Below are 54,714 nucleotides of genomic sequence, written 5' to 3' on the forward strand. Positions count from 1 at the left end.
AAACTCCACTCACAGTATTTGGAGGAAGAAGAAGGGTGAGTACAACGCCAAGAACACAATACCCTACCGTGATCCATGGAGGTGGGGGATGCTTTTCTGCAAAGGGGACAGGACAACTTCACCGTATTGAGGGGAGGATGGATGGAGCCATGTATCGGGAGATCTTGACAACAACCTCCTTCCCTCAGTAAGGGCATTGAAGATGGATCGTAGCTGGGTCTTTCAGCGTGACAACGACCCGAAGCACATAGCCAGGCCAACTAAGGAGAGGCTCCGTAAGAAGCATCTTGAGGTCCTGGAGTGGCCTAGGCAAACTTCAGACCTGAACCCAATTGAAAATCTTTGGAGGGAGCTGAAAGTCCGAATTGCCCGGTGACAGCCCTGAAACCTGAAGGATCTGGAGATCTGTATGGAGGAGTGGTCCAAAATCCCTGCTGCAGTGTGTGCAAACCTTGTCAAGAACTACAGGAAACGTCTGATATCTGGAATTGCAAACAAAGGTTTATGTACCAAATATTAAGTTTTGTTTTTTTGATTTATCAAATACTTAAGTCATGCAATAAAATGCAAATGAATTACTTAAAAATCACAATGAGTTTTCTAGATTTTTGTTCTAGATTCTGTCACTCAGTTCACCGTTCACAGTTCAGAGTACCTATGATAAAAATTAAGACTTCTACATGCTTTGCAAATAGGAAAACCTGCAAAATCGGCAGTGTATCAAATACTTGTGCTCACCATTGTATCTGCTGTGTGCTAAAATGAAAAAAAAAAAAAAAGCCTGGTTCAGTTATTATGCATCGTTCATATTTATTCATTTATATAGATCACCATCAATATAGTAAAACACAAATTAAATCTGGCAGTAATTGAATTAGGTTTGATTTATTTAGGGTCCTAGTGCTGGTTGGTTTCAGATGGTTTCCTCTGTCACAAAATAAAATATGAAATAATTTTCACAAAAACACGTTTTCTTGGTGAGATAATAAACGTTTTCCTTTAACTGCTTCCTCGGGATTTGAATACACCTGTCGTCCCTAATGTTACTACATGTAAAAGCCCCTCACAGACTTGCATTGTTCGTGGTTCTGCTGGAGAAGCATCACAGCACATAATAAAAATCACTGCAACGACAGGGTGGACATTATTCAGGCTAATGAGCAGCACTTCAGATGAGAAGACATCAGTCCCTGCAGACATCTTGCACTTTAAAGACACTGGTGCTGTACACTGGTGATCGTAACATCTGCAATTGTAAAAGGTTCAGAAGCCAGTGATGCTCTCTTGTCTTCCGATTCTCTTGTTTTTGATGCCGGTAGAACAATATAAAATTTCACATCACAGGCCGTACTAAAAGGGCAATGAAATGAATAAAATCCTGACTGATTTCAGCTTTTTTTCTCCCCGTCCTGGAAATAAGGATGTTCTAGAGCGTTCAGGGCTGATATCCGTTTCAAAGGATCAAAGGTCAGCATTTGCTGTGAAGAAAAGAGAAAAACAGAGTTGTAATATATGGATTTTATTAGTTAATTGTAAGAAACGTAACATCAGTCACATGAGGTGGATTTTTTAAGTCTTGTTTAACATGTTTATTTGTTAACTCTGGGTGCAGTTGAGACACAAACCAAGAACCGGAAAATATGCACATCAATTAAAATTTTTTATGAGGCTTACCATCAACAATTTAGCGCCCTGCTCATTTATCTCTGGAACAAAATCTGTGATTGAGCGCGCCTTCAGAGGGGGAAAGTTTTTTCTTTGTACTGTAACATCAGTCGGCCACTCTTCCTGCGGTGGCAGGCCAATAACTCTGAAAGAGCACAGAAGTATTTAACACAAATTGCATAAATATAAACAGCTTGCTGCTGTTTTAATCAATGAAGCAAGGCGAACCGTGTGCTACTCACTCAAAGATTTTCCCAAGCTGATCCATTTCTGATTCTCCACAGAACAAGGGTCTAACAAGCAGAAATGGAAGCATGGTTAACAGAGGGGTAGGCTGATCCTAGCATTTTTAAATCTCTCTGTTGCTCATGTTTGTGCTAATGGAGCGATACTGCCCTGGTGTTCTTGGAGAAGCATTACCAAACTGACATTTGAAACAAAAATGAGTCCAATGTGTGTAGAACTATGCAGCAAGTACCTTAGATGTTATACCACATTATGTAACCGCAAACCCTGAGACTTTGTAGTACAATCTATCAATAAATAATCATGTTAGTGTCAATAGTTCATAGAGCAGTTATGCAGGCATTTACTTCTGTGACCCATTTATGTTCTTTAACGTCCATTTTTCACCACAAAATGAAGCTAATGTGCACTTCAACTTCATCTGGGAGATGTAACATTTAAGCTTCTCTTTCAAAAACTCTTGGCTGCTTTGTAAATTGCTTTTCTAAAGGTTTGCAACAGCATGATGTCAAAAACTATTATTTCATTATGTAAAACACATCTGTGCCTCAAAATGCCAGATCAAGTCAGTCAAATATGATGAGACGGTGAAAAATTACCCGTGCATTATTTACAGGCTTATCTGGAAGAGGAGTAGAGCTGTGATAAAATTTAATGTCTACTGTTACACAACTGACTCAGAGAGAGCCCAACCTGTTTTTCTACTCCCGCTTTCAATTCCCAGACATACTATTAATTTGAAACAACTTTTCATAGATAGTCTGCTAGGGCCAGGCCAAAACAGAAGATCAGATGTTCCACAGATGTCACGGGTTGTAAATATTCCAGAGTCTGCAGTTTCTAGCAATTCTGGGCAGACTCCAAAACAAGAACTTCACATTGACTCAAAATATTAAATCAACAGCTTATTTTTAAACTAGAATTTATTCTGCAAATAAAAATACCATAAAAAAAATGACCAATTGAAATTTCACCTGATTAATGAACACAATAATTTAAGTCATAGGTTACTTACTTGCGTCTAAACATCTCAGCAAAAATGCAGCCGGTGCTCCATATATCAACAGGAGTGGCGTAACAGGACTGCAGCAGAACTTCTGGAGGCCGGTACCACAGAGTCACCACCTGAAAGACACAAACAAGGGAATCGAAAAACATGAAGCAGAAATCTTCCCACACAGCAGCAAAGATCAAAAGGACAGATTTTTAGATTTGAAAGACAATATTTAAGCTGTAATTTATGGACTCGTTTTTCAAAGCATACCACAAACTGCTTTACCCTTAAGGTAGCTTTATTTTCCTACAGTATAAATATCAACTTTCACAAGAAAGTCGGTGTTAATATAAAACTGGAAAACATCACCTGCCAGATTTCCACATGTAAGCAGGCTACAATGCTGAGGGTTGCACTTTGTTGTAGTACTACCTCGCAGAGCTGCTGATGTGGCTGTTAACTCTCATTTGTTACCCACTGAAAGAAACATGACGCATAGCAAAAGCAGCAAAACGTGATGCTTGCTGTGATCTGTTCCACTAATCAGAGCAAAATGCACTGTAACACACACATCCTGGTATTCTTGTGTGCTGGACTGAAATAGTGTGAATCCGATGAAAAAAAAGCAATACTGTGTGGAAACTATCAAAAACAATTCAAATTCAATCTTGTAACAGTGCACTTTACCTGGATGAAACAAACTTCACTCACATTGTTGTGGGAACCGAGATCAGATAGTTCATTGAAAAATATTCAATGACACGTCTCAAACATTTTTGTTTTCTGCTGGTTTTCCACATTCCAGCATCACATTTTGTCAGCTTTTATGGCAGCTGTGCTCTAAATGTTCTGCACAAAATGTTGAGAACTATGCAGTTAGTAGTATAGTATAGTAAATTATACTGAAACCTAATAACTAGGGGTGCACCAATTGCAGTTTAAAAAGCCTGACCTGCCGATTCAGATTTTGGCCGATGCCAATTTTCTTTATAACTAAACATTCAAGTGTTATAAGGTCACAATACACCTCCAGTCTTATTTTTTTTAAAAACATTGAACAATACCCAAGAAATAATGCAAACTTGTTTTAACTGCACATGAGATAGTGCTCTCAAATATTAATGACAAGTTTAGAGCATTGCATTTCCACTAGTCTTTAATTTTTCACATTTTAAAAACAAACAAAACTTACACAACAGATTAGACAAGTAGATAAGATTGGTGAAAAAGTTTCACATATGAGTATCGACAGATCACACCGATCACTTAAAATTAACAAATTTGGGGCAGAGGGATGGGTGCACCCCTACTAATAACCCTAGCAACGTCAAGATGTAAGAAAAACAATTTAAGGAGTGTTTGATATTTTTATGCCGCATCACAGAAATGCCGAGGGCTACTTTACCAAGAAGCGGACTGAAGTAGTTCACACCACATTTTTTATCTTATTATTTACTTAAATGTATCTTAACCCACTTAATTACAGTACAACTTCAATTCAATTCAAAAATGCTTTATTTATCCCAAAGGGAAAAATGTTGTTGTAGCTCATTAACTTAACATATTAACTATTATATATTACAACTTAAAACACTAACATCCATACTTTATTACATACAAACTTAATTACAAAGTAACATATGTTAACTTTATATAGTAAATTACTTACTGACCTAATTACTTACATACCTATTTACAACTTAACTTAATCAAATGCAAACTTAATTACACACTAATTTACTGACTTAAAGACGATAACTGTTCTTATTACATATAAACTAACACAATTACAATGTAATAGTCTGCCTTGATTACATGCCTACCTAATAACATTACATCAGTCACTATTAACCTAATTATATCGTAACTAATTTACTTGAGTACATTGTAACTTACTGACTTAATTGGATATGTGCTTCATTACATATCAGCCTAATTTATTACATATAAAGCATACCTAAAGATGTTGTAGCCTACTGACTTAAGTGGTTTAATATTTAATCATACATTAAATTATTTACATTGTAATTTAATAACTTAATTACATAAATAATTAATTAAACATCCCTTAAGTTTGTTACCTATAAGACCAGTTAATTGCACAGTTATTTAATGACTTACATTCTTACTTATTTATACATTATCTTACTAACTTAATTTCATGTGTATGTACTTACATAACGAATAAATATTACCTTGAAAAGAAAGCAACAAACATACCAACTTCATATGCACTTTATTACATGTTAACTATAGTATTTAACTAGTAACTTCTTGACTTCATTACATAGAAACTTAAAAATTTTATATACTTGTTGATTATCCACTTACTAATGTAATTAATTACATATCAACTTAATTACATGTAAATTATCTTGTACCACCTCTACTCATATATTACCGTGATAATATTTCATAATTAATTAAATATTTATTTACTGATTAACTTCCTTATTCAAATATCTACATACTTACTTGTGGCGTTCAAAACAAATGCTCTACAGGCTGGTGCCAGTTTGTGACCCAGTCATTAAGGGTCCCTGTTCTAGGAGTTACTGCTTTAATAGGGTGGATGATGTCTGTAAAACCTTAATTTTCCTTCTCCTCGCTACAGTTTTAAACCAAGCTGTCATAACTTGAAACTGCTAATAGGTTTGGCTATACTGATCATAGCTGTGCATCCTGATGCAGTGCAGTTGGGTGCAATATGAACTTATGCCGCTTGATGTCTCTACACACACTGGATCCATATTTGACTATCAGAAGACTCATAAAGACCAGGCTGACGAGCTGTTGCTTGTATCCTAACAAGATGTGAAAATACAACTAGATGTAAAAGTCTTATCATGATTGCATGTGACCGAACGTTAAACAAAAAAGAACAGAGAAATAAAATCTCTAAAACAATACTGTATATCTTGGAAAAGACAATGAATGTAGGAAGTTTTACCACAGGAGTGAGAGCCATGTGGCAGCTGTAGATCTTGGCGAGACCGAAGTCAGCCAGCTTCACTTGGCCCTGGCTGGTCACTAGAATATTCTCGGGTTTCAGGTCTCTGTGCATCACATGGTTAGAGTGAAGAAATGCCAGGCCAGACAGCAACTGCCTCATCAAGTCCTGCAAAAACAACCGGGCGTGAATGAACTGAATCTAAGTGGTGTTAATCGTTTTAAAACAGGGTTTAAACATCTGGTTAAGTTTAGGACTGTTTTTGTCAGTTCTCACTTTAATGCAGTCAGAAGATAATCCTGGAGCTGGAGCTTTCTCTAAATACGTCTTCAGATCTTGGTCCACATGCTCAAACACTAAAGTGACTTTAGTTTCCTGGTCCGACCTCTGGGTGGCACAAACGTCCATGAGCCTGGTATCAACAAGGAAAATATGTTTCCTGTGAGAGGGGATCATTGGGTGAAACCAAACAAAAAACTCCTTTAACAGTCTCACCGGACCACGTTGGGGTGGTCGAACTGCTCCAGCCGTTTCAACAGAGCCACCTCTCTGACGGTGGAGACTGGAAGGCCATTTTGGTCTGTCTGCACGCGCACGTTCTTCAGAGCCACAAACTCCCCGCTCTCCGTGTCCCTGGCCTTGTACACAGTTCCATAGGCACCACCACCAATTTCTGCCACAGGCTCATACTGGACACTGGTGCAGTTGGCCATGACCACGTTCAAACAGACTGTGAGACAAATGATCATAAAAGTAAAAGACATTAAAAACCATATATGCTTGAAATAAAAAGTCTATTTCATGCAGTTTGCATATTTAGCTTTTCTTGGGTACTATTTAAAGGTAAAGTTTGAGTTCCAAGTGGAGAAAGTTAGCTGGAAAGTGCTCAGAAGTTGGAATTTTGACTCTGGAAGACAGTTTTCCCACCAACCCTGACCTTAAAATCAATATGGCTGCCAGATGTACAAAACAATGATACCTGTGCAATTGACCTGCATATTTCTGCTTTTGATGTTCTGTTTCTTTATAGCCGTCCCAAGCATAGCACCGCATAACCTCTGTTTGAGTACGTGTTGTTAAGGTGTATTATTACATGAAATACAAAGAACTACACCATTATAGTTTGCATATGATAAACCCCAGATATGAAGGTAAGTGCTTTAGGCTTGGTACCCTGAATGTTTAAGATACCTTTTTTAAAGTAAGAAAGGAAGTACTTGTAGCTGACAAAACCCTTTTACACTGAACTTACACTAGAATGGAAGAAAATTCAGCTTTTTCTGGCTTCTCAATAGACTTTAATTTACTTGTTTGTTTACACAAATACAGAATCAGCCAAACCCAAGGCAACAACTCAGTATCCTTTTGGCTTCTAGACGTGGTGAAGACGACTTGCTGAAGTTCAAACTGAGAGTCATAGCAGGGAAGAAAGTTTAGTTTGAATTTCAGCTGTGGCATTCAGATGGTAGGGTCAGAATTTGATGTAAACAAGGAATCATGAATCCAGCATGTTGTTGGTAGTGTAATGGTATGGGTATTTTTTTCTAGCAGTTTAAACACCCCAGCAGTTAGGCATAATTTAAATGTTACAGTCTACCTGAGTATTGTTGCTGACCATGTCCATCCTTTTATTACCACAGCGTATACCCATGTGGCTACTTCCAGAAGGATAATTAACCATTTCCCAAAGCTTAGTTCATCTTTAACTGCTTTCTTGAACAGGCCGATGAGTTCACTGTTCGCCAAAAGCCTCCAGTCACCAGATCTCAAAACAGTAGAGTACATATGTGATGTGGTGGACAGGAGATTTACATCATGGATGTGTAGCAAACAAAATCTGTGGACATGTCTTCCCACTCCTTTCTTGTCAAGTCACAGCATTTTCTCCGTCAAACCAGTTTGATGTACTTGTTAGATCAGTCAGAGCCCCAACCTACTTCTACCCATTCATGCCCCATCCACTTACTTCACAAGCAGGAGAGAAAGCCTTCATTTGTCAGCCTGCTTTACACACAACTGACAGTGAGCAATCTTGCGAAAGAAAGTAAATACACATCTTTGTATTTGTCAGACACAAGTTTTGTGTTTCGGCAGGTCTTGTTCCGGCCTTTTTTGCTCACCTAATCAGTGGCAGCAGTCATGCTGCTGAGTTAAAGAGTCACTGATAAAGACCGATCCACCCTTCCTCTCTGGTAACTAGTAACAATCAGCCTTTTCTGGGATCTTATCTTTTAACTGATTATTGATCTTTTTTAAGACCAAACCACTGTGGAAAAAAACAAACATTTATACAACTTTAGCAGAACATTTTCAGAAGACGTTCTGGGATGATTTGGGGTGATCACTCTCCTGTGCACTGTGGTACGTTGTTCAGTTTTCAGGACACGGAGGACTGTGCAAACATGTTGCACTACTGTACTTTTTACATTTTTGTATATTTTTATGTAATAATTCCAGATGTTTCAGTCCTTTATGTTTGTTTTAAAATGTAAAATACAAACATTCACTATGAATTTATGGTCGATTTTTTAAGTTTGCATGAGGTATCAGCAAAAAACAAACGGAGGAAGAAATGACAAAAGCAAGAGGGATGGAAAGAATGAAATAAACAAAGGAAGGATGAAATAACACATGGAGGGAATGTAGAATATAAGAAGGAAAGGAGGACAAATGATTTAAAGCAGAACATAAGGAAGGAAAGAAATAAGGACCAATGGAGAGAAGGTAAGAAGGAAGGGAAGAAGGAAGGACACATGGAGGGAAGGCAGGGTATACAGAAAGAAGGAATGTCAGAGTCAACAGAGATGGGACAATAAAAGAACAAAGAAGGGAAGGAGGAAATGAAGGCAAGAAGGAAAGGTGTACACAAGAAAGTGGAAGCAGGACATCAGGAAAGGAGAAAAGATGCAATGAGGAATTAAAGTATGGACAAAAGGAAAAGGAGGGAAAGCAGGAAGGGCATTAAGAGAGTATAGGCAGAAGTAAGGACACAAGGAAGGAAAAAGGGAAAGAAACATAAACACTCGTGGAAGGAAAGGAGGAGGAACGTAAGGGAGAGAAGAAGGATGGAAAGATGAACACAAGAGAAGAAAATGGAAGAATAGGACAGAAGAAATAATAAAACATTTAGACAATGGCGTAAAGTCTGGAAAACAAAATATTTTTTCCATATTTATCCAGGCTGTAAAAATACTGAAATCAAATGTCCTACTTGTTCAGGCTGCATAGGAGGAACCCTGTCCTTGCTACTGGATGGGGACAACATACTGTGCAGTGCAGGAACAAATATAGGAAAGTGGCCAAAAGATGTAAGGCCCCAAATCAAACATGTATAACAGCTAAAAAGTATCAGCAAGTCATGCTATGCCCAAATTATTAATTGGGCAAAGTAAAAAGGTAAAGCAAACTGTTAATGGTCAAACACTGGACTAAACTGAATGAAAAGCAACCACATTCCATATTTAACCCTCATAAAGACCTTTAGGAAGCCAGAAGAATCAGCCATCAACCGAGACCACTTCAAAAGATGACAAGCAGCCTGGCTCATCCAACTGAACATTTTTGCACAGCACTGTAACCCTAACTAACAGGATGTAAAAAAAACAAAGTTTAACATAATATCGACAAAGACGAACAGATCTGAACAAAGTAACAGAGGAGTGCAACAGTAAACTGGTCTTTTGGGTTTCTAAGTTTATACCACACAAACTGCTCCAGTTCCACTTCAACTTTGAGCAAATGATGAGCAAAACCTCAATAACATGGTAAATACATCGTTTATTACTCAGATTTGCATACTAGTGATGTTATCTGGAAACCAAAGTACACTGTTGGGTACAGAGGAAGAGAAGCATCAGTAAGATACCACATTTCTTCCTCTTATTTGAAGGAAGTTGTGTCAGACTGTCTTGATGCAGAATCGGACAAAATTCTTGTTTGTGTGCAAGATGGTGAAATGGCATAAATTCCTCTTCACAGTTAAGCCCAGAATTATTCATACTCCCGCTAAATTTAGGTTTAAAGCCATCTTTTAATTTTACCAACAAGTTTTGAAGATTGGAAGTAATGTTAACGTTTTGGAGCAGCCCAGCCAGAGTCCAGACCTGAGTCTGACAGGGAAACTATGGAGGGCTTAAACATTAGGGTGATGGTAAAGAGGCCGTCCAACCTTAAAGACTTGTAGCTCAACCCTAAAAATAACTCCTCCAAATACCAGAAGAAAAATGCAGAAAGCTGCTCAGTAATCACAACAAAGGTTTGATTGCTCTGATGTCTATTAAGATTTTTGCCATTGATATTAAGAATATAAATATTTTCTGACATGCCATTTAAAAATAATTAAATAAAAACAGATTTTGTTTACATTTTTCCCATCCTTTTAAATTGTTTTATGATATTTTGGGAGAGGCTCATCTCAATTTCTATCAGAAACTAACTTCCTGGTTGAATAATAAATCTAAATCTGCCAAGCGTATACATTGTTTTGGGCTTAGCTGTACTGATAATATCTGAATTAAGCTGAGAAAGGGACAATCTGAAAGTACTTCTCTTTCAAAACAAAGCTGGTTGTATGTTTTTTTTTTTTTGTTTCTTTTCATTGAAGGATTTCAAAAACTGTAATTACAGTCCTGCTGAGCATTTGATTCCAACATTTGATAGAAAAAAAAAAACTGATGCATTTACAAGTTTAAGCGATCATAACTTTTAATGACAGATTATCTGTAACAACAAATAGTTTTGTTGTTGATTTGCTTAATGGAAAATTAGTTCCACTATGTAGAAAGCTACCATACAGGTCGTTTAACCTCTTTAAGGATTTATACTTTTGCAGTTTTTGTCTTTTCGTACTCGATAGTCTCCAGGTATGAAATGGAGTTGCCTGCCTTTCCTAGAACCTTTCCTAAATACCATTGATTAGCTTGTATTTACTTTAACACTTGCTGATGTTCACTGCAATGAATCTACCAGCAGCAGGTCCCTCTCAGTGGCTCTCTATAGTGTACACACCCTCAAGTGACATATATATTGTACAATTCAACTGGACAGCCAACGCCTATTAGTGGCTTAGTTGGATAAGTGTACACCATTGGTGCTTTAATGAAGCACCTTTTGATTACATTTTAGCGTTCAGTCTTATTGGGTTCACGCCTAAATCAATGGTAGTGATTCTGGTTAAAGCTCAAAAGTCCTTGAAAAATGTTCCTGATATTTCCCTCGTTTTAGTTAAAGCCATGGTTTGTGGAGAGGTTCCAAAGGCTCCAAATGATGTCTCTGTTCAAATGTATCAACTAGGAGAAGGGGCTTTTGTTTAGGGGGATAAATATAAAAACGGTTTCGAATTCTGATCAGTTTTAACCCAAACCATTCAGGAGTCTGTTAGAAACTAAAGATGAAGAGAAATTCAGCATTACAATGAGGCCAAGCCCACACCCAAATCAACACAAGAATGAGTTGATGGGAGGAAAATTAAAGATTTAGAAGCTTGACTTTGGGACTAAATTTGACAAAGAAATCTGTGAAGTTACCTGAAGAGGGCTGTTGACAAAAGAATACAATCTGATGAGATTTGGAAGCATCGTAGACAAAGTATTAGTATCAGGCTGTGCAGCTGTGGTATTGCCCCTTTTTAATGTTTTTCTATCAGTTGGTTTCTTTTCAGTTGAATTGGAACAGGATAAAATGTCGCATTATTTGTGGAAAATGTTTTGAAAATTGATTTCATTTTCTATAGCACAACACTCAGCCATATTTAGAGGTGTGTATAGAGGTTCAGAGAGATCTGTGTACTTTAGTTTGATCAGGGGTCATTATCCCTAATGTTTCATAAGGACCAACGGACCCGAATGGGGATCAGAACAACAGTCAAAAGAAACAGGGTGTAATATGAAACTTCATAAAATATTTTTCATCAAACATTTTTAACAATCAAAATGTTTTTTTTTTTATTGTAATAATTCATCCTAAAGTACTTTTATTTCCAAGACAAACTAAAAAGATAATCAGTGCTTAAGTATGAATGCATGAAGGCCAAAAGGTAAGTTGGTAAGGAATGAAGTGGTACATTTCGGAGAAGGGGGAAACCGAAACTATAATATATGTATAGATTTTGTCTTTAATTTCACATGCCATTTCCTATAAGCTTAGGCAAACAGTACAATGGGTCCGGCTGCCATTACTCTGCACAATTTGGCTGTTTTTTGCTAAGCAATCGGGCTGCATAGTTTTACCTCACTTTATTTTTCAGTACAAATCACATTTTTAGAGAAAATGATCAGATATTTTAAAAGTACAGGCGATACAAAATAATATAAATTAACAAATCAGCAGGGATGGATAACATGTACACTCTGGATCCATCTTTAACAAAATTATCAACCGAGGATAAATTCAGCTCATCTCTCACTTTTAATGGTCTCGTTTTGATCCGGAGCCTTTGACATATGGGGCTTGGGCCCCCCGGAGGCCCAGGTTTAACAACACCCTATGAATCGATGAGGAAGTCCGCTTAAGTTGGGAACTATTAACACGTCTTAATGAGATAAATTACTCTTGCCCTCAGATTTTTCCAAAGTAAGGCTCCGTTCGCCCAGTCACAAAGCAGAAGCTGCAGAGTACTTTGTTAATGTCCAGGCTCTGAGCCAAGTCTTTGTGAATGTGTAGGAAGAGGAGGTGATTAAAATGTGGTTATATCAAATAATACCGCATGTGTATGTTATAGGCAATTATATCATAAAAACTCTCAACAACCTTTATAAGAACAATTATTAGGCCTACGATGACAAATGAACCTGTAGTATAATAATCAGGGGTGTTTTCATTGCCTATGTAAATCTGATTTGTCAGATTATGCCTTGAAGTCAGAAAATAAAAATGAAATAAAAGTTTGTTGTGTCGTTATGTGGTTGTACCGTTTTTTGGGGAACCTCTGCTGGCAAACCAACTGTTTTGTCTTTTATTTTTTTGAAACTAATAACTGTAATATTGTCTTTAATTTAAAAAAAAGAAAAAAAAGTGGAAGTTCTCCATTCATTAAAAAATGGTTTTGTGCATCCTGGGTGTCTGGAAAGATGGTCAGTCAGTCAGTCATTTTCTACCGCTTATTCCATAGTGGGTCGCGGGGGAGCTGGTGCCTATCTCCAGCAGTCTATGGGCGAGAGGCGGGGTTTTGTGCATCCTGGGTGTCTGGAAAGATGGTGAGACAGCCATTTCTGAGTGACATTGGCTTCAGAAATTGAAACAATGACCTTGACTGGCTGCCATAGTTTGTTGGAACGTTCCAGATGCCAGATCTTCCTCCACCATGTTTGTGGCTCCAAGTCGTGATTATTTATTTCTTCTTTCATTTCAGAGATGTTTAAACAAAAAGATATGGTCCTTTCTCTTCTTCTCCTTATCTTCTGCCAGCATCTTCTCCATTTAACAATCATACCTACCATCTGTGCACAGTGCTGCTGCAAACTGCATCTGCCTTTAGGACGGGCAAAATAATGAAGATATATGAGTGCAGCTTTAGTGAATCATACAGCATGAGTTAAATAAGCATATTTGCATCCACTCCTCCTAGAATTTGACAAGTTTGCGCCGAAATGCCCAGAACTGCATTTTCATTGAGGTAAACGTGTTAACTGGACAGCGGGTGTCGTTTTGCGCTTCTGACCTCAGGGCATGTTAGTAAATTGCACTGTGCGTGTTTTTGAGCGTAACGTCCGGTTTTAACAGGCACAAACGTTTTGTAAATTTAGTCCAGAGGCAGATAGAGAGGTTAGTCACAGCCTCTCAGCACAGTCGGGTTCGGCTGGTCCGGGGCAGGGCTGTAAAGTAGGGGGGGTCAATGGCACCCTGGCCCTCCCTGTTCCGACACCACTGCTTTGAAGTTGTCTGAGGGCTACTTCTATGTACTTGAACATACTGTTCCTTTTCTTTATTTATGGAAGTGTTGTTACACATTGCAGTTGTTGTTTGGATTGATGTTGATATACAATGTGAGCGATAAAAACCAAAATGAAATTCCTTGTTTGACCCCAAAAACTTGGCCAACAAGGTTGATTCTGAATCAATCTAAATAAAGTGCCCCTTTAATTAAAAGACTGTAAATAAAACCAAATACTTCTTTGAACATTTTGTTTTCCAGATGACTTAGCCATTTCCATTTTCTCTCATGGTGTTCTTGTGGGGACAGTCATGACTTCCCAGCTTGACAACCTCTCCAGATTTCCTGTTACTGACTACACCTCAGCTCAGATCTGATCAGCATCATCTGGAAGTTTTCACCGAGCTGATTACCAAACCTGACCGTAATGGCAGCTATTGATCTCAGCAGGGCAGGTCAGCAGCAGCAGCAGTAGGTATTGATCTCCCAATAGGCGGAAGTTGACGCTGCTTCACTGAGTTTCCTGGCTGAGGAGAGGCAGGCCGGTGGCATTGCTTTGACACAGTGGGCGGAGGCTCCGTGGGCTCCGCGGGGCCAGCGCAGACACGTGGTGCTGCTCCATGGCGCTCCTTTGTTAATTAAACTGAAGAAAAGTGAAGCAACAGCAGGCCATGCACATTTCTGAAACATGTGGCCTGACGTGGCGGAACAGAAACCCTAAGAACTGCTCAGCCCGGAGGCGGAGGAACCAGACCACCGACTGAAACTTTTATTTCCCCGCAGAATAAACATCCCCTGCTGCACTGACACACACAGAATAACCCAGATCCAGTAACTTACCTCGCCCGGTTCTCCTCTCCTTCAGCAGCGGGGGCTTCAGCTCAGTGAGCAGGGCATACTCAGCAAGTCTGCCACGTATTAATCTGGAACAGAACCGGTTCAGAGCTGTGCAGGCCGGGTCCGGGTTCCTCTGATCAGAGACCAACCAGCCGATGTGTTTCCAGCCCCTCCACCTCTGATCTCTTTTTCGCTGGTCCTCGTCTTGCTTCTGGCAACTCAGTGGAGGCGGAGCCATACAAGTGAAGAAAAACTTTCAAAATGCTTCATGAACACAGTGGAGAAAACAAATATTTACTTTTTATAGGAGCATTTCTCATTTACTTGAAAGGAAGAAAAAAGTGAGCATGTTTTCAAACGTGATCATTTTGATTTTCAGATTAATTATGAAATTCAAAGTCTCTATCTCGACTTTCAGATACTTGTGAGATGCCAAATCAGAATTTTTTCATAAAAATGAGAATCAAGGTTATAATTCCAACCATTAAAATTATAGTTATGAGATACAAGGGCATGAATATGAGATTTAAAGTCATAATTATGAAATTACAAGGCATTACTATGGGATACAAAGTCACAATTCCAACTTTCAGTCAAAACTGACAAACCTCCATGCTTTAGATATGGTAAGATGTTTCTTCTCCTTGAAAACATGTTCTCTGTTCTGGTGTCATAATGATTCAATTTTACACTCATCTGTGTGGCATCCTAAAGTTGCAAACAACTAAGCATTATATACACATCCTGGCACAGTGAAGACAGTCGTCCATAATCGGAGAAGATATTTAACTTCACCCCCCCTCTCCTTCTAAAAGTTTGGTTTAATTTGAATTTCACAGGATAAATGTCAAAAAGTTATGAAATCAATTATCGAAGCCTCATTTTTGTACATTACAGAAACCTAGGATTTTAAAAGGACTGTATACGCTTTTGAGAGCACGCGTTGCTGCACACTCATGTCGTGCACATTCTTTATACATTTTTGAAAAATATTTTTGTTTTAACAAACATATCTTTATGCAGGGCAAAATGTAATTTCAAAATATGTATGAATAAAAAAATAATGAGAATAATGAGAAATTATTCGTTTTTTTCTGAATGGAGAAGGACATCTTTGATCAAATTGATCATATTTAGGAAGAAATAAATGCAATGTGCATTCTGGAGTATTTATATTATTTAAAACATAGATTGTGTGTGTGTGTGTGTGTGTGTGTGTGTGTGTGTGTGTGTGTGTGTGTGTGTGTGTGTGTGTGTGTGTGTGTATTTCTGTTAAAGTAAAGGCATCTGAAATCAGCATCAAGGATGTACCCTCAAACAGTTCCTAAATTACTTACTAAGCCTGGCAAAGATGGAGTCCACACTGAAAAATATACTGAATGCAGTTTAAGTTTGTGTTCAATGATTTATTTCTTAAAGTTAATGACCAGACAGTCCTTTAAATTTGTTTAGTTTCAAAGTGTCTGAAGCATCTGCCTCCATGATTTGTGATCACTGAACAGCATCAACGGTTGACTTGTGGTTGTCTATAATTAAAATGGTCACAGCGTAAGTGCTCTGTGTCCTGCACAACAAATCCATTTTGACTCTTTTGGAGCTTTTACAGTTCTCTCCCCAGCCACGGCTCATGCATTTGAGCTCCTGCAGCATGCTCGAGAACAGGGAAGGACACACTGTGAGCATTGTAACTGGGTCATGAAACTTTCTTACGTTCGATTAAATCCCATCTCAATTTCATCAGTTTTTTTCCACACTTTTGAAATTTCTGTCAGAATATTACATCAATGAGGACATCCGACAATCCCTCCAAGTTACAGTGAAATATTTTTCATATTTCTATGGCTGAAAACAGCTACAGTTTGACCTGAAGAGCAAAGCCCTTTAATAGTACAGCTGTTTCAGGTTTCAACTTGCTGCAATATACATTGCATTGCGATCATTATCATCTTTTCAGTATGTTTAATATCGCAATCGAAAGGCTGCTTTGAAGCAATATTTGGTAAGCTTTAATATTTCCTGTGCCGTGCATAGAAACTCTGCTTACCAGATTATATATTTTGACAGTTCTTTAGACCTTTAATGCCTTTTATGCCCACACCTGAAATACAGTCATGTGATAAATATTGGGACACCCATTAAAAACTCAGTTCTTTTCAAATAAATGTTAACATATTGACATCTAATCTTTTTTTATTTATCTGTGGAAGTAAATGTGATTTTAGTGTCGATAAACAGCTAAACTGAATCTTGTTTTACAGATTAAACATAAAATATTATCATTTTGGCTAAGATTATATAGTAAAAGTTAGGATATTCTATCTTCTAATAGCTAGTTTTACCCCTCTGGTTGAAATACTTTCAGTGAGACACTTCTTGTTGGCATCTACCGGTCTCTGATATCAACCTGAGGAAAAGACTGGAGCATGCAGAGAGGGATCTATCCACAGTCTCTGCAGGCGGCCAGAGGTCTAGGTCCTCTCTTATGCACTTTCCTCTTCGACTCACCTCAGAGGTTTTCTAAAGGATTTGGGTCTGAGGACAGAAGAAGGTTGCCTATGTGTCTGGTGAACCATCTCTGTGTTGATATGATCACACTGCTCAAAAAAATAAAGGGAACACTTAAACAACACAATATAACTCCAAGTAAATCAAAATTCTGTGAAATCAAACTGTCCTCTTAGGAAGCAACACTGATTGACAATCAATTTCACATGATGTTGTTCAAATGAAATAGACAACAGGGGGAAATCTTTGGTGATTAGCAAGACACACTCAATAAAGGAGTGTTTCTGCAGGTGGGGACCACAGACCACTTCTCAGTACCTATGCTTTCTGGCTGATGTTTTGGTCACTTTTGAATGTTGGTGGTGCTTTCACACTCGTGGTAGCATGAGACGGACTATACAACCCACACAAGTGGCTCAGGTAGAGCAGCTCATCCAGGATGGCACATCAATGCGAGCTGTGGCAAGAAGGTTTGCTGTGTCTGTCAGCGTAGTGTCCAGAGCCTGGAGGCGCTACCACGAGACAGGCCAGTACACCAGGAGACGTGGAGGAGGGCAACAACCCAGCAGCAGGACCGCTACCTCCACCTTTGTGCTAGAAGGAACAGGAGGAGCACTGCCAGAGCCCTGCAAAATGACCTCCAGCAGGCCACAAATGTGCATGTGTCTGCACAAACGGTTAGAAACCGACTCCATGAGGATGGTATGAGGGCCCGACGTCCACCAATGGGGGTTGTGCTCACAGCCCAACACCATGCAGGACGCTCGGCATATGCCAGAGAACACCAGGATTGGCAAATTCGCCACTGGCGCCCTATGCTCTTCCCAGATGAAAGCAGGTTCACACTGAGCACATGTGACAGACGTGACAGAGTCTGGAGACACCGTGGAGAGCGATCTGCTGCCTGCAACATCCTTCAGCATGACCAGTTTGGCAGTGGGTCAGTAATGGTGTGGGTTGGCATTTCTTTGGAAGGCCGCACGCCCCTCCGTGTGCTCGCCAGAGGTAGCCTGACTGCCATTAGGTACCGATATGAGATCCTCAGACCCCTTGTGAGACCATATGCTGGTACGGTTGGCCCTGGGTTCCTCCTAATGCAGGACAATGCTAGACCTCATGTGGCTGGAGTGTGTCAGCAGTTGCTGCAAGATGAAGACATTGAAGCTATGGACTGGACCGCCCGTTCCCCAGACCTGAATCTGATTGAGCACATCTGGGACATCATGTCTCGCTCCATCCACCAACATCCTGTTGCACCACAGACTGTCCAGGAGTTGGTCGATGCTTCACACACCAATAAAAATATCAATTTTAGTCTCACCTGATCAAACCACTCAGCTCTAGTTGAGGTCCCAGTAGAGTTTAGGAAACTCCACATGTTTTGTGATGGTGGGACATAAAATGCTTTCTTTCTGGCATGTGTCTCGCTGACATGTATATAATATTCAAGGGTTTTCATGGAGGCCTAGTGACCCCGAGATGTCCTTTTTGTCCTGCAGTTTGCTAACGGTGAGCTTTGGGGATTTTTTTTTTAATACCTTACCATCAAGCTCACTATGAATGGTGGAAAGATCAGTTTGGGTCTTCGTCCAACTTAATGGCCAGTGGTTAACAGAAACAGACCTCTGTGTCATATCATACAGTATTTATGTCCTAGAAAACAAAAAATCATTTTCTGGGACATATTTTGTGAATCCACTCTGATCAAGCATAAAACTAAATTGTTCACTTGCATTTATTTTAAAAGCCTTGTTGGAAGTTTCTGCATTTGTCCCACTTAAGATTATTTATACAATTATTTCTGTATGTGTAAAAATTTTCCTGAGTTAATAAATGCACTCAAATTAAAGGTTGGATTTTTTTAAATTTTACCGTGTGGCTTTAAAAAATGGATAAAAACACACTCCATGTCTTGAGGCTTTTAAACCAAAAGATGACATCAAGATTCATTTCTATTGTGATAGTATGTTTTGATAAACCATGAAAATAATTATAGTAGTTGTTTAAACCATGCAGGATAAATATGCTGCAAAGTCAGTAATTGGAACTGAAAGAAAGAAGCTCTGAACGTGTCTTTTAACACATCTGCCTGGTTGAGTAATGTTTATTTGATAGCTGTCAACAATTCAAGAAACCTAACTACAGTACATGCTGTTATAAATAAGCAGAACAGAGGAGATGTTTTGGATGCTGCGTTTTATCTGTGCAAGGTTACTGACCATTTCACTGGAAAACATGACGAAAGGCGATTATGTACAACTTGAATTTAATTATTTCAATCACAGGTACAGAATTTATCAAACACTGTAAGAAAAGCGCCTCTCATGGTGACTGTTTGGAAAGGTGTTATTACTGCAGGAGAGAGGTTCATTAGAGTTAGTAGGCCTACATATCAATAATTAACAGCACCTAAAGCCCACTTCCTGGATGTCCCCAGCAGTCATACCTCAGCATCATTCTGACTTCAGCGCTGCTGAAGAACATCAAGAAGGGTAGAAAATAGCTATAGTCAAGACAAAGATCTGCTGAAGTTAAACTTACATTGTGAGTAATTGACTTTTACTCGTAAAACTAAGCACCATCGCATCGTTGATAATAACTTTGATTACCCCGTTAAGTGTTAATTGAAGGCAGCATTAAACACCCTAATCTTCACAATCAACTTATCAAATTAACAGCCTTTTAATCAAATACAACAGCCCATGCATTTTAATTATTTTAGTACTAAATATTTTCAGTATTCTTTATTGATGATTCTGAAGGAAAACTACAGATTGACACATGCAAAGTATTTTTGCTGATGAAAGCAGTTTGTGATAATGTTTGTCCCAGCTGTCTAACCGCCCCTGGATCTTCTGTTATCTTACTGATGGTCCGCACCTCCCACCTTACACTCCTTTTTTCTCATCTGTTCTTCACTTTACAGATTGTAGCAAAGTGTCATCATTCCTCCATTGTAACCTTCAGCAAACCGGTCAAAAAACATGGATTCACTTTGCCCTTCCTACGTTACCTCACTCACTTGTTCACATAAGTAACAGTGTGAAACATTTTGAGTTTTCATTCATTCCTTGTTTTTTATTTTTTTAAAATTTTTCTATTGTGCAAACCTGAAGTTTTTGCAATTACACAACTACTTTTTAGGCCTGCGGCATTTCAACATTTTATTTTACACATTTCTATAATACTCTGAAGCCACAATAAAAAAAAAAAAAACATGTATCATTTCACTTACAGCATTATTGCTGCAATGTATTGTATTTTCTTTCTTTTTTCCATGGCACAGTTTTCCTGTTTAGTTTCATCACTTTCTTGGACAGAGTCAATGATGAACTGCAATGTATCTAATCAGCTTCTCTGTCCTTGCTGGATAATGTATTTTTATTGAAATTAACTTAATTGGTTTAAACTAAATTTGAACCAATAAAGATTATTTCTAACTGCATCTGAATTTTACCTGGTTGTCTTGTAAAGTGGACAGCGATGCCATGTGGAGCATGAAGGGCTGTAAATTTCCTGGCAGATGGCTGTGCTGACTTTGCACCTGATAAAGCACAGTGGGCCAAAGACAGCAGATGACATGGCTCTGACGGGAAACGTCACGCTGGGCTTCAAGCAACATGGATTCTGTGCCTCTTCAAACTTCCTCCAGACTCTGTGACCTTGATTTTCAAATAAAATGCAAACTTTACTCTTACCTGAAAGGTGGGCTTTGGTCTATTGAGCAACATTCCAGTTCTTTTCTCCTTAGCATGATACTTATGATGGTGTCAGGAGTGGCTTACCAAAAGAAATGCAACAGTTATTGCTCATGTCCTGGATATGTCTTTGTGTGTTGGCTCTTGGAGCTCTGACCTCAATGGCTGTCCACGCCTTGAGAATCTCCCCGAAATTCTTGAATAGATGGCTTTGCTTCACAGTCCTCTCAAGGCAGTGTTTATCCCTTACGCTTGTTTTTTTTCTACCTCACTTTTTCCTTCCCCGCAACTTTCCATTAATGTGCTTGGATACAGCATTCTTCTTGAGCAATGACTTTTAGTGACTTCCCCACCAACAGTTGCCATCATAATACTTTAGGCCATAACAAATCCAATATTTCTCTGTGTATTATAATTATATATGAGTTTCACTTCCAGTTAAACAAAACTTTTAGATGATATTCTAATTTATTTCGATGCTTCCGTATGTACAATTTATCCCTTTGTCAACCTCATCTGTGAGAATCTGAACTTCTCTTAGTAGCCAAACAGTCGCAACGCTTGATTGTACCTTGGGCCGACCCTGCAGGACCCCCCAAGACGTACAGGTGCTCTAACAAATCCTGTTTGATATCTCGGATCCGCAGATGAATAAGCACGTGGCGCAACGTCACGTGAATATTAGCACGTTGGACAGCAGCTCCAGCCTCACACCGCCCACAGAGGACGGAGCCAGGGCTGCCTCAGCGAAACAGTGTGGGCTTCATGGATGAGGAAGTTCATGTTTGGAGAAGAAGAAAATCCAACGTCAGCATCTTATGGGATAAGGATCGAGAAACCGAGTCAGATCTGCACTTTATTGCAGCGGGCCTGGGAAGATGTGCTGCGGGGCTGTTTTAACCAAGCCACCATGGACAGCTGCTGCGTAATTTCGGCACAGTTTGTGTTTGGAGGAATCCTGCTGTCGCTTCTTCTCAACACTCTTCTCTGTTTACGGCGCAGGGATGGTTGGAGGAAGAGTTGACGCTAAACTGATGTGCAACGCTCCACCGCCGCTTGGAAAAAACGAAAACGATTTAAACAAACAAACAAAACAAAAAACAACAACAACAACAACAAAAAACTTTACGATCGGGAGCTGCTTCAGGAGGACCAGGTGTGGAAAAAATCCCGCAGGGACAGCAGGGAAGTTATGGATGCCACCACGCAGAAACAAAGGACGCCCACACGCTGCCCACCTCTGTTGTGTAATGAAAAACTAACATAAATGGCTTCAATCAGTGGGATTTCATAAGCGATCAACCTCCCTTTGAGACACGAATTGAATTTCTTATTCAGACGGAGCCTATTTTGATGATTACATCTTGGACAGCTCTTGATTTTCACTATCATTTAAAACATCTATTGAGCCGCAGCTGGACCTTTCTATTTTGACTTTAAGTGGCTCAGGGCTCCTGGATTTGAGCTCTGTAATTGAATCCCAATAGAAAACGCTTCTGTCCATAAAGAAAAACAGTAAACCCTCCTCATTGGTCGGATTGCAGTCCACATGCTATAACAACAGGATATGAAAAGAGCCATGGGCTGATCTAACAGCCAATCATGTGGCGAGCATGCTTTTTCAATCTGGATTTGTAGGTTTTTAAATATAGCGAGATTGAGATTAATTCCATAGTAGTAGTAGTAGTAGTAATAACAATACTAATAAAAACAATAATAATAATTATAATATTTAATAAAAATAATAATGCTTTGAAGAACCAAAAAAAGGCTGTGCCTGTGCTGTAAAGCTGCTGAGAGATGTTCAAGTATCGTCTTCGAATGGTTTTCAATGAACCCAAAGTGTTGCTGCTAATGCACTCAGAATCAAGCAGGAGGACTGACCCAGGCACAGACCCACAGCAGATCAGGATGAGAGGGTTTACCTTCAGAGGCTGTGGCTGGCCACAGATAAGCTGCTCCCACCAGGATGACGAGGAGGAATACTATGGGTCAACGCCCCGGCCACGCAGCCTGACCTTTGAGGATAAAGGAGGAGCCAAATCCCAGGGAGGAGGAGGTCTGGATGCGTCCTCCCTACCAAGTCTCTCTGAGAGCGGGGTGCAAGCACAGCAATGCCGGATCTGCTTCCAGGGTCCAGAAAAGGTGAACTTTTGTGCTTAAACAGGACAGGGAGGGGTAAAGCCAAGTGGGGCAGGATCTTTGTTGTTGTCATCATCAGGACAGGTGGCTCCATGTGGTTAAATGTGGTTAATTAAGATAAAGGAATTTACTAGTGGAAGGAAAATTGTACATGATCTTTAATTTTTTTAACAAGTAAAACTCTGACACATAAAATGAAGAAACATCATCACAAAGACCAAGGGACAAGGCACACAGGTGAGAGATGAAGCTGTGAAGAAGTTTAAAGCAAGGTTAGGTTATAGAAAAATTTCCCACATTTTAAATGTCTCATAGATGACTGTTTAACCCTTGTGTAGTGTTCGGGTCTGTGGGACCCATTTTCATTATTTACTGAAGGAAAAATGATACAATTAATGTAAATTAATTGTAAATTTGTTTCCACTCATATCATGATTTTAATTAAGTGTTTCATTGTGAGGCATTAAAAATCACAGAATGCTATGGGTCCACCAGACCCAGAAACATTGGCTGAGCAAAAACAATATGAACACAATTGTTCCATCTCTGTACCATCAAGTTTATGGTCTAACCCTTGTGACTCCAAACATAAGATTTTGTGTGTGGCTGCCTTTCAGAGTCATCTGTCTGTAACAATCCAAGTAGATTAAACCACACTGAGCTATCAGTAGTGATCTAAAAATAGCTGCAGGTAGACAAAGGGCATCTGCTAAGAATAGTCTGAGGAGAAAATGCTGAATGATAGAGACAAACACAAAGCAGCACAGAACTGTTAAGCTGAAGGAAGAAGGATACATAATTTTCTTTTGTTTTTGAAAACACATATCCGAAAGTGTTATTTAGATTTGTATTCAGCCCCTCTGAGCCAGTAGTTTATAAAAACAAGTCTTTTAGAGTATGAATGTTTTGCCTATTCCTCTTTGTAAAATAGTTCAAGCTCAGTCAGATGGGATAGAGATTATCGGTGTACAGAATTGATCAAGTCTTGCAACAGATTCTCAATGTGATTTAGGGCAGAACTTCATCTAATACATAATATGCTTTGATTTAAACCATTTCATTGCAGCTCAGGTTGTATGTTTAGGATCGTTGTGCTGCTGGAAGGTAAATCTCAAGTCTTTTGCAGCCTCTAACATGTTTTTGTCCAGGATTGCCCTGAATCTTAACTCCACCCATCATCCCACCAACGCTGACCAGCTTTTCTGTCCTTGCTGAAGAAAATTATCCCCACAGCATGATGCCACCACAATATACAGGTCCTTCTCAAAAAATTAGCATATTGTGATAAAGTTCATTATTTTCCATAATGTCATGATGAAAATTTAACATTCATATATTTTAGATTCATTGCACACTAACTGAAATATTTCAGGTCTTTTATTGTCTTAATACGGATGATTGTGGCATACAGCTCATGAAAACCCAAAATTCCTATCTCACAAAATTAGCATATTTCATCCGACCAATAAAAGAAAAGTGTTTTTAATACAAAAAACGTCAACCTTCAAATAATCATGTACAGTTATGCACTCAATACTTGGTCGGGAATCCTTTGGCAGAAATGACTGCTTCAATGCGGCGTGGCATGGAGGCAATCAGCCTGTGGCACTGCTGAGGTCTTATGGAGGCCCAGGATGCTTCGATAGCGGCCTTTAGCTCATCCAGAGTGTTGGGTCTTGAGTCTCTCAACGTTCTCTTCACAATATCCCACAGATTCTCTATGGGGTTCAGGTCAGGAGAGTTGGCAGGCCAATTGAGCACAGTGATACCATGGTCAGTAAACCATTTACCAGTGGTTTTGGCACTGTGAGCAGGTGCCAGGTTGTGCTGAAAAATGAAATCTTCATCTCCATAAAGCTTTTCAGCAGATGGAAGCATGAAGTGCTCCAAAATCTGCTTATAGCTAGCTGCATTGACCCTGCCCTTGATAAAACACAGTGGACCAACACCAGCAGCTGACACGGCACCCCAGACCATCACTGACTGTGGGTACTTGACACTGGACTTCTGGCATTTTGGCATTTCCTTCTCCCCAGTCTTCCTCCAGACTCTGGCACCTTGATTTCCGAATGACATGCAGAATTTGCTTTCATCCGAAAAAAGTACTTTGGAACACTGAGCAACAGTCCAGTGCTGCTTCTCTGTAGCCCAGGTCAGGCGCTTCTGCCGCTGTTTCTGATTCAAAAGTGGCTTGACCTGGGGAATGCGGCACCTGTAGCCCATTTCCTGCACACGCCTGTGCACGGTGGCTCTGGATGTTTCTACTCCAGACTCAGTCCACTGCTTCCGCAGGTCCCCCAAGGTCTGGAATCGGCCCTTCTCCACAATCTTCCTCAGGGTCCGGTCACCTCTTCTCATTGTGCAGCGTTTTCTGCCACACTTTTTCCTTCCCACAGACTTCCCTCTGAGGTGCCTTGATACAGCACTCTGGGAACAGCCTATTCGTTCAGAAATTTCTTTCTGTGTCTTACCCTCTTGCTTGAGGGTGTCAATAGTGGCCTTCTGGACAGCAGTCAGGTCAGCAGTCTTACCCATGATTGGGGTTTTGAGTGATGAACCAGGCTGGGAGTTTTAAAGGCCTCAGGAATCTTTTGCAGGTGTTTAGAGTTAACTCGTTGATTCAGATGATTAGGTTCATAGCTCGTTTAGAGACCCTTTTAATGATATGCTAATTTTGTGAGATAGGAATTTTGGGTTTTCATGAGCTGTATGCCAAAATCATCCGTATTAAGACAATAAAAGACCTGAAATATTTCAGTTAGTGTGCAATGAATCTAAAATATATGAATGTTAAATTTTCATCATGACATTATGGAAAATAATGAACTTTATCACAATATGCTAATTTTTTGAGAAGGACCTGTATTTCATAGTGGGATTGATATGTTCAGGTTGATATACAATGTTGATTTTTAACTCCACATATTAGCCAAAAAGGTCTGTTTTGGTCTCGTCTGACCAGAACACCTTTATCCATTGCCATTGCCTTCTGTATGCCTACAAACAGGATTTCTTACAGTTTTCTCTCAACATTGCATTCTTATTTCCACAATTTAACCATAATTTTGAAAACTATGTATCCTTTTTCTTTTACTTGTAGTCTATCATAAAAAAAAACAAAAACACACAAACTAGAATTTGTAGTTGTGGTATCACAAAATGTGGAAAGGTTAAAAGGGTATACAGGTGCTGGTAATAAAATTAGAATATCATGAAAAAAAAAATTTATTTCAGTAATTCCATTCAAAAAGTGAAAATTATATCCATTCATTGCACACAGACTAATACATATTTCAGATGATTATTTCCTTTAATTCTGATTATTATACATGACAATTAATGAAAACCCCAAATTCAGTATCTTAGAAAATTAGAATATCGTGAAAAGGTTCATATTGAAGATCCCTAGTGCCACACTAATCAGCTAATTAACTCAAAACACCTGCAAAGCTCGCTAACCAAGCTGCTGCATAGGACACTCTAGGCCAGCAGGGGGCCCCAAAGAGCTCTTGACTTCTCACTGAATATTTGGATCTGAAAACTTCTTATTTGGGGTCACTTTTCAAAGCAACAAGCTGGCTTTAAAATTTGCTTAAAAGCTAGCTAATTTAAGAAAATGTAAAATTCTTACAGAATTGACAAATGTAAGTATTAATATTATGTAATTATATAAAGAAAATTATTCAGTTTATAATCCTGATTTAATGTTGTTAGTTTAATCGTGTTTTCTGCTTGGGCAGTGCTGGATTCATGTTTCAACCACAAAGTAACTATAGATTTCAACTGGCTTCTGTTTCCTGCTTCTAGATTTTTACATTGTGTTCTGGACACAACTGGCAGACCAAATGAAAAATCTGAGAAATGACCCTCTCTCCACAACTTATTTACTGCAGTTTATTTAATAAATAATGTGAACTGGGGCCAAAAATTTAATTCTGTTTTAGGGCCAATACAATCTTGGGTTGTGGACACAGCTAACACAAGGCAAAAAGTGTTGGACTGAATTCAGGAAAACCCGGGACTAAAGTCCTCAAGAAGCATGCACCGATGGATGTGTCAGAAAGTTTTTGTTTCCTCTCCAGATATAAAACTAATTAAAGACCTCTCACATCCCCTAGAGTCGGTCAGAAAACAGAGCTGTCAGACCGAGAGCCTTCTGGGAGCTGAATAATTACAAGGACAACAAGAAAAATAAATTACTCCAGATGTTTTGTGATTTCCTTAGAGGACTGGGGAAAAGTATCATGAGGAAAGGCAAAATATATTCACATGAAGGTATTCACCAGCAGATGGATCATGAATATAAACTACAAATCAGGGACAGCTTAATGTTGCTGTCACATTGGTGCTCAGTGCACCAACAAGATGCAATTTTTATCAAACCAAAATATTAACCACACACCAAATTACCAAAGCATAAATAAATAGAAGAGAAAAAAGCATGGTAGGTTTTAGACAGGGGCCATAACAGGGGCCAAGACCATTTCTCCAGGGGCACTGGGCCCTATTGGCCCCTGTACTGAAAACATAATACCAAATCAGTTTCTTATGATGATATGTGCTGGCACAGAAACAGGAACTGATTGGTCATTTGGACCAATCTAATTTTTTTACCTTTACAATTTTATTTTAACGATGAATTAAAAATTAAGATGTTAAACTTTTAGCTTTAGTCGTATTGAGATAGGAACACATTTTTCATGTCCTAGATCAGGGGTCTGCGACCTTCAGCTCTAGAGCCGCAAGTGGCTCTGTGGCTCACTTAATATATGAACCGATGAAATATTGCCCTGTTTGTTTTTGTTTTGTTCTGTGGCCCCATGAAGAAACACTGGCCCCCCTGGTAAATTTGATCTAGAACCACCACTGGAAAAAAGGAAGAAATAGCTGTTGTTTTTGACACAGTAGTGTCAATACCAAAATATAATCATCTTCTATTAAGATGTTTGCAGGCATTTATGGCCTAATAACGTGATGTGCTGAGGAGTTACACTTAATTCATTTTTATGTCTTAATTAATTTTTTCCTTCCTAAAAAGGAGAGCAACAAAGCTTCTGCAGCTGTCAAAAATATTGAAAACAAATCATCTTCAATGTAGTTAAAAGAATGACAGTGAAGCTAAACAGGAAGAAATCTAGTGAAGCTGTCAAAGAGAAGATAAGGACTTAAAGATATCTAAGGGTTCTGAAAATAGATGCTGGAGTTACCGGATCCTGCTTATTACAGATGAAGATCATATATCACTATGAATAACAGCCACAGAATTATAGCCAAATTCAGGGAAGGTGAAATTGTAGTTTTTTTGTAAAGTAAGCTGACAGGAAATTGAATGGAGAGAGGGGGAAGACATGCGGCAAACATTAAGGGGCCAGGACTCGAACCCGTGACAACCACATAGGCAACTAAGGCCTCCTTACATGGTTCACGTGCTTAACTCCTGCGCCACCACCATGCCCTGCGATGGACTGGCGACCTGTCCAGGGTGTACCCCGCCTCTCGCCCATAGACTGCTGGAGATAGGCACCAGCTCCCCCGCGACCCACTATGGAATAAGCGGTAGAAAATGACTGACTGACTGACTTCCCTATAATATTGTCATTTGTGTTGGGTTTAAATCTTTGGTTGAAATGTTGATTTTTACTGTCTTCTTTTTAAAGTTTGCAACAAGCAACCTAGCCGCTTGTCCCATGCTGCAACTACCTGTTGTTGTCCTGCAGGGGGAGCTGTTGAGCCCATGTCGCTGTGATGGTTCCGTGCGCTGCACTCACCAGTCCTGCCTCATCCGCTGGATCAGTGAGAGGGGATCCTGGAGCTGTGAGCTCTGCTACTTCAAGTACCAGGTCTTGGCCATTAGCACCAAAAACCCACTGCAGGTGCACTCAAAGCCCTCTTTGATACCATCTGAGTCTGTATAAATTATTGTAGAATAAATTATTACAGAACAAAAAGAAGACTGATGAATAGTTAGGTTTTGGTTATAAACAACCATGTTAACTGAGAAAATAAATGCTTTACGTTATTTTACAGATAAACACAAAAAACAGAAAATGTAGATATATGGCCATGTCACTCATTATGAAGTCATTATGAAGAGAGCAGTGACTTGATGTATCTATAGACAAATTAAACTAAAGAACATTAGGAAAGGAAGACTCCAGGAACAACTGTATGAGGCCGTCTTGTTTTCCTCTGAACAGGAACCAAATTCATTTGATTTTATTTATTGTCAATTATATTTTAGGCAAAAATAGTTTGCTCTTTCCCATTTTGAAGAGTGACTTAAAGAAAAGGGCTTTTCTGGAGTACATACCGACATGTATGTCGTATGCATTGTTACCTGTTGCAGTGGTGGTTTTAGGACCAACTGAAAAACAACAAAAATTTATTTGTGGTATGTTCTTTTTTCCACACTAAACAAGGTTGTATTATAAAAAGATTTATTTAGGCTTGCAATGCATGTATACTACACACACACACACACACACATATTTATATATATTTATATATTTAAACATGGTTTTTGTGGCCTTCCATCTCTCTCTTTGTGTCCAGTGGCAGGCCATCTCTCTGACTGTTATTGAGAAGGTGCAGATTGCTGCCATTGTCCTGGGTTCTCTGTTCCTTTTCGCCAGCATATTCTGGTTGGTGTGGTCGTCACTCAGCCCCTCGGCCAAATGGCAGCGGCAGGACCTTCTGTTTCAGATATGCTACAGCATGTACGGTTTCATGGACATAGTATGTGTAGGTAAGAGACGGGAACTTTGTATTGTGTTTATACTTTCTGAAGTGTTTTACAATGTGGTTGATTCACGCAAACTAGGACATAGTTCTGAAGTGGAAGGAAAAACACACCTGGTTTTCTAAATGTTTTACAAATTGAAATCGTATACAGGTCCTTCTCAAAATATTAGCATATTGTGATAAAGTTCATTATTTTCCATAATGTCATGATGAAAATTTAACATTCGTATATTTTAGATTCATTGCACACTAACTGAAATATTTCAGGTCTTTTATTGTCTTAATACGGATGATTTTGGCATACAGCTCATGAAAACCCAAAATTCCTATCTCACAAAATTAGCATATTTCATCCGACCAATAAAAGAAAAGTGTTTTTAATACAAAAAACGTCAACCTTCAAATAATCATGTACAGTTATGCACTCAATACTTGGTCGGGAATCCTTTGGCAGAAATGACTGCTTCAATGCGGTGTGGCATGGAGGCAATCAGCATGTGGCACTGCTGAGGTCTTATGGAGGCCCAGGATGCTTCGATAGCGGCCTTTAGCTCATCCAGAGTGTTGGGTCTTGAGTCTCTCAACGTTCTCTTCACAATATCCCACAGATTCTCTATGGGGTTCAGGTCAGGAGAGTTGGCAGGCCAATTGAGCACAGTGATACCATGGTCAGTAAACCATTTACCAGTGGTTTTGGCACTGTGAGCAGGTGCCAGGTCGTGCTGAAAAATGAAATCTTCATCTCCATAAAGCTTTTCAGCAGATGGAAGCATGAAGTGCTCCAAAATCTCCTGATAGCTAGCTGCATTGACCCTGCCCTTGATAAAACACAGTGGACCAACACCAGCAGCTGACACGGCACCCCAGACCATCACTGACTGTGGGTACTTGACACTGGACTTCTGGCATTTTGGCATTTCCTTCTCCCCAGTCTTCCTCCAGACTCTGGCACCTTGATTTCCAAATGACATGCAGAATTTGCTTTCATCCGAAAAAAGTACTTTGGAACACTGAGCAACAGTCCAGTGCTGCTTCTCTGTAGCCCAGGTCAGGCGCTTCTGCTGCTGTTTCTGGTTCAAAAGTGGCTTGACCTGGGGAATGCGGCACCTGTAGCCCATTTCCTGCACACGCCTGTGCACGGTGGCTCTGGATGTTTCTACTCCAGACTCAGTCCACTGCTTCCGCAGGTCCCCCAAGGTCTGGAATCGGCCCTTCTCCACAATCTTCCTCAGGGTCCGGTCACCTCTTCTCGTTGTGCAGCGTTTTCTGCCACACTTTTTCCTTCCCACAGACTTCCCACTGAGGTGCCTTGATACAGCACTCTGGGAACAGCCTATTCGTTCAGAAATTTCTTTCTGTGTCTTACCCTCTTGCTTGAGGGTGTCAATAGTGGCCTTCTGGACAGCAGTCAGGTCGGCAGTCTTACCCATGATTGGGGTTTTGAGTGATGAACCAGGCTGGGAGTTTTAAAGGCCTCAGGAATCTTTTGCAGGTGTTTAGAGTTAACTCGTTGATTCAGATGATTAGGTCCATAGCTCGTTTAGAGACCCTTTTAATGATATGCTAATTTTGTGAGATAGGAATTTTGGGTTTTCATGAGCTGTATGCCAAAATCATCCGTATTAAGACAATAAAAGACCTGAAATATTTCAGTTAGTGTGCAATGAATCTAAAATATATGAATGTTAAATTTGCATCATGACATTATGGAAAATAATGAACTTTATCACAATATGCTAATATTTTGAGAAGGACCTGTACATGTATTTGTATTCTGCCCTTTTCACGCTGATTCCCCTAAACAAAATTCTGTGCAATAAATTGTCTTCTGAGGTCACCTATTTAGTAAATAGAGTCAATCTATGGAAACATTTTTCTCAGTATTAACACGTTCCTGGAAGGGCTTAGAGATTTGGTAGAGAACATTAGGGAACAAACAGCATCATAAAGACCAAGGAACACAGCAGACAGAATGGGTCGAAGGTTATGGGGAAATTTAAAGCAGGGTTGGGTTATAAAACCCTACCTCAAGCTTTGGGAAAGCAGTGTTGAACAGGGCACTGTTCATTTTGAACATAGAGCAGGTACTCAGCTGTAAATGCTACCAGGAAATGGTTACCCACCTTAACTAAGAGGCTGGAACCCTGAACACATTATTCTTACTGTAAAACATAGTAGTGGTAGCATCATCCTCTGGGGAGACTTTTCTTCAGCAGGGACATGGTAACTGGTCATGAATTAAGCTAAACACAGAGCAACCTTGTTAGAAGACTTGAGACTGGAAGAGAGGTGCACCTTTTAGCAGAATAACAACTCTAAACATACAGCAAGAGCTACAATATAATGGTTAAGATTAAAACATAATTACATTTATTAATATGTTTTATTCATTCATATAAAACCTATTAACTATTTTGCAAAGAACAATGTTTGTCAGTCATTACATGTACAAATTCATGACCCACAAGAGTTGCATCTTTAATTGCTGCGAAAGGTGATTCTATTGACTCGGGGGCTGATTTAAAAAAGCATATCACAGTTTTCAGATGTTTTTTTTTTTTGTAAGACATTCAGAAAATCCTTTTCCTTTGACTTCACAGTTCTGTTCTGTTTAGTGTTGGTCTACAAAAACCTAATGTATTACACTGAAGTCTGGAAATTAGTGGTTAGCCTACGCATGAATAAAAATGATCAAACTCTACTAGTTTTCCAGCTTGCAACAAAAACACGCCCAAGTCGGGTTATCTGAGTTCCAACATTTGAGGCAAATGGAACACAGCATTGATATAACACTCCACTCATCTTCATAAAGCACTGATATTTTCTGATTGGTCACCTTTTAAAAACATTTGCTATAGCTTAAGAGCAGTGTTTTATGTGGGGGACAACAACTTCAAATAATCTATTGAAGATCCAGAGAGACAATATATAAATAACTGTTTGGGGGGATGGATTAAGTAAGCCTTCATGTAAAAAGTCAGATTTGTTTACTAGTTAAAGTCCACATTCAGGTGCCAAACAGGTCATGACTGTTGATCTGTTTAGCTGTAAATCTCCAAAACACAATCCTGGTACATACTGTACCTTCTGTACTTTTTAACGCTTTCTAAATGGTGCCGAACAAACACTTGTTTGTCTGTTTGTAAAACCATTTCCTGCTCCCAATCTCCCCCAACCCTTTTTCCTTAACAACCAGGCCTTATAATCCACGAAGGATCATCTGTTTACCGGATCTTTAAGCGCTGGCGGGCAGTGAACCAGCAGTGGAAAGTGCTGAATTATGAGAAGGTCAAGGATTTGGCTGAATCCATCAGTTCCAGCAGCAAATCCGTCGATCAAGTCGAAAGGAACTTTTCAAACAGCGTCGCAGCTGACGGGAGGAGAGCGAGTCGGCACGTCAGGGCTATCCTCACCCACCACTGTGGCTACACCTTACTCCACATCCTCAGCCAGCTGAGGGCCTCAAACCTGCAAGGTGCCAACCAAGAGGTGGTCATGAGAGTGACCACGGTGTGAAGCCAAATCATACAAAGAAGAGTGCAAAGGTCCTTTAAGAGGAAATAAAAGTGCTGATAAAAAGGAATCTTAATGTGCCATAAAAACTACCTGAGACTGAAGTGACAAAATATGTTCTCAGGTTCTTCCTGAGCCATGAGGAATCTTTTTTTGAACTGTGTGGACGGCAGACCATTACAGCGGTATCTAGAACTTCAAAGACAAAGACTGCTGAGTAAAAAGACATTTATCCACTTCCTTCCTTGTGTACTTACTTTTTTTCCTTTCTGAATTTTTTTTCATCTGTCCTTCCTTCCTTTGATGTGTCCTTCATTTCTCTTCTTTCCTCTTGTCCTCCTGTTCGTTCTTCCTTCCTTCCAGTTTAATTTGTTCCAGGTGTCATATTGTAAGCCTGCCCACTGCTGAAGTATCTGCCAGAAACCTATAGTGAACTTAATTTTAAATCAAATTTTACAATAAAGGTAAAGGATAGACAACTTTAGAAAATTGAGTCTAGAAAAGTCTGGAATTCTTCCCAAAAAATGTGCAGCAACCTTTTATTTATAACCCTTGCTACAGTTTTTTGCCGTGATAAATGTTTCAGAATGTAGCTGAGCATTTTCCACGGTATTTTATAAAAAAAAAACATGTTACGGATAATAATGTTCCCAACCCCGCCCTCGTGTACCATAACGAAGACAGAAACACAAACCCGCAAATGCAAGCACTCACAAAAGTTGTGATGGATAAGGTTTACGCTCGCCTCCAGAAAAAGATTTACGTGGCACATTTGTTAAAACTGTTTTAAATGATGTCTGCATTAAAGTGTGTGTTTATTGAAGGACAAATATTTCTGTTGGTGTTCTGGGGATTGAAATTAGCATTTAGATGCAGACAACTTTGTCTTTACCCCTGGTAAAGAAGTGTAAATGGTCATAAAATAAATCAATTTTTTCAATCAGTAGCATTATCTTACACTGAAATATTTGGGAAAATCTAACCTTTTGTCATAGTACATTTATTCAGTAGGGATACATTTATTCATAAACATTTAGTTTTCAGTTAGTCTTCTATAACAATTCACAAGGTTGGAGCCTAACGAGAACGGGATCTTTAACCATTCCTCTTTGCAAAATCTTTCCTGATCGTCCAGGTTCTCCTCAGCTTATTCCACTGATTTTCTGAAGGATTTACAGTCTAAACAAGCTGTTTACATACACTGTATAAAATGAAATTGAACCTTTTTTTATTGTTTGACGTCATGACTAAATGCTTTGTCTTTTATTTCAATTAGTTCAGGTCAATTATTTATATTTGTTAAATTTCAGAATAATGAGAAAGAGACTTTTTTTAGAATTTTTTTAATTACTTTTTTTATAGTCAGTTTACATTTAAAATGACTAAGGAAAGCTCAGATGATAATGTTATGTCTTTATACGCAAATAATAGGTTAATTAAAACATGGAATTAAATGATAGCATGTCTGTGGACGTATTTTTAGGCAACACATAAAACACACTGTTTCTTTGTGTGACATCATGTAAAAATAAAAATAAACCAGGCAAGATATCAGGAAGATAATTGTCCACTTCCGTAAGTTTGATTTATTCTGAGGTACAATAATCAGAAGCCTGTTCAAACAATTACATGCAAGTATAAACTGTATGGGAAATCCAGCCATCATACTGTGCTGGAAGGAGATAGATGGGTTCTGTGTCTCAGAGATTAATATATTTGGTGCAAAAATGTGTTAATCAAGTCCAGAGCAAAAGCAAAAGACTTTGTGAAGATGCTGATTGAAGCTGGTAAGAAAGTGTCATTATCTCCAGTGAAAAAGTTCCTGCACCAACATCAGCCGAGAGGCGACTCAAAGAGGAAGAAGCTGTTACTCCAAGAGCAGCATAAAACAAGTTTACAGTTTCCATACTGTACAGTGGCACAGCTGTTAGCAGAAGGTACGGGATTTGAATGCCTAGAATCTTTCTGCATGTGTGGGCTCTCCTCAGGTACTCCAGCTTTCTACCACCATCCAAAAACATGACTGCCAGGTTAATCGGTCTTTCTAAATTGCCCATTGGTATGAGTGTGTGCGTGCATGATTCCTCTTGTTCAACAATTACTGGAGATGGGCACTAGCCCCACTGTGACCCTGCAAGGATGAGTGGGTATAGACAATGGATAGATGGATTACAGATTGCAAATGTTCTCAGGACCAGACCTTAATTAATAATAATAATATTGATCTCACAATGGATAGTGTCCTATGTTTCTAACCCATCCCTTAGGGCGCAGAAGGCTGCCATTGTGTGGCGCCCGGGGAGCATCCAGGGGCTAAGGTTCTTGCTCAGGGACCCACAGTGGCAGGCTGTGGCAATGTGGTCTAACGAAACTAAAATGAAAGTGTTTGGTCAAAATAACTATATTAATATTTACATGCCAAAACATCTTTGTCAACGAATATGCAACCCTAACTGACCTAAAACAGGAAAAGAGGAGAAAAAAGTTCAGACTTCTTTTTTTTTTACAGACCTAATAATATGACTTTTTTCTCATAATTTACCCCCAAAAAATTCTTATACCCCGTCGTGAAAAACGCATGTGTTTATCATGTGGAAGGAAAACAATTAAGATGAGGACTTTCACGTCAAAAAATGAAGAGCGCCTCCGCAAGGTGCTGATTTCGACAAACCTGGCAACCCTAGTCGGACCCCTGTTGATGACGCAAACCTTTCGCGACTCGTCACACGTGACAAAGTGGAGGCCAGCGCTCTCTTTCCGTTCGATGGTTGCTTTCCAGAAGTGTTTGTTTTTTGTATATCTTGTGACAGTGTGGACTGCGGTCACAGTTTGAATCCAACATGACTTCTTCAACATTGCCGCAGAAGCGTTACTACAGACAGCGAGCCCATTCAAACCCGATGGCGCACCACACGTTTGATTAGTGAGTGAAGATGTCCCATCAGCCTTTTACTCACAACACTCAGTGCCATTCAAACTGTTGAGTCTCACATGTGCTTCTTGTTTTCTATGTCTGGACAGACTTTCACTTTTACACCAGCAAAGTTAGAATAATTTAAAGCTACCTGAGAAAACTGACTAGTTCCACCAGTTTTCAGTGGGGCACTAAAAAGCCAAAAACTACTGTTGTAGTTTTTTATTATTACAGTGACCCCAAGCATTCAAGGCTTCTCCATAGATAGTCTAGCCAGAGTCCAGTTTTAAACCTGTGGGGTCACCTGAAGAGGACTTTGGACAACATGTCCTCACAATCGGATAGATTAGGAGAAATCTGAAAGAAGACCCAATAATGAAATTCAATCAAAAGGTTAAATAGAAATATTAGTTTTCACACTCATGAAACCAGGGTATTGCACCTTTTATTATTTTTTTTACATGTTTCGTCTAACGGATTTGTTTGTTTTTCAGTAGAATTGTACACAATGTAACATTAAAGGTAAAAAAAAATAAAAAATAAGCTCTTAGGTAATTTATCAGAGTCTTTTACATTTTAACCAGGGTGTTTACACTTTAAAATGAAGTGCACTTTTCCAATTCTTCTGAAGCAACAAGGAGAGCCTTGTCTTTTTTTAGTTCCTGTCTGTTTACCCATCAGTATGGCTTCTATGGATCCGATTGCATCATCTAAGGGGTTACTTCACCCAGTTCCCCAACCTCATGGACAATTCAATGCTACTCATCAACTTCACACAATTTTGGACTTGCTCCCTAGTATTAAATATTGGTCGTTGTCAGAGAGAGTGAGGAGAGGATGCCCTGCAATGTCTTGCATTGTCAGCCTTCTGTTGCGTTTTGACGTTCTGATTTGTCTGGGTCAGACTTTAAATCCTTTTAATGTTTCTTCCATAAAACCCATAATGTTAGTCTGGCAAAAATGAACCAAGTTTTCAGTTGCTATGGTAGTGAGTCTTGTTTAGTGCTAAAAGGTTATTTGGTTGTTTTATCAGGAGTCTCTGTAGTTCCATATTACCAGGAGTTTCATTCTCTGTAGCTCCTGTTCTCCCTCTTTTCAGTCCAGTGTGTCCTGAAGAAATGGACTGGTCCAAATTTTATCCCAAGCTCACACCTGGCCCTTCATCAGGGATGGAGGGATCTCGAGTTGAGTTTGCAGACATTGGATGTGGATACGGAGGCCTTTTAGGTAATTAGATCTCTGATCTGATGGCCTGCTTTTTTCTCTGCTTTATAAAATTAGTTTTACATTGACCTGATGTTAGTTTTTTTCTTTCTTCATTCTTATTTTCTCTTCTTTCCAGTGGAGTTATCTCCACTTTTCCCAGATAAACTCATATTGGGCTTGGAAATCCGAGTGAAAGTGTCAGATTACGTTCAGGACCGCATTAGGTCACTGCGTGACTTAAACCCGGGAAGCTACCAGAACATCGCTTGCCTTCGCAGCAATGCAATGAAGTACCTCCCCAACTTCTTCTTCAAAGGACAGGTAGATGTGCCTCTATGGGTTTGATGCCTTGTGACAAAGATGGTTGGGAGTGTTTTGGGATTTTTTTGGGAACACAAAAGGGAGATGAAAGGCAGGACTAACTCAAAGTTATTTGAACACTTATAGTTTTTACAGGTTAAGTTTTTGTGTTGGTTTTCCTGACAAACCTTTGTTTATTTGTCAGAGTAGATTACCGAATCATCAGCACTTAGTGGACAACCTCTTCAACCAGTCAGATATTATTGGTTTACTTCTCACATGCATTTGGGTCAGAATCAATGGCCTCGTTTCTCTCAGTGATCTACAGACCATGTCTGATCTGTTTTCCATGACTTCCTTTCATAACATTTAAGTAGTCACTAATATGTTATTGAGAATATATACCCATCAGTTTTTAGTATCTAATGGTCAACCATTTTCTTTAGTGGGAAATCATTATAAAATAACAATCTAATTCAGGTAGTTTATAAAGAGCCAATGCACAACAAATGTCATCTTGATGCTCTCCATCCAATTTATACACAGAAATATATTGTCCAATCATACAGACAGATTTAAAGTCAGTTACAGACATTTAAATTTGGACCTAGTTGCTAAACAATGCAGTCAGGTTCAGTTTATTATTTAGACTGGCAAAAACATTTCTTTCTCAGGAAACCCAACTGATTGCATCGACTCACTGACTTTGCAGCAGTCGCTCCTCCCGAATGAGAATCTGTGACAAAATCTATTTTGTAAAATGTTGCAGCCCCTCCTGCAGCAACACACCCACACAGCATGATTCTTCCACCACTGTACTTTACAGTGGGGTTCTCAGGCTTGCAAGCATCCCAATATTTCCTCCAAATGTAGCGGCAAATGTTTGGTTCATTAGACCACAGGCCAGGTTACCATGAATTACAAAATTCCTCCCTTGTACATTTATAAACTACACTATCTGGCTTTTTGCTGCTTTTACAGTAATAGCTTCTTCCTTGCTGGGCGGCCTTTCCCCTCATCTTAATACAGCCCTTGTTTTTCGGTGAATAATGACACTCTCATCAGCTTCATCCACAGCATCTTTTGTTTCGGTGTTGATATTTGCACAAAAAACAGTTTTCTTTGGAGCACAGGTGTTTCTTAAAATGCATCCACGTATGTGCCTCCAGTTTACTTGAATATTGTGAGTGAACCCAAGGTTCAGAAAGTCAAGACTTCACTGGGCTTTCTAAAATTGTTTAGACATCTGTGAAAACCTCTCTCTTTTTATTCTAAGGAGGTGAAATTTATATTTGAACCTCCTGAAAATCCTGGATCCAGATCGTGAAATCTTAAAATAAATCTGAAAAATGACATATTTTAATTCTCTTTTAAATGTTTTTCAATGTCACAATGTCTGTTGGGGCCTTGAGGTTATCCAGGAGTGTACCCATCTTCAGATGGCTAATTCCAGCAGGATAATGCATAACGTCACAAAGCTCATATAATCTTAAACAGGATTTTTGAACATGAAAATGAGTTTTTTGTACTCCATGGGGCTCAGCATTCGAAGGATCTTAATTCAGTACAGCACCATATGTGTAGGTTTGGATCATGAACGTTCACCCAGGAGAACTGAAGCAACCGCGTGATGTTACGTAAAATCTGATAAAAATATCTAAGAAGTTTTTCTGACACCTTGTTAAATCTGTGCTAAAAAGAATTAAGGCATTTAGCCATAAAGACAGTAAATGCATTTGAAGGGGTTAAGGAGATGCTTTTAAACCTAAGAACAATGTACCAGCTGCTGAGCATGGTGGTGGTAGCATCATGCTGTGTGTTGCTAGAAGTGGTACTGGTTGATTAAGGGAAGTAGATGGAACAATGACTAACAGAGGATGCATTCCCATTCTTTAATTTCACCTTAGGTGGATAGTTTGATGGTTGAAACCTGGAAAGACTTTTTGTTCCAACACAACAATGACCCTATACACCAGAACTGGGTAAGCAGGCCAACATTAAGGTTCTGGAATGTGCCCGGACTCTAGTAAAAACTTGTGGACAGTGCTTTAAAGCCTGATCCATGACATAAAATACATATTAGTATGTATGTATTTGAGCCGGTTTTGATCTTGTGTAGATTGGAGAAAATCCACAGCGAATCAAACCCTGTGCATCCAGTTCTTTTTAAACTCATTTCAGCTTTTTGTTGTGTGATCATGCTGCTTGGAAACAAAATGCTCTAAATAAATCACAAAAGGGCCAAAATGAATATATTTGGGTGAAAGATGAGTGTAAGCATCTCTCCCACTATAACAATACTATACTATTAAAACTGTGCCCGGCCTTCCTTGAAAATGGCCACATTGAAGTTTGTTGAGCTGTTAAAGTTTCCTGTTTTTCAGGTGAACATTAATCTTTGTACGTTCAAACAGAAAACGTAAACCACAAGAAATATTCTGCAGATATTCCTAAAAGCAGCATTGCTCTGTAAAGTAGGCACTCTGACCCTTGTTTTAGTCACTTATTGAACAATTATTGCAAAATAAAAAGTAAATATAAATGACAGAACAAATAGACATAAGGGATGGAGTTATTGCTTGTTTTATGTTTTACAACAAAGCCTGCAGTGGCTCGTGCCCAGGTCGTATGTTTCTTTCCATAAATTGGTGCTTGACTTATGTTTAACACATGCCATGAATTAAATTGCGTAGATTCTTTGATAAATCTAATAATTTTACAACACTCAATGCTTGGTGTTTTACAACATTGTATCTGCTGAGTGCAGAGGCTGTTCATTCCTTCAAATAAAATACTGTCATCTAGAACTTGTTTGAGTTTGCATTAGATTACACCATTTGCTTTGTTGGGTCAGGGAGGGGGGGTAAATTAGATATCCTAGATAAAAAAACAACTTTTCACCTCAAATGCCCCCTAGCTGGGTAAAGACTAGGAAATGAGCAGATGTACAGAACGGCTGTAAATCTGGCACGTATGAGGAATGTACACCGCAAAGCTGTTTCATATAACAGTGCACACATCGAATCGATCTGCTTTGACTTGGTCATGAAGTTTAGGTTAAATCAGAATGATGTCAGCTTTAATTAAGCCTACAGATAGGAGGTGCCGTGCCAAACAGAGATTTTAATTGCTTTGCATGAATTAACATGAACTGAATGATAGGGAGAGACTGATTTTACTTTAGGGGAAGATACGTGCTCTGCAAAAGTATTCCGAACTTTAAATGTTTCCACTTATTTTAACATATTTGATTGGGAATTTATTTGATAGACCTGCATGAAAGAAGCACACAATGTGAAGTGGAAGAAAAATAATGCATTACTTGGAAAAAATGCAGAACAAAAAAATCCTTCAGGCTCCATTTTTTTTTTTCTCTGATGCTCTTTGATGGTTGCATCATGCTGTGGGAATGCTTTCCCCCAACAGGAGCAGATAAGCTTTTAAGAGTTTGTGGGAAGATGGATGGAATACAGCTGTGAGTCTGTGTTGGGACGTGAAAGTTGAAGTTTGTAGTAGATTTCCATCCAATCTAAGTGAGCTTGAACTTTTTTGCAAGGAAAAATTGGCAAAAGATGTAAATATCCCAAACGATTTGAAGCTGTGAATATAGTTCAAGAAGATTCTACAAAGAGTTAACCCCAGGGACCAAATAATACTGAAACCAGGTCCTTCAGTACTCTGTATAAAAAGACTCGTAACCTTTTGTTTCTTGGTGTCTGACAAAATCGGATTAAATGTTTCCTGTTGTTTAGATTGTCAGGATTACCTTTTTTTTTTGTTTGGTATTTGCTAAACGCCAGAATAACGATGTCAAATTCAGATGTTTTCATACATTAAGGTGACTGTCTGAACAGTTTGGAAAATCCCTGATGATGATGTCACGACTGTACGCTTCTGATAGGTCATTTCACAACATTTGAGTTAATTGGGACATTTCTGAGGATGTATGTCAAGGTAACAACTTAGACACACTGCTTCCTTGTGTCACGTCATCAAAACAGCCAAAATATAACACCTTTACAAGTCTGGTTAATCCTTGGGTGCAATTTCCAGATGTCTGAAGTTGCTACATTCATCTGTTCAAACCATTATATTCGAGTGTAAACACCATGGGAATGTCGAGGTGTCATATCGTTTAGAAAGGCGGCAGGTTCTGTGTCCCAGACTTGAACGTTTGTTTTGGTGTTAAATGCCCCCAAATCATCCCCAGAACAAAAGCAAAAAGCCTTGTGCAGATCCTGAATGAAGCTGGTGAGAGAGTGTCATTATCCACAGAGAAAGGAGTCCTGTACCAGCATGGGATGAAAGGCCACTTGGAGAGGAAGAAGCCATTACCCCAAAAGCAACATCAATACAGATTACAGTTTGCAACTGCATTCAGGGACAAAGACCTTAATTTTTGAAAATATGTCCTATATGCTGATAAAATTAAAGTATTTGGACATAATGACTATTAGCAGGAAAAATGAGGAAACGTCCACACCTGAGAAACTCCATCTTAACTGTCAAGTACAGGGGTGGCAGCATCATGCTGTGTTGGTGTTCAGCTGCAGGAGGGACTGGTGCACTTCATAATATAGATGGCATCACGAGGAAAAAGCACTATGTGGAAATATTGAAGCAACATCTCAAGACATCAGCCAGGAAGTTAAAGCTTGGGAACAAATGGGTCATCTATTTGGACAATCATCCATGAAATCAATGTTTTGGAGTGGCCATCACAAAGCCCTGAAGCTCAGTGCCATAGAAAATGTGTGGGCAGAGATGAAATGTTGTGTGTGAGCAAGGAGGCCTACAAACCTGACCCAGTTTTACTAATTCTGTCAGGAGGAATGGGCCAAAACCCCAGAAAACTATTGTGAGATGTCGATGGATACCTAAACCCTTGACCCAAGTCACACAGCTTAAAAGACAATGCTAACAAATGTTCTGGAAATGTGTCAAGGATTCTGAATTTGAAGAGAAGTGAAAAAAAACATCCCCCTTTCTCATTATGCTGCTGTTGTGCAAATAGAAGTGATTTTAGTTATCCTAAGTGAGATAAAAAATGAAGTTTAGTCTGAAAGGAAAACAAAATGTTATGCGTCTGTTTGTAGTTTATGTATATATGGTTTAAACTAAATATTCATGCCACACCTTTCAGATATTTATTAAAAAATGTTTGAAAAAAATATACATCTTTTTTTGTTTTGCTTCCTCTTTACAATTATGCACTATTTAGTGTTGCTCCATCACACAAAAACCCCAAGAGCATACTTTGAACTTTGTGGTTATAGCATGACTAAATATAGAAGGGTTCAAAGGTAATGAGTAAATTTGCAAGGCACTGTATGGGAATCATTCAGGAAGTCATTTAAATGTAGTTTTAGAGGAACATCTGCTGCATCTTGTATCATTAGTCCTCTGTGCAGCTCATAATTAACACAAACAAGAGAAGGAGACCACCCAGATCAAATGTTGAACATGTAGCCCCAATCTCTCTCACATGCATGGACCAGCATATTCCAAAGAGCCGAAACGCTTGCCTCTTTTCACCTCTCTGGTTTGTTTTGTAACCTCAAAATAATTTGAACTATTGAGGTTTTTCCATCTTCCATCAGCAGCTCGGAGCCCCTGAGGCTGCTGCTGTTCCCGGTGATTATCCCCACATCTTTCTGTCTATACCAGATGTTATTTATTTTAACTAATAAAAACTGACTGAAGTGATTTTTTTTTTTTTTTACTTTATTATATCAGCCAGACTAATATCAATGGTGCCTGCACTTGAGCGATCATCATAGACAGAAACAGAAGAAAAAAAACGTCAAGCAGGGAAATTCCAGTCTTGCTATCTGCACCGTTTAACAACCAGCCACAGGATATTATGGAGTAGGATGCTTGGCGGAGAAGAAGTTTGCGGCTCAGTCAGAAGCTGGTCCATCTAAGTTTTAAATTAAATGTAAAAACAACACTTTAATTGTAAATATTGGTTAACATTTTATGGAAATTTCCCAAATTCTTAGTGTGCCAATGCAAATGATTTATTTTCTCCAAGTTTGCTTGACTGACTGGTTCTACTGTGTTTGTCTTCTAGCTCAGTAAGATGTTCTTCCTGTTCCCTGACCCTCATTTCAAGAAGACCAAACACAAATGGAGGATCGTTAGTTCCACTTTGTTAGCGGAATATGCCTACACTCTGAGAGTCGGGGTATGTCTAAGTGCTACTTGTGTGCAAAATACAAAAAACTTTAAGGAATGATTGGATGTTATTAAGGCCATTTAGCATTTTAACATAAATTGAAGCGTGTACTGGTTTCAGCTTATCAAGTATAGCAGTACAAGTGCATCTGAATAAGTTAGAATATCATCAAAAAGTTATTTTATGATAGTGATTCATTTCAAATAGTAAAAATTCATAATTTGCTTACACAGACAGTGATTTCTTTCAAACTCTAGGTCCTGGCTGGGCCTGGGGGGCTTGGGTCCTTGCGGGTATGCCTGGGCTTTGTGATGGTGCATGCGCTGGTGCCCAGCCCTGGCCTGGGGGCCTTCGGTGCATTGGTGGGCTTAGGGGCCTCCTAAACTGGCGAGGAGGTACCATCTCATTCCAGGTGCTCTCTCCTTCAAGGAGTGCATTCTGCTGGCAGGGCCAAGGGTCTGTGGGAGTGGGAGTGGGTTGGGTCGAAGTCAACCTTGGTGTTTAATGTGTTCTGGAAGTTGTTCGAATGTTGGGTTGGGTTTTGATTTTCTTCTGGGGTGGGGGTACGTCGTTGGTCTTGGGTGGGGATAGGCTGGTGTCTTTCTCATGGGTATGGTGGTGGGCAGGATGGTGCATCGTGGAATCTGCTTGACTGTTAACATTTGGGTGGGCCTGCCGTTTTGTGTTGGCATGCCAACCCTAATTTGAGGGAACCACCTCCTGGGTTCGGGGGCTGGTTGGTGGTGGTTCTCCAGGGGTTCTCTCCTCTATTCTTTTCTCCTTCTCTCCCGTTTTCCTTTTTTGCCCCACCTCTCTCCCTTTCTTGCTTCTTTTTTTTTCTTTTCATTTCCGTCTCCTTGTCCATTGCAATTGAAATAATCCCAAAGCAGTTTCTAATAAAGTTTATTTTATAAATATCAAGTGGAGCATTACAGCGTAAGCCGTAATGCTCCACTTGTGAAAGTAAAGCTTTTGGACTTCTTCTTAGCACTCAGACAATAATGCTGAATGCTATTCTGTAGATATTGTTTATCAGAAATCAGTGCATTCAGTGAAACCAGTTTTAGCAAGCAGCGCGGCCTGCTGCTGGTTGACGTCCAACACCACCCAGCCCAGCCCACCCCAACCGAACCCCCCCATCCAGTTCTACACCCAGCCCATCTAGCCCCCACACCCAGCTCCACCACTCAGCCCCATGCCCAGTCCCCCACACCCAGCCCCTTCCTGTCAGAGCTGTCCATGCACCTCTGGGACATTTGAATGGAGCAGCACCGCTGATGGAGGGCTTTGAGAACAACGGAAGGCTTGTGTGTGAATTTGACTATTGTTTTTCCTCCACTGAAGGATTTGTGGGAGTATATATCAGGGCCCTTCGGCACTGGCGCGCTGTCATGCCTTGGCCGCCTGGTGGGAAGGCTGTCAGGAATCTTCCTATTTATAGAGCTGCTTTCATACCATATCATTTAGTCGTCGCTTCTGATTGGGTTTAAAATGTGGTCAGACGGCACCCTAAACATTAAACAGTAGTGATTAAGCTACGGGGATTAATGTGACTGTAGTGTACACAATCTCTCCTCATCATCCTGCCCTGTTTCCAAAAAAAGAAGTCATACGTGCTGAAATGCACCACTGGGGAAATTAGTTCCACTGCTGTTTTCTAAGAAATCCTTTTTCTGGCTATTTTATCTTCCCAGCTTCCAAAGCAAACTATATTGACACAGGTGATTCACCTCTGTCCTGTGTGTTTGCTATTTTGACCTTTTTTACATAAATTACTGTGTAGGGGTGGTGAAAGCATCAACCTTGAGCCCAAATACTGAACTTTTCAGAAAAAAAGATAACAATTTTTATTATCTTGGAAAAAGTTTACTTCCTAGATGATAACTGGATCTGTGTTTAAACACCATTAAAAGTTTGTGAACCTATTTTATTCCTAGAAGTGTACTAATGTCCTCCATGTGATTTTTTTTCTTTGTTTTTTTCCTGGTGGTGTCAGGGTTTGGTGTATACCATAACGGATGTGGAGGAGGTCCACCTCTGGATGGTGAAGCACTTCAGCGAACATCCACTGTTTGCACGTGTCCCAGATGAAGAGCTGGTATGTCGACGTGGAGCTTTTTGTACCTTGTGCCACAGTAACAGTTTGTGAAAGCTACACTTTTTAATAGCTGGAAAATATGTGAAATTTAAGGATATGAGATCTAGTGTTTTCACTCAGTATTAAGATGCTTAAAACCTGGCTTCTGTGGCATTTACCTTTTTAAAAAGTTATTTTATATACAGCTCCTTTCATAATTATTCATACCCTTCAAACCCATTATATCACATTACACCCACAAACCTCCGAGTCAAAACTTTGTAGAAGGTTCTAGACCAGAGCATCTTCTTTCACCTTTGCTGTGAAGGCTTACATCACCTATCCCTAACCTCTGTATATCATCTCCGTATCATTTCCTTCTACTTTCCTAGTATTTGCTACTTTGTGTTGGTCGATCACATGAAATAAAATCCCTAGAGGTTTGTGGTTGAAACGTGACAAAGTGTAAAAGGTTTAAAGCGTGGGAATACTTTTGAAAGGCACATCATCTTAAACATTTTTGCATAAGCTCCAAATATAAATGAAGACAAAATAAGGAAAACAATGTACATATTTATTGAGATTAAGCGATATTTCCAGGTTCTGTCTGGAAAAAGAATGTGAACCTTTGGTTTGTGCCACATTACCTGGTAATTTACCATTCAGGTCTTGATTAACAACTAAGCATCAACAGAAAATGTTCAGCTCCTTTCTCAGCACAGAGGAGCATTAATTGCAGTTAATTTCATCACATAAGCCTTGGGCCCTTCCTCCATAATTATGTTGCATTTAGGTCTGAGACTTTTATTCATTTATTTACAACCAAAAATTATCCAACACTATTTGTTCAGCTATTTGGGAGAATGACTGCTGTACTTGGTGTTATTCTAATTCAGTGGGACACTTGCAGCAAATAATCCCCACACCATGATACTACCACCACCGTGTTCCTGAAATAAGGTGGAAAGTAGTTTTTATTTTCCTTCACACATAAATCTCATCATTTACAACTAAATGATCTGTTTTAGTCAAGATCCCCTGGGCTTGGTTTAGCAAACTTCTGTAGTCTCGGCTGAATGCAGAAACTATTGCAGCCTTTTTATCTGGAGGGTTTTAGTTCTCTCTTTCTTGCACCATCTGAATTGATGTTCAAGCAGGTTTTTATAAAATTTTACAGCCTGAACAGCATCAATAACCCTTTTATGAGCTCTTCAGGAATACTTCCTCAATCTCGGCCCTAATTCTCCTCCAGAAATCTTTTTCTCTACTACCCCTAACTAATATTTAGTGCAACAAAAGTGCTTTGTGTGTCAATCTGGAGTCTATTTACTATTTATTTAGTAAAATAGACTGCACCTGTGTTCATTTGAATTTCAGCATAAATTCGGCTATTCTGTAAAGGCCTCAGAGGTTTGTTAGAGAACATTAATGAACAAACAGCACCATTAAGATTAAGGAACACAGCAGGACAGGTCAGAAAAGCAGAGTTAGGTTATAAATATATAAACCTATAGCTATAGCACAACTGCAAACCTTCAAACCACCTAGAGTCAGGACAGGCAAGGAAAACGATCAGTAAATCAGCTAAATGGCCTATTGTAACTATGTAGGAGTTGCAGAGACCCACAGCTCAGGTGGGAGAATCTGACAACGGGATAACTAAAAGTCGTGCACTCCACAAATCTTGTGTTTATGGGAAAAAAAGCGACTTTTAAAACAAAGCAAAAAAGATCTGTTTGCCACAAGCCATAGAGGACAGAGCAAAAATGTGGAAGAGGAGCTCTGCTCAGATGAGAACTACTGTCAACCAGAAAACTAACACTGCACATCACCTTGAACACACAATCTCCACTGTTAAACATGGTGGTGGCAGCATCATGCTGTGGAGGTGTGTTCCTGCAGCAGGGACAGGGAAGCTGATCCGAGCTGATAGGCAGATGGACAGAGTTGAACACGTCGCTCTAGAAGACCTGTTAGAGGCTAAAAACGACTTGAAACTCAAGTGGAGGTTCACCTTCCAGCAGGAGGACAACTTTAAACATAAAGCCGGATCTACAACGGAATTATTAGGATATTCATATGTCAGAACGGCCTAGTCGAAGTGCAGACCTAAATCTAATTGAAACTCTGCGCTGAGGCTTGAAATTTGATATTCACAGATGTTCTCTGTCCACTGTGACTGAGTTTGATCGGTTTTGCCTTTGGATGTGTGAATCTGTTAGAGATGTACTCAAAAAGACTTGCAGCTGCAGTGAGTTAGGGAGGAGAAAAACAAATGGATCAAAACAGCACATTTTTTACAATTTTATTTGTAAAACATTTAAAAACCATAAATTATTTCCCTTCCACTTCACATGAATCTTTTTGCAGGCTACTGTATTTTAGTCATTGTTATGTTTAATATTTTCGACAGTAAATAAATAAATTAGCTTATACATATTATGTTTTGTGTTATTCATTCAGCTGGGCTGTCATTTTATCAGCTTTTAGGACCTGATGTGGATTATGATCACTCTAAGTAATCTTTGGAAAGCTCACAAAGTGTCGAACAGCATTGTACCTGCTGCAAAGTCCAAATGATATGATTCTGATATTTGTGTTGTTAAACAAAGCTCCTCCGGGTAATGTTTGGTTGATTTCAGAGCCAAATTTCGAAGTGGGCCAACTTACAATTTACATAACTCTTAACAGTTTGGCTTTTTTGCGATTTGATTATTTTTTTCTGGCCTGGCTTGTTCCTAATGTGACCAAGTTTTCATTCTTATTTTGGCAGGTTGATGATATCATTGTAGGCCGTCTGAGTTCTTGCACAGAGGAAGGAAAGAAGGTGCAGAGGAACGGCGGGAAGACTTACCTCGCAGTTTTCCGGAGGATTGAGGATTCGCTTTGAAATCAGACACTTTGGACTTTAATAAAATAGTTTAATGTATTTTGTACATGGACAATAATACTCCTCATTCTGTCTGGAGACTTATCCTGTTCAAACTCCAGGTGAAAATAATGGTTCAAACTATTATTAGAAACAGGAGTTTGGTTTGTTTTTTGCTTTTTTCATTTTATATGCATTTCACTCACCAGCTCACATGATACTGCTCTTATTGGGTTCTCTTTTTAATTTTAGATGAGTTTTGGGTGAGTAAACAATGCAGTTGTTATAAGACAAGATCTCAGTGTTTCCTTTAGGTTTTGAAGCTGTTTGAAATGACAGTAATAGTCTTCCTGATGTTCAGTGGAGCTCAGGCGACTGATTGTACTGTTTTTTCTGCAACTTGTTTATTTTGGATTGTCGTCTGGCTGCATGATTAGAGAGCTGAGAGAAAGCACCTTCTGTAAGGCTAAAAGTGATGAACAATTATCCTTATCTAACAGCCCATCTTTGTGAAGTTCAAATCAAAGTAGTGTGCAGCAGGAACAGTAGCGTTCAGTGTTCATTGTTTGATTGTTAGCTGAATATCACAGGTCGGTATTTGGCTCTGTCAGGACTCTGGAAACGGGACAGCGCAGGTCTGAAAACGCTTTCTGCTGCTTCAGGCTGCGGTGAGATTATCAACAGGACAGCACATGCTGTCATGTTCATAACCCAAACACGGAAAAAATTAGAGATACTGAACTGTAATGACTGGAAATCATTTCTTGTCCATTTTATTAGTTTTATTTTTTATTTTGCATACTTTTTATATTCTTATGAATGTCCTACATTTTCGGCTGTGTCAGTTGTTCACATTTTTCACAGCCAGGTCATTTTTAAACTTAAACTTTCACTGCAGCAGAATATCTTCTTATAACCTACAAACAGAAATGCATCAAACAAGACACCTCAATGTGAGGAGCAGCAATGTTTTTGTAGCGACTCCTGGGAAGACCTAACCCAAAGAGAAGTTGGGGAACCAACACTTCCTGCTGCTCCAGCTGTTGTTTTGTTCCCAGGTGACAGCAAGATTTTTCACATTTGAAGGTGCACTCTACACACCGAGCAACAAAAGAGAGAAACTGCTGAGGAACGGCCCCAACAAAGAGCCTGAGGTGCTGACCTGTCCTCTAAATTCCCCAGATTTCAGTCCCAGTGAAGCATCTCCAGGATGGGCTGTAACACGCCCCGATCCACAGGAATCCCACCAGTCATCCCACAGTACCCAGTGTTTCAGTGACAGATCTTGGGTGAAACCACAGATTTCTACCCTTGTTGTGGGTTGGAGCTGTTTGAGTAGCATGACGAGGTCTGAGAATACAACCCAGCTCTGTCTGATGCTCTTGGCTTAGGTTACACTCGAAGATACAGTCTTATTGGTTATCTGAATATATTCCAGCCTTGTACAGTTATTGTATGAAGAAACTACCCTCTTTTAATTCTAGGGTTTTACATGCAAAGACAAAAATTATCGGGTTTTTGCCAGGTTCAAAATTATATAACCTCATTGACACACAAACATGGCCAACAACAGATTTCACACTAATAATGCAGTAATAATGAAACCAACATAGAAAAGCTGTGTGTTGAAAAACAAGGTACTTCCCATTGTAGACTACACATTTAGCAGCAATAAAGCTTGAAGGAGTAGTTTTCTCTGGGATTTTGTCTCAAATTGTATTGCAGGAATTTTGGCCACAATTTCTTAATGCAAAGGTGGCCTCAAATATCCCCCTAGAGTACTTTGGTACACAAACAAGTTCATGATCTTGTCATTCATTGCAAGGTTCCCAGGTCCAGTTGTGGTTTTCTCCAAAAATCGTCGCTTTGGACTCATAAGCCTAAAGAACATTGTTCCAGAGGTCTTGTAATTAATTCAGATGCTACTTATCCTGCTAAATGAGGCCTGAATACTCTCAGATGAGGCTTTTAGAGTTTTGTGCCGTTTCCGTGTGCATTGCCTGGTATGACCTAAGTGATGAATTTGCTGGATCATCCACTCCTGGGGACATTGGCAACCGTCTTTACATGTTTTGTACTTGTGAATAATTTATGTCAATGTAGAATGGCAGACCTTACATTGTTTGTAATGAATACCCTTTTAGCCTTTCCCAGAATGATGGGCAGAGATGTTCTAGTCTCCGAGTTCATTGCTGATATCTTTCCACCCTGGTGGTCACCTGCAGAGGTTCACTCAACCAAGTGCATTATTAGTAACACCTGGCTGCTACTTCCCTTTTAATTCCTTTAAAATCAGCAAGGAGTATTTATTTTCAGACACAGCTCTGTTTTGTTTTTATACTCTAAGTGACAGTTGAATCTGTTGTGTATCTTTGTACACTTCATGTTAAACTTGAATAAACTTGGATACTGGTGACCAGTTTTACGTACACCATGATAGTATGGGATTGTCCCCCCTTTGGCATCCAGCCTTGTATCATCATTGTATTGTTCCTCAAAATGCAAATATTCCTCAACAATTTGGTCTGTATTGACATGCACATTTCTTGGCTGCACATCCATGATGCAAATCTCTTGTACCGTGTTCTGCTTTACTCATCCAATAGAGGACCTCTGGTGGATCCATGCTTTCATGTCATTGACACCAAAGCTGACCCATACTACTAAATGCCAAAGCTGAAATCAGGACTGATTGAACCACGCAATGTTTTTCCTATCTGTTACTTTCCTGTTTTGGTGAGTCAGTGGACTGTAGCCTCAGTTTCCTGTTCTCAGCTGGCAGAAGTGGCACCCGGTGTGGTCTCCTGCTACTCTAGCCTATCTGCTTCAAGTTTCAACATGTTGTGCTCTCAATAGAGCGTGGTATGAGGTACTATTGCCTTTCTATTATCTCAAACGGTCGGCCCATTCTCTGACCTCTGACACGAGATGGTTGTGTGTGAAAATTCTAGTAAATCAGCACTTTCTGAAGTATTGTAAAACAAGCCACTCTGAAACAATACAGGATGTATTCGCCAGATTTATTTCCACAACATGGAAATAAATCATTCCAATAAAGCACTGATGCAGATGAGGACGTGCTCTTTATTTCTTTTATTGCTACCACGTGGCAACAAAGCCCCTCCAGCCCGCCAAAACTGCATCATGCAGCAGCAGCATTAAGTCATCAAACAGGATTTTGGGGGTGTGGGGGGGAGACGCTCTGCAGGGGGATCCAGTGAAAGAACGACCTAATAAGCAGCACGAGCTGTGAATGTTGCCTCTGCAGAGAATTCATTACATCTGGATGCCTGAATGTTGTTGAGGTCAGGGGTTAATCCCCCTCTGAATGTGTTGACAGGGGCAGCTGCCTGCTGTTGCTATCATTACATAATCATAACAACTTGACTGTGCCATTTTTTTTTACTCAGGTTACCATACATTCTTCCCTGTGTGTGGAAACCCAGCTAACCAAATAGCTTCGTTTTAGCTTGAAATTTTGTTTTTTTTTTTTACAAGGGTTAGCTAAAAATGTAGAGGAGACCTGCATGATCAGCTAGAAATAAGGTGTCCGTCCATCCCTTTATAGCTTTTATTTAGTTTAGATTATAGTGATTCACAAACAGTTTTTTTCGCTCTTTCTTTTTGGTTAATTTAGCATCTTTTATTCCTTTTAAAGGTTTCAATATCTGGAGGTTCTTAGTAAAGGGAGGCTCCTTTTTGTTCCACAATGATTATTATGACTGTAAATGTCATGATGATCCTTTAGCCTGATGTGTTTTGTGGCATTTTGAGAAAAAAGGATCAACATCCAATGTTCTCCCACTGACCCAAATGTGTATAACTGAAATAGGACAGTTTTATGATCTTTTATAAATCTAAACGTTATAAAAAGATCAATATTAAGAGGTTCAATTTTGAGATTTCTCCTTTAAACAAAAAAATAAAGTTAGATCAAAGCTTGGTTTTATTTAACTGGAAGTTCAAATATTAGATGTAAAATAGGTTTGAAGTCATTTCAGATAACTCAGAAAAGTGATTCCCTTAAACTGTGGGAACAACCTGACCCAGCACCACCACACAGAACAAACCCTTTAGTGGTCTTTAAAACCCCAAGGACTAAAAATGTCAGAGAACAAGCAGTTCTTAAATAAGTAAAATAAAAAAATAAAAACAGTAAATAAACCTGAGCCAAAGCACAGGATGCAGCCTGATTGGCTCCAAAGTTTAACAGTGCACATCGTGCCTCGCCCACATCCTTTTTACTCCAACAGGAGTATAACCCTAACCTTGCTGTGAGGACAACGCCAAGCAGACCATTAATGGCATAGATCAAATGTATTGATGACCCTTCAGTGTTACTATATCTGCGGTCCATACTGCTATTACATATTCTAAAAGTAGTAACAAATAAAATTTGTCAAATTATAGAAAATGACTGCACAACTACAATTGGGTACAACTCAGTGAAAATGAATAAAAACTTCAAAAAAATGTACTTGCTCTTCTAAGGTAAAGTGAAAGTTTTATTGACAGTACAGTTATACAAAAATAGTTCTGGGTGTTACCTACAGATAGATACATACAGCCACCACAATAAATAATATGTTTAACCAAATATCTTTCAAAAATCAATGTTTAATCTTATTTTTCATTCATCTCTGAGAAATACAATTATTTTATTGAAAACAAGAAATAAAAAATAACTTTGTTTTACTCATTCAACAAAAGATATTAACAAAAGTGTATTTTCTAACTAAGTAAAAAGTTAGGACAACCTGCACCACAGCACCCAGTCTTACCCGCTTTGGCTAAAATAACAGTGAAATGCTTCTTGTAGCCATCTACCAGTCTCTGACAGTGGTCTGAGGAAAGTTTGACCTACTCCTCATTTTCAGCTGTAAGATGTCTCATGGGTTTCTTGCATGTTCAGCCCTTCTCAAGTTGGTTAGTCATTACAATCTAGGTTTTATCTTGACCCAGGACTTTCTACTTAATTCTCAGCTTGGCCTTGGTGGATTTACAGGTCCTTCTCAAAATATTAGCATATTGTGATAAAGTTCATTATTTTCCATAATGTAATGATGAAAATTTAACATTCATATATTTTAGATTCATTGCACACTAACTGAAATATTTCAGGTCTTTTATTGTCTTAATACGGATGATTTTGGCATACAGCTCATGAAAACCCAAAATGTCTATCTCACAAAATTAGCATATCATTCAAAGGGTCTCTAAACGAGCTATGAACCTAATCATCTGAATCAACGAGTTAACTCTAAACACCTGCAAAAGATTCCTGAGGCCTTTAAAACTCCCAGCCTGGTTCATCACTCAAAACCCCAATCATGGGTAAGACTGCCGACCTGACTGCTGTCCAGAAGGCCACTATTGACACCCTCAAGCAAGAGGGTAAGACACAGAAAGAAATTTCTGAACAAATAAGCTGTTCCCAGAGTGCTGTATCAAGGCACCTCAGTGGGAAGTCTGTGGGAAGGAAAAAGTGTGGCAGAAAACGCTGCACAACGAGAAGAGGTGACCGGACCCTGAGGAAGATTGTGGAGAAGGGCCGATTCCAGACCTTGGGGGACCTGCGGAAGCAGTGGACTGAGTCTGGAGTAGAAACATCCAGAGCCACCGTGCACAGGCGTGTGCAGGAAATGGGCTACAGGTGCCGCATTCCCCAGGTCAAGCCACTTTTGAACCAGAAACAGCGACAGAAGCGCCTGACCTGGGCTACAGAGAAGCAGCACTGGACTGTTGCTCAGTGGTCCAAAGTACTTTTTTTGGATGAAAGCAAATTCTGCATGTCATTCGGAAATCAAGGTGCCAGAGTCTGGAGGAAGACTGGGGAGAAGGAAATGCCAAAATGCCAGAAGTCCAGTGTCAAGTACCCACAGTCAGTGATGGTCTGGGGTGTCGTGTCAGCTGCTGGTGTTGGTCCACTGTGTTTTATCAAGGGCAGGGTCAATGCAGCTAGCTATCAGGAGATTTTGGAGCACTTCATGCTTCCATCTGCTGAAAAGC

The 54,714-nt window shown here is 39.4% G+C and overlaps 3 protein-coding genes across 4 annotated transcripts; 2 read left to right on the forward strand and 1 right to left on the reverse strand.

Annotated features, from left to right (window-relative positions):
- Window positions 1-785: 785 nt before the first annotated feature.
- On the reverse strand, window positions 786-21,021 carry LOC124856981 (cyclin-dependent kinase 4-like). Its single transcript, XM_047347993.1, has 10 exons — window positions 20,853-21,021; window positions 20,525-20,729; window positions 14,566-14,780; window positions 6,351-6,585; window positions 6,132-6,267; window positions 5,856-6,023; window positions 2,927-3,036; window positions 1,908-1,958; window positions 1,675-1,810; window positions 786-1,478 (listed from the first exon to the last, which is right to left on the reverse strand). The coding sequence occupies exons 1-10, from the start codon at window positions 20,878-20,880 to the stop codon at window positions 1,389-1,391; spliced, it is 1,374 nt and encodes a 457-aa protein (XP_047203949.1). The 5' UTR covers window positions 20,881-21,021; the 3' UTR covers window positions 786-1,388.
- A 459-nt stretch (window positions 21,022-21,480) lies between these two features.
- On the forward strand, window positions 21,481-34,105 carry LOC124856980 (E3 ubiquitin-protein ligase MARCHF9-like). Of its 2 annotated transcripts, none has more exons than XM_047347992.1 (4): window positions 21,481-22,910; window positions 28,625-28,747; window positions 29,460-29,652; window positions 32,845-34,105. In XM_047347992.1, the coding sequence occupies exons 1-4, from the start codon at window positions 22,566-22,568 to the stop codon at window positions 33,162-33,164; spliced, it is 981 nt and encodes a 326-aa protein (XP_047203948.1). In that variant the 5' UTR covers window positions 21,481-22,565; the 3' UTR covers window positions 33,165-34,105. The 2 variants fall into 2 exon arrangements, with proteins under 2 accessions (XP_047203948.1, XP_047203947.1); XM_047347991.1 differs by having other exon boundaries at window positions 21,486-22,910; window positions 28,625-28,780.
- A 1,739-nt stretch (window positions 34,106-35,844) lies between these two features.
- On the forward strand, window positions 35,845-51,121 carry mettl1 (methyltransferase 1, tRNA methylguanosine). Its single transcript, XM_047348786.1, has 6 exons — window positions 35,845-36,084; window positions 37,175-37,302; window positions 37,418-37,602; window positions 43,655-43,768; window positions 45,756-45,857; window positions 48,610-51,121. Exons 1-6 carry the CDS (start codon window positions 36,002-36,004, stop codon window positions 48,724-48,726), a joined length of 729 nt encoding a protein of 242 aa, XP_047204742.1. The 5' UTR covers window positions 35,845-36,001; the 3' UTR covers window positions 48,727-51,121.
- The last annotated feature ends 3,593 nt before the right edge of the window (window positions 51,122-54,714 follow it).

Source organism: Girardinichthys multiradiatus, chromosome 20, assembly GCF_021462225.1.
Source record: "Girardinichthys multiradiatus isolate DD_20200921_A chromosome 20, DD_fGirMul_XY1, whole genome shotgun sequence".
In the NCBI taxonomy this organism is placed as follows: Eukaryota; Metazoa; Chordata; class Actinopteri; order Cyprinodontiformes; family Goodeidae; genus Girardinichthys; species Girardinichthys multiradiatus.

What these genes read in the sequence shown, in the direction of transcription:
- mettl1 (XM_047348786.1), top strand. Translation starts at nt 36,002, where the DNA reads ATGACTTCTTCAACATTGCCGCAGAAGCGTTACTACAGACAGCGAGCC. An exon ending in TGGATACGGAGGCCTTTTAG is followed by an intron (nt 37,303 to 37,417) that starts GTAATTAGATCT and finishes TCTTCTTTCCAG; the next exon opens with TGGAGTTATCTCCACTTTTC. An exon ending in GTGTCCCAGATGAAGAGCTG is followed by an intron (nt 45,858 to 48,609) that starts GTATGTCGACGT and finishes TTATTTTGGCAG; the next exon opens with GTTGATGATATCATTGTAGG.
- LOC124856980 (XM_047347991.1), top strand. Translation starts at nt 22,566, where the DNA reads ATGTTCAAGTATCGTCTTCGAATGGTTTTCAATGAACCCAAAGTGTTG. An exon ending in GCTTCCAGGGTCCAGAAAAG is followed by an intron (nt 22,911 to 28,624) that starts GTGAACTTTTGT and finishes GTTGTCCTGCAG; the next exon opens with GGGGAGCTGTTGAGCCCATG. An exon ending in CATGGACATAGTATGTGTAG is followed by an intron (nt 29,653 to 32,844) that starts GTAAGAGACGGG and finishes CTTAACAACCAG; the next exon opens with GCCTTATAATCCACGAAGGA.
- LOC124856981 (XM_047347993.1), bottom strand. Translation starts at nt 20,880, where the DNA reads ATGAGCAATAACTGTTGCATTTCTTTTG. An exon ending in ACATGGCTCTCACTCCTGTG is followed by an intron (nt 3,037 to 5,855) that starts GTAAAACTTCCT and finishes TGTGTCTTTCAG; the next exon opens with GTGGTGACTCTGTGGTACCG. An exon ending in GCTGAGATGTTTAGACGCAA is followed by an intron (nt 1,959 to 2,926) that starts GTAAGTAACCTA and finishes TCTGCTTGTTAG; the next exon opens with ACCCTTGTTCTGTGGAGAAT.